At 42.6% G+C, this 72,089-nt stretch overlaps 1 protein-coding gene across 1 annotated transcript; it reads left to right on the top strand.

The window, feature by feature from the left end:
• The first annotated feature begins 26,157 nt into the window (after positions 1-26,157).
• Positions 26,158-70,712, top strand: LOC142759487 (olfactory receptor 4E2-like). The gene is made up of 5 exons (XM_075861738.1): positions 26,158-27,061; positions 32,352-32,428; positions 67,739-67,763; positions 69,103-69,205; positions 70,709-70,712. The coding sequence occupies exons 1-5, from the start codon at positions 26,158-26,160 to the stop codon at positions 70,710-70,712; spliced, it is 1,113 nt and encodes a 370-aa protein (XP_075717853.1).
• Positions 70,713-72,089: the final 1,377 nt, after the last annotated feature.

Below are 72,089 nucleotides of genomic sequence, written 5' to 3'. Positions count from 1 at the left end.
AAATGCGGGTGAGTGTCCTTGCCCATCCGCGGTCAGCCGTGCCTATAATCACAGACCGTGATTACGGGCACGGTCATGTGCATGGGGCCGCCTAAGAATTGCACCTACTGCATAACTTAAACTTGCTGTGGTATTTGTGTAACTTCAAAAGCTACAGGAAAATCCCACAATAGAATCCACAGTAAAATGTGCAAATAAATTCACATGTGTAAATCTGCAGCATGCCCACTAATATTCTATATGGGGTAAGGCTTGTTGTGCATTTTACAGCATGCATTAAAATCTGCATATATTCTTTTCAATGGCATATTAAATGCAGATTTTCTGTCTGGAATCCATGCTGAAAATTCTCAACAAATCCGTGATATTTGAAAGGCAGAATTGTGCATCAGCGCAGAACCACACTAGTTTCATGGAGTAGGAGCAGAGTAGTAATTCGAAGCTCATGTCCCCTAATACAAAATCTGTAACAGTGCCACAAACACTAGTAGAGCATTTTAATTTTTGAAAAGGTAGTAGAAAAAGATGGCCGTGATTGGGATTGCCTTTTGATATAGTTTATGTTTTCCATTAGGGAGGTGCCACAGGCTTCTACAGGGTTCTCTCCCTTTGAGTTGGTCTATGGCCGACACCTACGGGGGTTTACTTGATATACCCAAGAAAACATGGAATACGAAGTCTACCTCATACAAAAGTCTCATAGGGCACGTAGCGCAAATGCAAGACCGTATTGCTACAGTAATGCCAATTGTAAAGGGACATTTGCAGAGGGTGCAAGAGACTCAAAGCAGAATTTACAATCGGTCTGCAAGAGTCAAGACTTTCTGTCCTGGGGATAGAGTCCTTGTCTTAGTACCCACCGTAGAAAGTAAGTTCTTGGCCAAGTGGAAAGGACCCTATGAGGTAGTAGTAAAGGTTGGTGAAGTAAACTACAAAATACACCTACAAGGCAGATGGAAGCATTTTCAAGTCTATCATGTAAAATTGATCAAGCCCTGGAAAGACAGGGAAACCTTGGTGGCCTCAAATACTGTCAAAGTTAATTTGACGCAACCATTCCCTAAAAATAGGGGAGACATCGAAATCCTGCAAGAAAACAAATATACGTTTTCTGACCTACCAGGGCCTACACACCTTTATTAAACATCATACAGAAACTAAGTCCAGAACCAAAGCAAATCCTAAGCCATACTGTATTCCAGAGGCACGTAGGGAGTTTTTCTCATCTGAGGTTAAACATATGCTTGTCCTGGGTGTAATTGAAAAGTCTAAAAGTGAATGGGCAAGCCCAATTGTCCTAATTCCAAAGCACAATCGTACTTGGAGGTTTTGAAATGACTTTAGAAAACTGAAAGAGGTTTCAAAATTTAACGCATATCCCATGTACAGGGTGGATGAATTAATTGAGAGGTTGGGTATTGCAAGGTATATAACAATGTTTGATCTTACAAAGGATCACTTGCACAGTCCGTTAACAGATGAGGCAAATGAAAAGACCACTTGTTTTAATCCTAGATTGGTTGTTCCAGTATGTAGTGATGCTGTTTGGGTTGCATGGAGCCTCTGCTATTTTTCAGAGCTTGATGGACCTGATCTTGCGCCAACATTGTCACTATGCAGCTGCCTACCAATGTGATAATTTTTAGCTCGGATTGGAAAAGTGACCTCTGTAAAGTTCAGGCCACACTAGATTCCATAAGTGGTGCAGGCCTGGCAATAAACCCTGAGAAATGTGCATTATGGTTAAAGGAAGCCTGATACCTTGGGTACATCAATAGCAGAGGGTTAATCACGCCACAGGTTAACAAAATTGAGGCAATACAGAACTGGCCTAGACCTCTGAAAACAAAACAGGTCATGCCTTTTCTCATTGTCACTGTCTGCTATTGGGGGTTTGTGGCATATTTTGGCTCAATTGCAGCTGCATTGACTGACTTAACAAAAGGTCGGAAGTAGTAATCGTGTTGTGGACCTCAGATGCACAGAAGCCTTTCAAAGCCTAAAGTTTTGGGTATGCCAACAGCCACTGCTCATTACCCCTGATATTAGGAAGGAGTTTCTGGCTGCTTTAGATGCAAGTAGTAAAAGAGGTGGAACACTATCACAAGTGGTAAATGGTAAATACAAGTCAATGGGGGCGTGTAAAAAACGTCTGTCACTTGGATGGTTCCTGCCTCTTCCTGTTCTTCTCTACTCCTCACAGTGATTCTGTCACTGTGGAAGCTCCTGATGTCAATGTTCGTATTTAGACAGTGACTTCGGGAGCTTCCCTAGCGTTGGAGTCCCTGAGAAGAGCATCATCTAGCGCTCTACCCGGGGGCTCCAGCGCTAGGGAAGCTCCTGAAGTCACTGTCTAAATACGAACATTGACATCAGGAGCTTCCACAGCGACAGAGTTATTCTTACAACCTAGACCTTGCCTATACCTCAAGGAAAGATATTGCAGGGCATAATGTCCATGTTAGATTAAGGGGTATTCATTCTGGTCCCGGAGACTCAAATAGGACAGGGTCATTACTCCAGACCCTTGATAGAAAAAAACAAATGGATCTTACCGTACTATAATAAACCTAAAATTTCTAAATATGGAGATGGATATGGAAATATGGAGAATTCAAAATGTAGACATTAAATTCGACCACTCTGTGAATTCCTCAGGGGGCAAAGATGTGTTCTTTCGAGTTAAGGGATGCCTATTACCACATTCTCATTCATGGAGCATCTCAGGGCCTGTCTTATTAGGTTATCTCCACTATTAAAGCTAGTAGGAAGAAAAATACATCTGCTATATATACCTTAAAATATGGAAAAGATTTTTCTCTTGGTGTGGTGACAAGACACCAGTACAATCTAGCCCAAATCTAGGCCAGATTTTAGATTTCCTCCAACAGGGGTTAGAATTGGGTCTGAGTCCTAGTACATTAAGAGTACAAATTTTATCACTGAGTTCCTTTTTTGATTGCTCTCTTGAAAATCATAGGTGGGTGAATAGGTTTTTTGGTGGAGTCAAAACTAAAACCGTCAATTCATTCTCTTTCTCCTTAATGTGACTTAAATTTGGTATGTCAAGGGCTATCCAAATCTTCCCTTGAACCCAATGATGATTTAAGTCTAAAATTGCTGTCTTTAAAAACTGTGTTTCTGATAACCATTACTACAGCCAGACGATTAGGAGAAATTCAGGTGTTATGGATCAGAGAACCTTATATTAGAATTTTAGATGACAGAATAGTATTGAGGCTGGACCCCACTTTTTCCCTAAAAATGTAGTTACAGATTTCCATAGAAATCAAGTAATCAGTCTAAATTTCTTCTGTGCTGAGCTAAAATGGCAAAAAAAAACATTCATTCCATTGTCAGCATCTCAAAACTTCCTAAGGTTCACAGTACTGGACAAATCTCATCAAATTCATCACTTCCAGTTTGTGGCTCTACCTTTTGGAATCTCCTGTGCCCGACATAAGTAATAGTAGACCTGGTAGCGAGTTTAAGAGACGAGGGCATCTTAATTATACCCTACTTAGACGATTTTTTGTTAATCACAAAGTCAAGACAAGAACTTATTCGGGATCTATATTTCATGATTCAGTTGTTAACCGAATAAGGCTGGTTTAAGTAATATTAGATTCCAGGTCACAAATAAATTTTTTTCCAGAAAGAAAAATCCAAAATATCAAAGGCTAGATTCAGAAGTTCCAAATGAAAACATTCTGTTACATCAGAGACGCGATGAGTTTACTAGGTATGCTCACAGCATATATTCAATAATTCAACTGGAGTCAAATTCATACAAGACGTCTACAATCCTGGATTCTGTGTTCCTGGGACAAAAGCCAATTATAAAAATACTGTACATCATCAAAAGGTCTCTGAACTGGTGCTTGGTGGAAGAAAACCTGCTATCAGTGGTTCTTTGCCATTCAAATCCGATAATTCAGGTTCAAACAGATGCCAGCAAATGGAGCTGGGGGGTTACCTGATGTTAAACATCTCCAAGGACCTTGGCTTCGCCACATAGAGTCAAGATTCAAATTATCACGAATTAACAGCAGTATGGGAAACCCTCAGACAACTAAGCCATTTTTGTTTCAGAACCACGTAAAGGGGTTTTCAGACAACATGACCACGGTGGCTTATTTGGAGCATCAAGGGGGCACACGATCCAAAAATCTTCAAAATTTATCAGACCAAAGCTGCAGCTGGGCAGAAAACAATGTTTTATCTCTAACGACAGTCCATCTCAAAGAGTCAGAAAATACAATAGCATACTTCTTGAGCACGAGATGGATAGATCCAGAAGAATGGTCTCTTCATCCATAAATGATCCAGATGATAATTTAAAAATGGGGTCTTCTGAAGATCGATCTTTTTGCTCGAGGAAAGAACTAAAATTGTCAAAGATTTTTACCTCTCAATCCCAGAGACAACTCACTGGGGCTGGATGCCCGGTCTAAAAATTGGGGTCAGGAACTAGTCTGTGCCTTTCTGCCTTTTCCTTTATTTCCGAAAGTATTACTGAAAATGTAACAGCAGAAGGCCACAGTAATTTTAATAGTGCCATTTTGGGCGAAAATAAGTTGGTTTCCGCTTCTTCAAAAATTAGCTCTACAAGAGCCACTGAGGTTTCCCTTCAGGAAGGATCTTCTACATCAAGGGTGACTATCACATCTGAATCCAGACCATTTTCAACTCTCGGCTTGGATCCTGAGAGGGAAATTCTAACAGCGGGGCCTGTCTGATTAGGTTATCTCCACTATTAAAGCTAGTAGGAAGAAAAATACATCTGCTATATATACCTTAAAATATGGAAAAGATTTTTCTCTTGGTGTGGAGACAAGACACCAGTACAATCTAGCCCAAATCTAGGCCAGATTTTCGATTTCCTCCAACAGGGGTTAGAATTGGGTCTGAGTCCTAGTACATTAAGAGTACAAATTTTATCACTGAGTTCCTTTTTTGATTGCTCTCTAGAAAATCATAGGTGGGTGAATAGGTTTTTTGGTGGAGTCAAAAGACTAAAACCGTCAATTCATTCTCTTTCTCCTTAATGTGACTTAAATTTGGTATGTCAAGGGCTATCCAAACCTTCCCTTGAACCCAATGATGATTTAAGTCTAAAATTGCTGTCTTTAAAAACTGTGTTTCTGATAACCATTACTACAGCCAGACGATTAGGAGAAATTCAGGCGTTATGCATCAGAGAACCTTATATTAGAATTTTAGATGACAGAATAGTATTGAGGCTGGACCCCACTTTTTCCATAAACGTAGTTACAGATTTCTATAGAAATCAAGTAATCAGTCTCAATTTCTTCTGTGCTGAGCTAAAATGGCAAAAAGAACATTAATTCCATTGTCTAGATGTAAGGCGTACTGTTTTGAAATATATGGAAATGTCCAGGGAATTTAGAATAGATTCCAATCTCTTAGTCGAATTTGGGGGAAGAAATAAAGACAAAGTTTCATAAAACACAGTTGCTAGATGGATCAGATCCACTATTTCCATGTGTTATGACTTAGCAAAGCAGGATAGTCCAGGAAACATTAAAGCCCACTCTACACAATGACATCTTCCTGGGCAGGGAGAGCAGGTGCTTCCTTGGATCAAATTTGTAAGGCAGCAACTTGGTCAAATTTACATACCTTCATCAAACATTACAGATACAATTTTCAAACTGCCTGTGACCTTTCATCTCCGGTCGCAAAGTTTGACAGGCAGTGGTCGTTCCCTAGTTATACTTATTTGGGAGTTCTTCACGTGGTGCCATCATGGAGGATAACATGGAAAATGAAAATTTGTCTCACTGTTAGTTCGGTTTCCATAAGTCCACCATGACGACATGTATATCCCTCCCTTAAAAATAAATCTATATAATTTAATTTTTTTTTACGGCAGCATATTCTGTTGTAGTTATCCGTCAAAATACTGGTCAGAGGTTGTAGGAGGAGGTCCTATTTAAGTCTCTTGCTGTTTTGCTTCCTGTCCCTGCAGAGGTCAAGGGGAAACAACCTCCACGTGGTGCCGTCATGGTGGACTCATGGAAACCGAATAAGCAGTGAGGCAAATTCTCATTTTCTTAGGGTATGTGCACACGATAACGTCAATTACGTCTGAAATTACGGAGCTGTTTTCAGGAGAAAACAGCTCTGTAATTTCAGACGTAATTGCTCGTACTGGCGTTTTGCGAGGTGTCAATTACGGACTTAATTTGGAGCTGTTCCTCATTGGATTCAATGAAAAACGGCTCCAATTACGTCCCAAGAAGTGTCTTGAACTTCTTTGACGAGGCAGTCATTTTACGCGCGGTCTTTTGACAGCGACGCGTAAAATTACAGGTCGTCGGCACAGTACATCGGCAAACCCATTGAAATGAATGGGCAGATGTTTGCCGATGTATTGGAGCCGTGTTTTCAGGCGTAATTAGAGGCATAAAACGCCTCCATTACGCCTGAAAATAGGTCGTGTGAACCCAGCCTCACTGTCAACGGAGATGTATGAGGGCTTGTTTTTTGCAGGGTATGTTTTTTTTTTACATGGTTTGTGGGGCACATATAACTTCTTGATTAACGTTTTTTAACTTTTTTTTAAAGGGGGAAAAAAACATCAATTCCACCATTGTTTTTCGCTATTTAAATTTACGCTGCTTATTGTGCAGCCTAAATAACATGTTACCTTTATTCTTTTATTCTATGGGTCGTTATGATTACAGCGATACCAAATATGAAAAGTTTTTTTTTATGTTTTACTACTTTTGCACAATAATAGCACATTTCATAGGAAAAAAATAGTTTTGATGTCGCCGCATTCTCTGTCAATGTATCTGTATGTGGGCTAGTTTTCTAAGGGATGGGTGCTCTTTTTTAATGGAACCATTTTGGGGTACAATTTATTGATTAACATTTCTGACTTATTTTTGGGGGGGTAATGAAAAGAAAAAGCAATGCCGCCGGCACTTTTTTTTTCTACGCCGTTCATCGTGTGGTTTAAATAATGTATTGACTTTATTATACTATCGTTACAATTGCTGCGATACAATATATGTGTATGTTTTTATTTTGTAACACTTTTGCTAAATAAAAACACTTTTTATGGAAAAAATGGTTTTATTTTATCTTTACTGTGGTCTCTTGTTTTTTCCTAATAAAATGTATTTAACTTTAAATAAAAATTTTTTTTGTCCCACTAGGGGACTTCAAAATGCTATCTACTGATCGCTTATATAATGCTTTGGTATACTCAGACTACCAAAGTATTATTTGCCTGTCCGTGTAAAACTGGCAGACAATCTATTAGGCCATGTCTTAGGCAAGCCTTGGGTTTTTGTTAGGCCCCCGGTTGCCATGGCAGTCCCTCAGCGCTACTTGAACATGTTGCAGGGCACCGATGGGGTGACAGAGGGAGCTCCCTCCCTCTGTAGCCACTTAGATGTCGCCAGGGGCGTAACTAGGAAAGACTGGGCCCCATAGCAAACTTTTGACTGGGGCCCCCACTCCCCTGGGTGTCACACAACCCCCCCTTGTAGATAGTGCCTTTTTTACAGCCCCCCCCTGTAGATAACGCCATACAGTCCCCCCTGTAGATAACGCCATACAGCCCCCCTTGTAGATAACGCCATACAGCCCCCCCTGTAGACTGTATGGCGTTATCTACAGGGGGGACTGTATGGCGTTGTCTACAGGGGGGACTGTGTGGCGTTATCTACAGGGGGGACTGTGTGGCGTTATCTACAGGGGGGGCTGTATGGCATTATCTACAGGGGGACTGTATGGCATTATCTACAGGGGGACTGTATGGCGTTATCTACAGGGGGGACTGTATGGCGTTATCTACAGGGGGGACTGTGTGGCGTTATCTACAGGGGGGACTGTGTGGCGTTATCTACAGGGGGGGCTGTATGGCGTTATCTACAGGGGGACTGTATGGCGTTATCTACAGGGGGACTGTATGGCGTTATCTACAGAGGGGGCTGTATGGTGCTAACGCCATACAGCCCCCCCTGTAGAGAACGCCATACAGCCCCCCCTGTAGGGAACGCCATACAGCCCCCCCTGTAGGGAACGCCATACAGCGCCCCCCTGTAGGGAACGCCATACAGCGCCCCTCCTGCAGGGAACGCTGTACAGTGTCCCCCCTGCAGAGAACGCCATACAGCGCCCCCCCCTGCAGGGAACGCCATACAGCGCCCCCCCTGCAGGGAATGCCACACAGCACCCCCCCCTGTAGGGAACGCCATACAGCGCCCCCCCTGCAGGGAACACCATAGAGCGCCCCCCCCTGCAGGGAACGCCATACAGTGCCCCCCCCTGCAGGGAACGCCATACAGGGCCCCCCCTGCAGGGAACGCCATACAGCGCCCCCCCTACAGGGAACGCCATACAGAGCCCCCCCCTGCAGGGAACGCCATACAGCGCCCCCCCTGCAGGGAACGCCATACAGCCCCCCGCTGCAGGCAACGCCATACAGCCCCCCCCCAAAAAAAATGCAACCTATAGTGTGTCCTACAAATAACATGCATCCCCTATCCACAGGATAGGGGATACATGTGTGATCGCTGGCATTGATAGGGAGAACGGGGGACTGAAAGTCCCCTGAAGTTCTCCATGACTAACCTCGGACTTCCGGAGTCTGCGCAGCTCAATAAAAATTAAAGGAGCGCTTTTCACGCATGCGCACAAGCGTGACTGGCACTCCATTCATTTCTACGGAGCTGCCGACACAGACCCCGGAAGTCCGAGGTTTGTGATGGAGAACTTCAGGGGACTTTCAGTCCCCCGTTCTCCCTATCGCTGCCAGCGATCACACATGTATCCCCTATCTTGTGGATAGAGGATACATGTCTTTTGTTTAATGGCAGAGCGGGGAGATACCTCCCTGCTCTGCCGTAGTGTTCAGTGGCGTCCCGCTGTAGCAGCCATAGCGGCTGCTAGCGGAGCCTGCGGCCATGGTGGGGGCCCGTGCCGGCGGGCGACACGGGCCCCCTCATGCCGCGGGCCCCATAGCAGTCGCTACGGCTGCTACGGCGGTAGTTACGCCACTGGATGTCGCAGTTGCTTTTGAATGCGGCATCTAAGGGGTAAAATGGCTATTGCAGCGGGATGTTGCCTGTATATTACAGCTATTTGCCCATTTGCGCAAACGAGTAAACAATATCACCTCTAAGGCTTCTTCTGTCCAAACTGAACAAGCAAAATTTTTCACGCCTACCCCGTCACCCTTATTTGAAATCTCTGTAGCTGTCACATATCCTGTTTAGAGGAAAAAAATATTAAATTTAAATCCCAAGTTTTTATCTTGTACCGTTTCAACGGTTGCTGCTTGACATTGAGTGCTGCCGCTTGCTGCTTACTTTACTGGCAACCATTATACCCAAGTCCTTCTCTAGCTCCGTTATTCCCCATGTCATTTAGATTTATATTCCTATTGTTATTGAATATTTAGAAGTAATCTAAAAAAAATATTAAATGGAGACTAATTTTTTAAACAATTTATGCTTATCTAATAGTATACTTGATATATATAAACTTTGTAAGTTATTTACTGATACAATTTTGTTGTTTTATCCATTTAAATTATGTGTGAGATTACTGCCAGTTGGTGTCTCTTATTCTGTAATCTGCTGTCCTGCCCCTGTCGTATAGAAAACTCTGTCCCTAGTTACAGGACAGAGGAGATGGACTACAGGAAGTGTATCTCTTCAATGCCTGCCCATAGAAGTTTATGGAGAGGGGAGGGGGAGCAGGGAGAGAATGACACAGACATGCTGCCCATAAAAGTCTATAGAGAGGGGAGAGGGAAGAGGGAGCTGAGTCAGAAACATAGACACGCTGCTAATAGAAGTCTATGGAGAGGGGAGGGGTAAAGGAGGAGGAAGCAGAGTGAGAGAGAAACAGACAGACTGCCAATAGAAATCTATGAAGAGGGAGCAGGAGCAGACAGAGACATTGTGTATTGTGTTGCATTTATTAAACTATTGCAGTTAAATAAGGTAAGGTGCTTGGCTGGTCCGCTATTTGAATTGAGAGCGCCGAGATATACTGTATGGCTTGGATGTAATTTTGAGGCTGCACGTGTAGGTCTACAGTATAGAAACAATGATGGACTGCACTCCTAGACAGGAATATTCAGGTGCTATAAGGGTTCAGGACGGATATCCCACAATATAGTATAGTAGAAAAACCCAAGCACTCTATAGAAATGATGGACGTAGAAATAGATTTTCTCAAATCATTGTTTTTTTTTATTCAAAGTAATTCAACTTTTTGTTATGTTGTTTTTTGTCTTTTTGTCAGGCGATTTTCAAAAGACGTTTCGGCCCATCCAAGGCCTTTGTCACAATAGCTGTTTTTAATACAGAAAAATAAATATAACATAAGTATAACATAAATTACATGATCACTTGTTTCTATATCGAAATAATATAATTAATTACAACATTATTATATATCAAGATATCATGCAAAAAAAATTACCATAATAGAGATTATATTCATAATTCATATTTTCAATGACAAATGCAGAGAACATGAGTTTGTCTGCTTTCCATATTTGAATTTTGAGCATTGGTGGAGTTCAGAGAAGGAGAAACTCTTATTAAAAGAAAAAGGCAACATCACCATAACTCTTAATGTGTATGATTAAGAAATACAGGAATATTTGCACCGAGCAAAGAACAACGACCACCTGGCTTGACGAGGATTTAACCATTGAGCCGTATGTAGATAGGTCAGATTCTTGTGATCCATGAAGACCAGGATAGGATGGACTGCGCCTTCTAGTAGGTGTCTCCACTCCTGCAGGGCCAGCTTGATGGCCAGTAACTCCCGATCCCCAATCGAGTAGTTGCGCTCTGCGGAAGAAAACAGTTTGGAATAGTAGCCACATACCACAGTATTGCCTTTAGAACCTCTCTGGAACAACAGTGCACCCGCACCAACAGAGGAAGCTTCCACCTCTAATGAAAACTGTAGGGATACATCAGGGTGGTGAAGAATAGAGGCTGACGTGAAGGGTTCTTTAAGGTCTCAAATGCGGCTTCTGCCTCCGGAGTCCACACCTTGGAATTCATACCCTTTTTTGTGAGGGAAGAGATGGGGGCTGTCAATGACGAGAAATTGGGGATGAACAATATAAAAGTTATGGCTCTATGGTGACAAAAAATAAATTATTAAAAAAAAAAGTGTGCAAACGCTGTAAAATATAAAAAACTATATACATATGAAATCGCCTTAATCGTATCGACCCCAGAATAAAGTAAATATGTTATTTATAGTGCACGGTGAACGGCGTAAAAAAATAAAATAAAAAACATTGTCAGAATTGCTGGATTTTGGTCACCCTGCTTGCCAAGAAATGGAATAAAAAGTGATAAAAAAAATTGCATGTACCCGAAAATGGTACCAATGAAAACGACAGATTGTCCCGCAACAAATAAGCACACACACAGTTTCAATGGAGAAAAAATAGTTCTGGCTCTCAGAATATGGCGATGCAAAATATGCAGAGCATTCCAAAAGGGGGATAAGATTGGGCGCCATTTATCAGTGCGACACTGGCCACACATCTGCGGATTATTATTTATTTACCGCATTATTATACCCTCTTATTATGCCCTGATGTACCCCGCACAGCTTACATATACCCCCACATTATAAACTGAAATACAGTAAAACCCCAAACAGAACTACTACCAAGAAAAATCTGCGCTCCAAAAGCCAAATGGTGCTCCTTCCTTCTGAAACAGCAATTTACGTCCACAAATATGGCATCACCATACTCGGGAGAACCCGCTTAACAGTTTAAGAGGTATTTGTCTGCAGTGGCACAAACTGGGCACCACATATTGCGCACTAAAATGGCATATCAGTGCAAAATTGCAATTTTCATTTTGCACCATCCGCTGAACGTTAATTTCTAATAAAACCCTTGTGGGGTCAAAATGCCTTCCCCTACACCCCTTAAAAAATGGCTTGAGGGGTGCAGTTGCAGAAAAAGCGGTCACTAATAAGGGGTTTGTTTTACTATTTGACCTCAGATCCTCTGCAATTGTGGGCCAATGCTGCGAAAATCACCAAAATAGGCCTCAAATGCGCATTGTGCTCTTTCACTCCTAAGCCTTGTCATATGTCCAGGCCAATGATAAATGCCTTGAGGGGTGTAGTTTCCAAAATGGAGTCACTTCTCAGGGGTTTCTACTGTACTAGTACCTCAGGGTCTCTGCAAACGCGACATGGCGCCCGTACACCAATCCAGCAAAATCTGTGCTCTAAAAGCTAAATGGCGCTCCTTCTATTTTAAACTCTGCCCTGTGCCCAAACAGCAGTATTGGGCCACACATGGGGTATTGCCATACTTGGGAGAAATAGAGTTACAAATTGTGTGGTGTTTTTTTCCCCTATTTCCCCTTGTGAAAATAAAACATTGGGAGCTGAATCTATATATGGTTGGCAAAAATTAAATTTTTCATTTTTACTGCCAAATTCTAATAAAATCTATGAACGCCCTGTGGGGTCAAAATGCTCACTACACCCCTAGATAAATGAGAGGTGTAGTTTCACTTCTCAAGGGTTTCTATTTGTACTGGTACCACACGGGCTCTGCAAATGCGACATGGCGCCTAAAAATCAATCAAGCTAAATCCGCTATGCCAAGTAGCACTCCTGCTTTTCTCAGCCCTGCCGTGTGTCCAAACAGCAGTTTACAACCACATATGGGGTATTGCCATACTCGGGAGAAATTGCTTTACACGTAGTAAGGTGCTTTTTCTCCTTTATTCCTTGTGAAAATGAAAAAATTCAACATTTTAGTGGAAAAAACGTAGGCCTTATTTACACGAACGTGATTCACGTCCGTGATACACGCGTGAAAATCACGCGTATCGCATGGAATTATGTAAGTCAATTCAGACATTCCGTGTTTAACTCACAGCATGTCCTATACTTTAGAGTTTTTTGCGCATCACGCACCCATTTAAGTCAATGGGTGTGTGAAAATCACGTGCAGCACACGGATGCACTTCCGTGTGCTGTGCCTGATTCGCACAACAGTTGTTCAAGAAATGAAGGCAAAAATAAAACCACCTCCTTCGTTTCATTTTCTAAACCTCAAAACCACGTGTCACAAGGATGCCATATGCACGAAAATCACGCAGCCACGCACCAGACACTGATGACACACGGAACTGCAACGCGCAAAAAACGCAGCGTTCTTTGCTCGCGTAAAACGCACACGTTCGTGTAAATAAGGCCTAATTCCAATAAATTCAGCTAAAAATCAGTGAGGTCTAAATGCTCACTATAATGCTAGATAAATTCTTTGAAGGGTGTTGTTTACCAAATGGGGTAACTTTTGGGGGGTTTCCAATGTTTTGGTCCTTTAGGGGCTTTGCAAATGCAAATGGCATCTAAAAACTATTTCAGCAAAACTTGAGCTCCAAATGTCAAATGGCGCTACTTTCTTTCTAAGCCCTGCCGTGGGTCCAAACATCAGTTTATTACCACATATGGGATACTGCCGTGCTCAGAATAGTTTTCTTTATAAATATTGGGGTGCTTTTTCTACTTTAACTATTGTAATAATGGAAAAATCTGAGCAAAAACTACATTTTATTAGAAAAAAATTTGATTTTCAATTTCACGGCCTAATTCCAATAAATTCTGTAAAAAACCTGTAGGGTCAAAACGCTTAATATACCCCTCGATAAATTTCTTGAAAGGTGCAGTTTCCTAAATGTCACTTTTGGGGGTTTCTACTGTTTTTAACCCCTTCAGGGCTTTGCAAATGCGACATGGTACCCAAAAACCATTCCAGCAAGACTTGAACTCCAAAAGCCAAATGGCACTCCTCACCTTCTGAGCTCTGCCGTGTGTCCAAACAGCAGTTTATTACCACATGGGGTGTTGCCATTTTTTCCTTGCCTTTTTTCCCGGCCTAATTCCACTAAATTTAGCAAAAAACCTGTGGGGTCAGAATGCTCCCTTTACCCCTCGATAAATTGCTTGATGGGTGTAGTTTACCAAATTATGTCGTTTTGGGGGTGTTTCCACTGTTTTGGCACGACAAGGCCTCTTCAATCCGGACATGGTGCCTAAAATATTTTCTAATAAAAAGTGGGTGCCAAAATCCTCTAGGTGCTCCTTTGCTTCTGAGGCCTGTGTTTCAGTCCATTAAGACACTCGAGCCTCATATGGGATATTTCTAAAAACTGCAGAATCTGGGCAATAAATATGGAGTTGCGTTTCTCTGGTAAAACTTTCTGTATTACAGAAAAATTATATCTTACAAATTAATTCGGGCAAAAAAAATGAAATTTGTAAATTTCACCTCTACTTTGCTTTAATTCCTGTGACACACCTATAGGGTTAAAACACTTTCTGAATGCTGTTTTGAATACTTTGAAAACAGGCTGTGTCCTCAAGGGGTTAAGTATTCCTCTGTGACTGTGGTGTGTTTAATATCTTAGTCCTGTAATAATGCACCACAGTCTTTCACTCTAATAAGGTAATATTTAACCCCCCGGGTGATTCCTCAGTTATTCCACCCTGGATTCCCTTTCTTTACTTAATCTCTTTTGGGATTTTGCATCGATTATCTGTCCAAACAGTATTCCAGTGCTCACTCTGAATATTCACTCCATTGGTTCCATGAAAGCAGGCCAACTTCCTTTCCTGTATTCCTATGTCGGACTCTGGCTGGTAGCTTCTTAGCAGCCCAATGCCTCCAACAGACAGATTCTCAGCCAGCGGTCACAATAAAACCTCTACAGGTGCCATGACACCTGTAGAGGCTTCTAAATGCCTTAAAACCAGTCTCATGCTTATTCTTATGCATGAGACTAAATTAATTTTGAGCGGGAGGACGGCACTGGCGGCACAGTATGAGAGGTAACAGTGGTACATATAGATAAGTTCTTAGAACCTCTCTTTATGTACTTCTTTAAACTCTTGTTTTGGGCCGCCTACGCGCGGCTCTGCCGGGTGGTTTCTGATTACATCAGTCAGGCGACGGCACATCAAGGCAATAAGATTCTCTTTGTGCTCCTATGTGGCATCGGCAGCCGCGAAGGACAGAGGGGGATGGAGACAAGTACCTGCTGTGGCAGAGCCAGTGTCAGCCTCACAGGAGGTAGAGGTAGTGGTAAGAAGATCTCCAATCCAGGACGGCTGTGGTCCTTTCCCTGTGCCATCAATCCCCTTCTTTCATTGCCTCCCTCTTTCTAGCCTCTGTGTTTATGTGCCCATGTGTATTGTCCAACCATGTGATCCTTTAGGGTCATTTGCCCCTCTTACATGTCTGCTGCTGACCGCAACATCTCCCTACAGGGGGTTTATCTTGTTCTCCCACTTGCTCATGCGTTCTTATCTGGGTTCACAGGTTGTGATAAAAATGCTAACATTTTTTAAAAACTTGCGACAAAATTGTGCGGTTCTGCCACGGTACCAGGCAAAAAAAACACATTTTCACCGTAATGTTTGAACCCAGGTTGACTGAAATAGGATCTGTGCAAATCCCACATGACACTGCTGCACATTCATTTATAATGGTGACACAGAAAAAAATAATCATATTTGTGTGTATATTTGTGTGTATTTATATTGTATAGGCCATCAATATCTGATGGGTCGGGGTCCAGCTTTCGGGAACCCCGCCTATCAGCTGTTTTGACGGGGCCGCAGTGCATGTACAAGCGCTGCTTCCCCTTCAATTCTTCTTGCTCACTGTGAGTCATTGACACACATTTAGCATTGACACGCATTTAGAAGCAAATCACAGGTATTGCAGCCTTTTCTTGCATTGAAGTGAATGAAAGAAGAAGGCTGCAATACCTGTGAATCGCCGCTAAATGGGTGTCGAACACTCATAATGAGCAAGAATAAATGAAGGGCAAGCAGCACTCGTACGAGTGCTGCGGCCCCTTCAAACCAGCTGATCAGCGGGGGTCCTGAAAGTCGGAGCCTGACCCATCAGCTATTGATGGCCTATCCTGAGGATAGGCCATCAATTTTTAGTGGCTGGAAAACCCCTTTAACCTCGCAGCGATTACGCTGTTCCTGGCTGTTTAACTCCTCAAATGCTGTGGTCAATCGCGACCGCAGCATCTGAGGCGTTACGCCTCCCTCACTATATTTCTAATCAGCGCCCACACAATGCGATGGTGGGGTGCCGATGGTTGTCATGGCAGACCAGGGGCCTAATGAAGGCCCCCAGGACTGCCTTCACTCTGCTTCTGTTAATCCCTGCCTGTGGCAGGGCTTAACAGAAGCATGTATAAATGATTATACGCTGCAATACATTAGTATTGCATTGTATTGTACCAGCGATCCAACGATCACTCGTTCAAGTCCCCTAGGTGGACTAATAGATTGTGTAAAAAAAAAGTTAACGTTTTTAATAGTGACACATTTTTTTTTTTTATTAACCCCTTTAGGACACAGCCTGTTTTGGCCTTGTGGACACAGCCTATTTTTTCAAATCTGACATGTGTCACTTTATGTGGTAATAACTCCGGAATGCTTTTACCTATCCAAGCGATTCTGAGATTGTTTTCTCGTGACATATTGTACTTTATGTTAGTGAAAAAATTTGGTCGATAAATTCAATATTTATTTGTGAAAAACTTCAAATTTTAGCAAAAATTTGCAAAAATTTGCATTTTTCTAAATTTAAATGTATTTGCTTGTGAAACAGATAGTAATACCACACAAAATAGTTACTAGTTAACATCCCCTATATGTCTACTTTATGTTTGCATCATTTTTTTTCACGTACTTTTATTTTTCTAGGACGTTACAAGGCTTAGAACTTTAGCAGCAATTTCTCATATTTTCAATAAAATTTCAAAAGGCTATTTTTTCAGGGACCAGTTCAGTTCTGAAGTGGCTTTGAGGGCCTTATATATTAGAAAGTCCCCATAAATCACCCCATTTTGAAAACTGCACCCCTCAAGGTATTCAAAACCACATTCAGAAAATATTTTAACCCTTTAGGCGTTTCACAGGAATTAAGGCAAAGTAGAGGTGAAATTTACAAATTTCATTTTTTTTGCCGAAATTCATTTGTAATAAAAAAAAATCTGTAACACAGAAGGTTTTACCAGGGAAACGCAACTCAATATTTATTGCCCAGATTCTGCAGATTTTAGAAATATCCAACATGTGGCCCTAGTGTCCTAATGGACTGAAACACAGGCCTCAGAAGCAAAGGAGCAGCTAGTGGATTTCGGGGCCTCCTTTTTTTAGGAATATATTTTAGGCACCATGTCAGGTTTGAGGCGGTCTTGTGGTACCTAAACAGCCGAAACCCCTCCAAAGTGACCCCATTTTGGAAACTACACCCCTCAAGGCATTTTTCTAGGGGTATAGATAGCATATTGACCCCACAGTTTTTTTGCAGAATTTAGTGGAATTAGTCTGTGAAGATGAAAATCACCTATTTTTCTGTGGAAACATAGAATTTTTTCATTTTTACAAGGAATAAAGGAGAAAAAGCACCCCAAAATTTGTAAAGCAATTTCTCCCGATTACGGCAATACCCCATATGTGGTCGTAAACTGATGTTTGGACCCACAGCAGGGCTCAGGAGGGAAGGAGCGCCTTTTGGATTTTGGAGCGCAGATTTTGCTGGATTGGTTTTCAGTGCCATGTCGGGTTTGCAACGCCCCGGAGGGACCAAAACAGTGTAAACCCCCCAAAAGTGACCCCATTTTGGAATCTACACCCCTCAAGGAATTTTTCTAGGGGTATATTGAGATTTTGGCCCCTCAGGATCTTTTTTAGAGCTAAGGTGACCAAAAAACAGCGATTTTGGCGCTTTAAATTCTTTATTTATTACAGCGTTCACCGTGCGCAATAAATTACGTTTTAATTTATTCTGCCGGTCGGTACGATTATGGCGATACCATATGTGTATAGATTTTTTTACGTTTTGCAGCGTTTGCACAATAAAATTAAGTTTCTATAAAATTATTTATTTTCTGGGACACGCTATTTTGAGCCGTAACGTTTTTATTTTTTCGTCAAAAAAGCTGTAGGAGGTCTTGTTTTTTGCGGGACGGGTTGTAGTTTTTATTGGTACCATTTTGGGGTAAATGCGACTTTTTGATCACTTTTTATTCTATATCTTGGGAGGGGTGGTGACCAAAAAATAGCGATGCTGACAGTTTTCCGTTTATTTTGTTTGCGGCGTTCACCGTGCGGAAAAATTAACATTATAGTTTCATAGATTGGGTCGTTACGAACGCGGCGATACCAAATATGTGTACTTTTTTTTTAACGTTTTCATTTTTTCCCTATAATAAATGACTTATTATAGGAAAACAAAACCTTTTATTTTTACACTTTTATAAAACATTTTTATTAACTTTTTTTTACTTTTTACACTTTATATTTTTGTTTATTAACTTTTCTTTTACTTTTTACACTTTTTCTTTTTTGACCTGCAGCTCTGATCGCTGCTAGAATACATTACACTACCTAGGTAGTGTAACGTATTCCAACTGTCAGTGTGACGTCACAGTCACTCTGACAGTTGGTCTACGAGGATCAACAGAGGCTGATCCTCATAGGCTGACATACATGGCAGACCTGGGGGCCGTTGTCTGGCCCCCGGGTGCCATCACAAGCATCAGAAGCCCCCACGATTGCATGGGGGCTGCTGATGCGCTACAAACCCGCTACATGCGGAGATCGCAATCGAGCCCCGCATGTAACGGGTTAATTGCCGAAATCAGCGGCGATGAGCCGCTGATCGGCAACACTGGAGAGTGTCAGCTGTCGGGGACAGCTGATCTCCAAGTTCCCGATGCACACTGTCGCCGACAGTGTGCATCGGGAACGGCACAGTGACTTTCTGTCACTCTGACAGGAAGCCTATCAGGACCAGCCGAAGGTTGGTCCTGATGGGCTTCTGTCCATGGCAGACCCGGAAGCCATTGTTTGGCTTCCGTTTGCCATACTAACTATCGGCAGACCCCGCGATTTCGGACGGGGGTCTGCCGATATGTTAGAAACCCCTAAAATTCGGCGATTGCACCCGATCGCCGAATTTAAGGGGTTAATGCGCCGAAATCAGCGGCAAAGGACCGCTGGCCGGCAAGAGGGGAGTGTCAGCTGTCGGCGACAGCTGACCTCCTGGTTCCCGGTGCACACTGTCGCCGACAGTGTGCACCGGGATTAACTCAGTAACTGTACGTCCTCGTGCGGGAAGTAACTTCCCGCAACGACGTACAGTTACGTCCTGGTGCGGGTAGGGGTTAAAAGTTCACAAAATAATCCTTTTACCATTTTTCCTCTGAAATAATGTAACAAAATTGGTATCGGTGCGTCCGTAAAAGTCCAAACTATGACAATATAGCATTATTTTATGCGCACGTTGAATGGCGTAAAAAAAAAAAAAAATGCCGGCATCACTTTTTTTTTGTAAACTTTGGTAAACTTACAATTTTTTATAAAAAGTGATCAAAATGTCGTATGTACTAAAAAATGCTAGCAGTAAAAACCACAGCTCGTGCCGCACATACACTACCGTTCAAAAGTTTGGGGTCACCCAGACAATTTTGTGTTTTCCATGAAAGCTCACACTTACATTTCTCAAATGAGTTGCAAAATGACTAGAAAATATAGTCAAGACATTGACAAGGTTAGAAATAATGATTTTTATTTGAAATAATAATTCTTTCCTTCAAACTTTGCTTTCGTCACAGAATGCTCCATTTGCAGCAATTACAGCATTGCAGACCTTTGGCATTCTAGCTGTTAATTTGCTGAGGTAATCGGGAGAAATTTCACCCCATGCTTCCAGAAGGCCCTCCTACAAGTTGGATTGGCTTGATGGGCACTTCTTGAGTACCATACGGTCAAGCTGCTCCCACAACAGTTCTATGGGGTTGAGATCTGGTGACTGCGCTGGCCACTCCATTACAGATAGAATACCAGCTGCCTGCTTCTTCCCTAAATAGTTCTTGCATAATTTGGAGGTGTGCTTTGGGTCATTGTCCTGTTGTAAGATGAAATTGGCTCCAATCAAGCGCTGTCCACAGGGTATGGCATGGCGTTGCAAAATGGAGTGATAGCCTTCCTTATTCAAAATCCCTTTTACCTTGTACAAATCTCCCACTTTACCAGCACCAAAGCAACCCCAGACCATCACATTACCTCCACCATGCTTGACAGATGGCGTCAGGCACACTTCCAGCATCTTTTCAGTTGTTCTGCGTCTCACAAATGTTCTTCTATGTGATCCAAACACCTCAAACTTCGATTCGTCTGTCCATAACACTTTTTTCCAATCTTCCTCTGTCCAATGTCTGTGTAATGACAGGGAAAGGAGACAGACAGGTGAGCCCTAATCTACCCGCCACTCAGTCCCTGCCTACTTGCACGACCCGTCCTAGGCGACAGCGTACAACTGGGCGACGTTCCCTACGCTCAATACGTGCACGAGAGACAAACAGACAAGGGTACACAGAAGCTACGGGAAATGGGGCAGTTGCCCACGGCAACACCGTGAGCAACAAGAGTAGTGAACGAGCCGAGTCAAACCAGGAGTGTACGAGGTACCAAACGCAGAGCAGGAGAGTAGTCAGTAAAGCCAGGGTCAAAATGAAGCTGAGGTCAATAGTACAAGCAGGAACAGCAGAGCCAGGAAATCAGACAGAATCACAGGCAAAGGAAGAGCAGGAAATGAAGGTTTAAATAGACAGAGGGCGGGAGCTAGCTCCGTCTGACCAGGCTGTGATAGGTTCTCCCACTCCTCAGCCTACCAGCCTGAGTGGTAGCAGATGGAGTCACTCTATCAGACCTAGGAGCAGATGCAGACTGATTAATCACGGGCTTCGACACAGAAGCTGTGTCTGGCAGATCCTTTACAGTCTGTGTGCTTTTGCCCATATTAATCTTTTCCTTTTATTAGCCAGTCTCAGATATGGCTTTTTCTTTGCCACTCTGCCCTGAAGGCCAGCATCCCGGAGTCGCCTCTTCACTGTAGATGTTGACACTGGCGTTTTGCGGGTACTACTTAATGAAGCTGCCAGTTGAGGACCTGTGAGGTGTCTATTTCTCAAACTAGAGACTCTAATGTACTTGTCTTGTTGCTCAGTTGTGTAGCGGGGCCACCCACTTCTCTTTCTACTCTGGTTACAGCCTGTGTGTGCTGTCCTCTGAAGGGAGTAGTACACACCGTTGTAGAAAATCTTCAGTTTCTTGGCAATTTCTCGCATGGAATAGCCTTCATTTCTAAGAACAAGAATAGACTGTCGAGTTTCACATGAAAGCTCTCTTTTTCTAGCCATTTTGAGAGTTTAATCGAACCCACAAATGTATTGCTCCAGATTCTCAACTAGCTCAAAGCAGGGTCAGTTTTATAGCTCCTCTAAACAGCAAAACTGTTTACAGCGGTGCTAACATAATTGCACAAGGGTTTTCAAGTGTTTTCTAATCATCCATTAGCCGTCTAACACAGTTAGCAAACACAATGTACCATTAGAACACTGGAGTGATGGTTGCTGGATATGGGCCTCTATACACCTATGTAGATATTGCATTAAAAACCAGACGTTTTCAGCTAAAATAGTCATTTAGCACATTAACAATGTGAGTGAGTGTATTTCTGATTAATTTAATGTTATCTTCATTGAAAAAAACTGTGCTTTTCTTTCAAAAATAAGGACATTTCTAAGTGACCCTAAACTTTTGAACGGTAGTGTAATAAGCCCTCAAATCAACAAAAAAATAAAAGAGTTATGGCTTTTAGAATATGGAAAAAAAAATAACATTTCTAACAAATAGTTTTTTTATAAGGGCATGACTAGACGTAGCGGAATTGCTCTGGAATTCCGCTGCGGACAGTCCGCAGCAGAGATCCGCAGTGTACACGTTTCTCCATTGCTTTCCACAGCTTTTTAGTTGGGTTCGTTTACACGTTGCAGACAATTCCGCTGCGGAGCATAGACTGCAGTGCGGAATTTGGTGTCCGCAGCATACACTGACTGTTGCGGACGTGTAGCCGACTTGTTGCGGACTCATTGCGGAATTTCTCCATTGACTTCAATGGAGAGTCAAAATTCCGCAATGAAGTCCGCAGATGTTATGTGTGCTGCGGAGCGTATTGGTTTTACTAACATGATAGTTCTTCATTCTGACTGGACCTATGTATTTCTAGGTCTACGGTCAGACTGAGGAAGTCAATGGGGCTCCCGTAATTACGGGTGACTACGTGTGTGCACCCGTAATTACGGGAGCGTTGCGAGGCGACGTCAGTAAAAAGTCACTGTCCAGGGTGCTGAAAAAGTTAAACGACCGGCAGTAACTGTTTCAGCAGCCTGGACAGTGACTTCCGATCACAATATACATCAACCTGTAAAAAAAATAGAAGTTCATACTTACCGAGAACTCCCTGCTTCTTCCTCCAGTCCGGTCTCCCGGGATAACGTTTCAGTCCAAGTGACGGCTGCAGCCTATCACAGGCTGCAGCGGTCACATGGAGTGCTGCGTCATCCATGGAGGTCGGGCTGGATGTCGAAAGAGGGACGCGTCACCAAGACAACGGCCGGGTAAGTATGAATTTCTTTTACTTTTACTAGGGAAAGGGATGTCCCTTCTCTCTATCCTGCACTGATAGAGAGAAGGGAAGCCCTCTTCCCCTCAATACGCAATGGCTAGTCCGCATCAATTTAATGTCCATTTTAGGCAAAGCCGCAACAGAATCTGCAACGCAGATTCTGAGCGGCATTGATGCGGACAGTGTATGCAGAACTCCGCCACATATGGTCATACCCTAAAAGGAGTAAAACATTAAAAAAACCTATATAAATCTGGTATTGCGATAATTATAGTGACAAGCAAAATAAAGAAAATTTGTCGTTATTACCGCACTGTAAAAACGAAACCAAAAAGAAAATAGAGGAATCACAGTTTTTTCCAATTCCGCCCACATAGAGTATTTTTTTCAGTTTCCCAGTACATTATAGTATAACTGTATATGGTACTTTAAATGGTGCCACTAGAAACTATAACTTCTAAAAAAAAAAACAAGCCTTCACACCACTCTATTGACGGAAAAATAAAAAAGTTATGGCTCATAGAAGGCCAGGAGCGTAAAAAGAAAACACCTGATTTGACAAGTTCCACTATTTCAACTTTTTTTACTCTGACTTGATCTGTTCACATGGAATTCTGCATTGTGATTCTTCAGTTTGTGATGTAAAATAGATTTAGAATTGCCTAAACTCGCTTTTTTGCATGACAGCATTGGTTTAAGTTCTAGTAATGTTTCCCTGCAGAAATAGTGGGTTTTTAACACCACGTATCCTTACGTATTATTGATTTGAATTACCGCAAACTACATACTCCTCCATGGCTAAAAATACTCCTCAAAAATGCTAAGAGGAGTATTTTACTCTGCTGGAAAATATGCCCTCAGCATAGACATTACCATTTTCATCAGTTACAATATCACTTCATAGAACCTGATAGGAAGAATAAACTATATGACGTAGACAGACACAGGAAACATAGAGTGAACTTCTCATTTGTGTCAGACAATAAGAGTAAAACTCCAGACCTGCCATGAATTATCTCCGCTTCATTCATTTGTTCGTAGGTAAGATTTTCCTATTGTCAGTTACCCATTTCATTACCGTTTTTCATACATCGTGAGGACAACAGTAACCGTTTTACCTTAATCTATGTTCTACAACCTTCATTAATTCATGATATATCATTACAAATCACGTTTAATTGATGTTGATCTTTATTCTATCATTGATAGCAATAATTTGTATGCATTTCTTTATGTTTTGTTTAGCATTCGCTACAACCCAATGTCAAGTGTTCCAGGAACATCACATAAGAACAACTGAAGGTCAAGAAGTCACAATCTCCTGCCATCAGAACGTTACTAGTCATGAATTCATGTTCTGGTACAAAAAAACAGCGGATGGGATGTTTGAATTTCTTTCAAGTGGATATGATGGCGGAATAGATGCTGGAACATTTGTAATGTCAGTACTTCCCATGGAGAGGTCGAGTCATCTCAAGAAGTCTCATGCTTTGCCTGAAGACACTGCTGAATACTATTGTGCTGTGAGAGACACAGTGCTCTCACCTGGTGTAGCTACGGTTCAGAAACTTTAGTAATCTTGAAGGTTCACAGGCAACTCCAACTTCAGCGACTAGTAAACTGGGTCAAGTTCCCTTTCAAATGACTGATCTTTCAAAGTGTAAGAAAAGTCTCTGCTGTGTCCATTCTCTAAAACAAGAGGAAAAGTTGCTGCTTCCTTAATACCAAATAGTGATTCTCTCAATCATTTTTGTCATTGGTCTGTTGTTCTGTCTTAAAGTCTTTGTCCACCTTTGTTATATGGACAGGGTTTGTCCTTATAAGACAACCCTTCTACGTGGAAAAATATTTTTAGAAACACTAACTTATTTTTATTTTTTTGTGTGTTTTGTGCAGTAAAGGGGGAGGGGGGTTAGGGTCAGTTCACATATTGCGTAAATACAGCGGATTTTCCACAACGGATTTTGTTGTGGAAAATCCACTGCATAATACAGTAGCAGCAAAGTGGATGAGATAAAACAAATCTCATCCACACGATGCGTAAAAGCTGAGCCGAAAATCCGCTCAGAAATTGACATGCGGTGCAGCATGTCAATTGTATTTGTGTAAATGTTGCTTATTTGTTGCAGGTTTTCCCCATTGAATTCAAAGGAGAGGTAAAAGCCGCAATAAATAGAAGTTGTTGCGTTTATATCGGTGGAATCCCAGCGATTCCACCTCAAAAACGCAACTCAGAAAAAAAAAACTTATACTTACCCAGAAGTCTGTGTTCTTCCTCCAGCCCGGCCTGCTGGAAAGACATTTGGTCCCATGTACCACAGGCCGGTATTGGTCCACGGCCCGGTGGTTGGGGATCACTGCTTTAGAAGACAAACTCTCTTTGTTTCCAAGGCAGGAAGTTTAGAATGTGCTTCCTCCTTGTTACCTGAAGTTCAACATCATAGATCTGATATAGACAACCGTTCATTCAATTGTCTCATGTCAACTCCCTTCTTAACCAATCCTCAGAGTTCTTATTTATAATTCATACTTTCCATTTCAATCAACTCAATACAAGGGCAATGTGCGGTCTGCTGCTTATCTTTTCCCTCTTTCTACCTCTAATGTGTTGCCTAAATGCAGTGGGTGTATTCCTATTTATCGCTGTCACACCAATGTATCAAAGACAATCACTCATCGTACAGATGTAGCCAAATTTATCTTGTCTCTTATAACTTGCTGCAGTGTGATATCGATATCACACAACAAATGCCATTGAAAAAGTCTAGTTTCCTGACACTGTATTTAATGCGTGAAAAGTCAAGATAAAGATGGCTACATCTGTACACCTACAGCATTATTTGCGGCTCAGAAACAGCGTACAATGGTTTTTACAACATAATTAAAATCAGAGTTTTTTTTTCTATAAATTGCACCCCCCTTTCAATAGCACCCTAGGCAATCACCTACTCTGCCTAATCCTTTGTCCCCGCCTTTGAGTAAAGACATACAGATGTAGCAATCTTTAACTTGATCTTAACGCAATAAATACATGGTGGCAAGAAACTTTATCTTGATTTTTTTAAAGGCTTTTCAATGGCTTTTGTTATCCAATATCACGCTGCAGAAAGTTATCAGAGTCAAGTTCAACTTTGCCACATCTGTACTGTATGTGTGAAAGACAAAGTGTTTTGTTACACTTAGCGACTGTAGTAAGTGTACCCAGTGATTTGTATAATACAAACGTGTATTATCAATTCTATTAATTAGAGATGAAGGAGTTATTTTTACAGTCCTAACAAGAGTTCCAGGGGAATTTCTGATCGCAAATGCACCCAAAGTAATTCTATAAATATTAGATCAGAAATATTATTCTGCAACACTGGGCTATCAGCAACTGGCTAACAGAAAAATTCATCTTTGTGATAGTAGGAAACCAGAGTGACATGGAGGTACAGTAGAGCTCTATAGACGTCTATGGACGTCATATTACGGCTCTGTACAAAGGTTTTAATGGGACATATTTCACCCATGTGCGTAAGCCCTATTTCTTATTTATGGTTATGCATGTTCATTTTTAATGCACTGTCCTTTTCTATTGAAAGCCGTCCTCACAGAAACACAAGATGGTGTTTAGAAATCAAAGTTCAGTGGTGGAGTTCACTCTTAGTGGCCTCTCCCACTCACATGAATCACATGTCATTTTCTTTGTCGTTTTTCTGGTCCTGTATTTAATGACTTTTTCTGGGAATTTGGCCATTATGACTGCAGTTCATATAGATTCACATTTGCGTTCCCCAATGTACTTCTTTCTTAGTAATTTGTCTCTTTTGGACATGTGTTACTCAACAGTCACTATACCAAAGATGCTTATTAATATTCTTTCAAAAAGAAAGACAATCTCTTTTAACCAATGCATATCCCAGCTCTTCTTTCTTCATTTGTTTGGTGGCACAGAGTGCTTCCTACTTACTGTCATGGCATATGACCGCTATGTGGCCATTTGTAATCCACTACGGTATCATTCGGTCATGAATCACGCGTTTTGCTTCTGTTTGGTGGCATTTAGCTGGTTTGCCGGGTTTTTGCACTCTTTCACTCAGGCTTTTCTCACCTACCAGCTTCCATTTTGTGGTCCAGACAAAATCAATCACTTCTTCTGTGATGTTCACCCACTTTCCGTGCTTTCCTGTGCAGACACATACTTTATAGATATATTTATTATTGCCAACAGTGGAATGATTTCTCTTGCTTGTTTTGTTGTTTTATTGTTTTCTTACCTTGGCATCATTACAACAATCTTAAAGATCCATTCATCAGAAGGGAGGCGCAAGGCTTTTTCTACCTGTGCTTCACATCTTTTGGTTGTTACCTTCTTTTTTGGACCATGTGTATTTATCTACTTAAGACCTCCCGTGAACTATCCAGCAGATAAGTTGATATCTGTGCTGTATACTGTGCTGACTCCTTTATTAAACCCAATTATCTATACATTAAGAAACCAAGAGGTCAAAAATGCTATTAAAAAGTTTTTCAGAAAGAAAATATTTCCACATAATCCAACTATGATACGCAGCAAAGATCATCAATAATTTTTTTATCTATGCTATTTATAATAAAAGGGTTTCATATTTTTGTATGTTTTGACTTTATGGATAATTAACATGTTGTTCAAATATTGTATTATATAATATCTTTGTGTTCTTACATTGTAGAACAAAAAACTAATTATTATTTTAAATATATTGTATACTCTTTGTATAATACATTGTAAACTCAAAAAATATCCATAAAACATAGTTTAGTAAAACACACAGCTTACATTTAACACAGTTATAGAGGACTACTACACAGAGCGGACACTCCATATGGTCGGAATCAGCACCACAAAAATGCCACAAATCGCCCCCCCCCCATTGATTTCAATGGGAGGCAAAGGCGTTTTTTTCCCCGAGCAACTTTTGACCGCCCGTGGAAATAAAACAAGCAGCATGCTCTATCTTGGAGTGCCTTTGACCTTTGGTGAGCTTTTTGTCAAAAAACGCCCATGGTTTTTGTATTTGATTAAATAAAAAAAAAAAAGCCTAACAAAGACCGCAGCAAAAATGGGCTAAAAAAAGCATAAAAAAATGCTGCCATTTCAAAATCTGCCTAAAGGATCCTGAATGAGTTTTGAGGTAAGTTTTTTTATGCCTGACAAAAACCTCTGTGCAATCATATGCGACGACTTTAACAACGAGTGGTCACTCAACATCTATAAACATTCTGCCGATCGGCATATAACTCTATAGAGCTATTTTTAAATGGGGCTGCAGAGTTTGCAGCTAAAGTATTTAGCACTGTTGCCTTACAGCACTGGGGTCCTCAATTCAAATATGACCAAGGACAACATCTGCATGAGTTTGTATGTTCTCCCCATGTTTGTGTAAGTTTCCTCCGAGTTCTTCGGTTTCCTTCCACACTCCAAAAATACATACTAATAGGTTAATTTGGAATTAGACTGCGAGCCCCAATGGGGACATGGCCTGATGACAATCTTTATACAGTGCTCAGGAATATGTTGGCACTATATAAATAAATAAAATATGAGAAAAGGGCAGCTGCAGGATGAAATTCTAAAAATGTCAAATAATATTTTTTTTTTGTACATTTTACCACTAATAACACAAAGAAATAAAACATTTTATAAAATAGAGGCCCATGTTTTACAAAAAAAACTAAAAAAATATTTGAATCATCTAACAAAAGCTATATCTGTTACAGTCGCATGTACTAACTATAGAACTGATCTGTTAATACTTTTCTTGTTTTCTTGTTGTAACTTCACTAAGTTTTACAATAATGTTTGTAGGAGAGTGGGTAAATTTTATTAGAATACACTGAAAGGAGGTCTTCACTCTTCCAGTGCCCCAAATGATCCCGCCCCTTTTATCAATTCCCTCCCCTACTACTACAAGGTATTAAAAAAATCTTCACATTCTGTAGCACTTTTGGCTAACCAGCCATGTATCGGCATCCTTATTACAGCTCAAACAACGTCTATGACCACAGTAGGAAATACAACAAGTAGAACCGCGCTGTCTTATTAATTGGTTTACATCATTCCTATTCTAAAACATAGGAAAACAGAATATAGATAGATAGATAGATAGATAGATAGATAGATAGATAGATAGATAGATTAGATAGATAGATAGATAGATAGATAGATAGATAGATAGATAGATAGATAGATAGATAGATAGATAATTAGATAGATAGATAGATAGATAGATAGATAGATAGATAGATAGATAGATAGATAGATAGATAGATAGATAGATAGATAGATAGATAGATAGATAGATAGATAGATGACTTAATGGATAGATTTCTTTAAAATCAGGGTATAATCAGAATTTACAGGGAACCTTTGCAAAATTTGCCATTGCAACTAGGAGTAGGTTCCGGCCATTTCTATTCAGTTCTCCTAAACCGGTTGTAAAAATTACAGCCGGTTCGCAGAACTGGGGAGAAGCGGGAACCGATCCAGTCTTCCTAGCACACAATTATGGACGTGGATACAATTAAACAGCCCAGAAACCTTAACTATTGGAAATAAGGGACTGTCTATAATGGTACTTAAAGGGTAAGAAGTTTTGATTGGTGGGGGTGTGAGCACTGAGACCCCCACTAATCGCTAAAACTAAGCGGCAAAAGCGCTCGTGTGAGCGCTGAGCCACTTAATTTCTGTTTGCCGTTTCTCGGAAAGCCGATGTAGCGGTGTACGAACTCAATAGAAAGTCTATGGGCCCGTACAACGCTACGAGAAAAAGGCGAAAATAAACTAAGTAGCTCAGTGCTCACACGAGCGCTTCTGCCACTTCGTTGTAGCGATTGATATCAGTGCTTGGGATATCAGTGCTTGGACCCCCACCAATCAAACTTCTGACATGTCACTGACATGTCAGAAGTTTGTTGATTGTTTAGTTACCCTTTAATTGCTGAAGAACGCAGGGCTGTATACCATCCAGACCCAGTGATTTGTTAATTTTAGTGTTTTTAAGGCGGCTCTGCACTTCTTGCTGGGTTAAGCCGGTCACATTTAATGGACAATTTATTTTATCCGAAATCATGTCATGAGACATTGGATTTGCCTGTGTAAATATAGTAGAGAAAAAAACATTTCCTCATCCTCCTCCACCATTACACCAAGATTATTTCTGAGAGGGCCAACACTTTCAGTCTTAAGTTTCTTATTATTTATATATTTGAAAAATATTTTTGAGTTATTTCTACTTTCTTTGGCAACGAGTCTTTCCTGCCTTTGTCTTTTACACAACTTATTTTTTTCTTAAGAATAATTGAATGCCTCGTCACTACTGTCTTGCTTTAGTAGTTTGAATGCTTTCTTTTTATCATTTATTGCCCGCCCCTTACTCTTTTATTTAACCATATCAGTTTTGTTCTGTTCCTAGCTTGTTTATTACTAGAGATGAGCGAACTTAACCCCTTAACGACCGCCCACCATCTTTTGACGTCAGGCGGTGCAGGTACTCAGTCTACAGCGACGCATTTTGGCATCGCTGTAGTAGAGGGGGTTTAACGGCACCCTGGTGACATCTGCACTAAAAACCGGCTGTAAGTAACCGGTCCGGTTCTTAGTGCAGCCATCAGAACCTGCCGATTTCGTCGTAACAGCATGTGACCGCTGTGACAGCCAATCACAGCGGTCACATGCTGTTACTGCGTACAGAGCCGCCGGGAGTGTCTAAATGACAGCTCCTGCTCTAAGAACGAGCTGTTGCTAGCAGCTCTGTTCTTAGAGCAGTGATCAGGAGCCAATAGTATTGGTTCCTGATCTTTTGTGATCACTATGAGATCCAATCATAGTGATCACTACTGTAAAATAAAAGTAAAAACATGTATCTGTTTCTCCTCACTGTTCTAGCTGTGGAGAGAAACAGATACAAGTGTGTCAGTGTCCCCACACAAAATCACTTGTTCCTCACACACAGTTTTTTTTAAAAAAACAAATTTTTTTCAGTATTTTATAGTATATAGTATATACATATATATAAATATAAATATATTTACTGTATATACTAAGAATCGTACTATAAACGACTTTCTTTTTAGGGTACGCTGTTAGACGGCGTGTACGCTGTTAGGCCTCATGCACACGACCGTAGCCGTGTGCACGGCCGTGATTTTCGGGTCGGCCGGCTGCGGACTGTCAGCCGCAGGCCGCCCGCAAATCGCAGGACATGCATATGGCCGCCACCATTGTTTTCAATGAGCCCGGACCGCAGAACAGGGCCGTAATAAGACATGCCCGTTCTTTCTGCGGTCCGGGCTCCCGGGCCGTGCAAGGACCGCAAAAACTACGGTCGTGTGCATGGCCCCATAGAAAAGAATGGGGCCGCAATTCTCCCGTGGATGTTCGGGGGAATTGCGGCCGCAAAAACACGTTCGTGTGCATGGGGCCTTAGACGGCGTAGGGTGTTCTTAGTTGATTAGGCTTCATGCACACGGCCGTGCTCGTAATTACGACTCATAATTACGAGCACGGCCGGGCACGGCCGGCCGCGGGCAGCCGGCCGCTTTTGCGAGCCGTGCTGTCATTATAAAGTATAGCAGCACGGCCCGTAAAATAGAAAAATAGAACATGTTCTATTTTTTTAACGGCACGGGCACCTTCCCGTGAGAAAATGGGAAGGTACCCGTGGGTAACAGAAGTCTATGAGCCGGTTATTGCGGGTCGTAATTACGACCCGCAATAACGGGTGTTTTTACGGTCGTGTGCATGAGGCCTTAGTTGATAAAAAAAAAATTGAAACCGCTAGTTCCATTTATTATTTGCGGTTTAGACTGTATTATCATTATGGCTGCCAGAAAATACAGCGTTGAGGAAGCCTATCAGATGCTATGCTCAGATACGGATTCTGCATCTGAAGTTGAGCTTTTAGGGTATGTGACCAAAAACGTCTGAAAATACGGAGCTGTTTTCAAGGGAAAACAGACCCTGATTTTCAGACGTTTTTTGAGCAACTCACGGTTTTCGCTGCGTTTTCGCTGCGTTTTTTACGTCCGTTTTTGGAGCTGTTTTCATTGGAGTCTATGAGAAAACGGCTCCAAAAACGTCCAAAGAAGTGTCCTGCACTTCTTTTGACGAGGCTGTATTTTTACGCGTCGTCGTTTGACAGCTGTCAAACGACGACGCGTAAATGACAGGTCGTCTGCACAGTACGTCGGCAAACCCATTCAAATGAATGGGCAGATGTTTGCCGACGTATTGTAGCCCTATTTTCAGACGTAAAACGAGGCATAATACGCCTCGTTTACGTCTGAAAATAGGTCGTGTGAACCCAGCCTTACTTGAAAGCGACAGCGAAAGTGTCGCTTCAAGGGATTCTATGGATATGAGACCCAGCACCAGTGATATGGGAGACGGCGCAGTTGCCACAACGTCCGTTCAAAGTGCAGCCCCTGAAATTGCACAACCCCACCAAACCGATTTAGTGTGGGAACCCACGAGTTTATTTTCTCCCACCATAAATGACTTTATTGCTACTCCTGGCATAAGTCCCAATGTCAGTAATTTTTCACCACTAAATTATTTTAATATTTTTATTACGGACCAAGTTTTGGAACATTTTGTGCAGGAAACAAATTTGTATGCCAGGCAGTACATTGCCAATAAGCCTTCGTCACCTAATGCCAGGTTGTGGAATCCCACAAATTTCAAAGGGCGTCTCTCATTCCGTCAATTCATACCCTCAAAAAGTGCAAAATACGGGGTAAAGATCTACAAGTTATGTGAAAGCACTACTGGCTACACATGTGCATTTAAGATCTACGAGGGTAAAGACAGTGAATTTAATCCACCAGGGTGCCCTCCAAATATTGGTACCACTGGTAAGATTGTGTTGGATTTAATTGGCCCTTTCCTACACAAGGGGTATCATGTATACACGGACAGTTTTTATACCAGTGTGCCATTGTTTAGCGCCCTTCATTGTGCCAACACCGGAGCCTGTGGCACAATACGCAGGAATCGCAAAGGTTTCCCACGTCAACTTGTGGATAAAAAACTACGAAAGGGGGAGTCATGCACTTTTCAAATTGAGAAGATGCTGGCTTTAAAATTTCGTGACCGCAAGGACGTCTACATGATCAGCACTGTCCATTCAAGTGCAACAGCAACTATTAGAGAACGTGGGGCCTCTGCAGATAGACAAAAGCCTGTGTGTGTCATCGGCTATAACAAATTCAGGTTGCGATGCAGAACGCATTTGTCCTGTACAAATAATCAGCGGGCAGGGCGACATTCTTTGAATTTCAGGAGAAAGTGATTGAAGATCTCCTATTTCAATCTGCAGACCAGAGAGTAGTCCATGAGTCAGAGGATGTACACCGACTTGTTGAAAAACATTTTTTACACCCCATCCCTTCAACATCTAACCAAAAATACCCCAAAAAACGGTGTCGGGTCTGCAGCAAACGAGGACAGCGAAGTGAGTCACAATATTATTGTTCCGCTTGTCCTTCCAACCCTGGTCTATGCATAAGTCCCTGTTTTGTCCTTATCAATACACTATGGGCTTTATTACAGTTTTGTTCGGGTTTTTGGTGGACCTCTTACACCCGACAATACTTCTAGAAATAGCGACATTCATTTGGGGAGTAGTGGTCCTTTACTGTATCTATACATACGGTGTGGGACACTGCCCCTTTATATATTCTACAGGTGATTGGTTGTTTTGTGCACATGGCGGTTCCTACCTTGCCGGGCAGGGGCCTGTTATGGTGTACCGCGTCACTTGGCACATTCGTCCCTTATATAGGGATTGATGGAGCTAAAGAGACGTTGTATGACCAGTCACTTTGAATAATAAAGTCATTACAGCCCTACAAATTTTCTTTCATCCTGTGAACATGCTCTAGTTTTCCACATAGCTGGATACATTCTTCCTCCTTTTTTTTGGATATATTGCCTTTTTCCGCCAACAGTTTAATACATTTTCCCACTCTAACTTACTATATATCAGAGCGGGTTGATATACATAATGTCTATGGACTGACATGATTTCAGGACAGCTGCTTTCTTAGCACGACATAGTCATAGGGTGTAGAAACTGTTAGGGACATCTATTTCTCAATCTAGAAAAGTAGAATCCTCCCATTTTCAAAGCAAAATGTGTGTCCTGAAAGCCTCCGGGTGCTCCCTTCCTTTTGGGTCCTGCCGTGTGTCCAGGAAACACATTAGGGCCACAATGGTGATATTTTTGAACACAGGAGAAACAGGGTGATACATTTTCTGGTGCATTTCCTTATTCTCATGTCCTCTGTACAAGAAATCTGACCTTAAAATGACACATTTGTGAAAAAAAGTGAAATAAAATTTTCTTTCCACCTACTTTGCATTAATTCCTGCGAAAATTGTGGGGTCAAAATACTTAGTACACACCTAGATGAATACCTTAAGCGGTCTAGTTTTCAAAATGGGGTCATTTATGGGGAGTTTCTATCTTTTGGGCAGCTCAGTGCCTCTATAAATGTGTAATGGGACCTGAAACATTTTCAAGAAAAATGTGTGTCCTGAAAGTCTTCGGGTGCTACCTCCATTTCGGGCCCTGCCGTGTGTCCAGGCAACGCATTAGGGTCACAATGGGGGCATTTTTGAAAACAGGAGAAACAGGGTGATAGATTTTGGGGGGTGTTTCTTCATTCTCATGGTCGCTTTACAAAGAAATGGGTCTTCAAAGTGATACTTTTATATAAAAAGTGTTTGTTTTTTTATTTCACCTGCTATGCATTCAATTTAGCAAAAAACTGTGGGGTCAAAATACTCACTACACCCCTTGATAAATACCTTAAGGTGTCTAGTTTTCTAAATGGGGTCGTTTATGGGGAGTTTCTATCGTTCTGGTAGTTCAAAACCTCTCCAAATGTACAGTGGGGCCTAAAATATTTTCAAGCAAAAATGAGACCTGAATGCCTCCGGTTGCTCCCTTCCTTTCGGGCCCTGCCGTGTGTCCAGGCAACGCATTAGGGTCACAATGTGGGCATTTTTGAAAACAGGAGAAACAGGGTGATAGATTTTGGGGTGTGTTTCTTCATTCTGATGGTCGCTTTACAAAGAAATCGGTCTTCAAAGTGATACTTTTGTATAAAAAGTGTTTGTTTTTTTTAAATTTCACATGCAATGCATTAAATTTAGCAAAAAACTGTCAGGTCAAAATACTCACTACACCCCTAGATAAATACCTTAAGGTGTCTAGTTTTCTAAATGGGGTCGTTTATGGGGAGTTTCTATCGTTCTGGCAGTTCAAAACCTCTCCAAATGTACAGTGGAGCCTAAAACATTTTCAAGCAAAAATGAGACCTGAATGCCTCCGGTTGCTCCCTTCCTTTCGGGCCCTGCCGTGTGTCCAGGCAACGCATTAGGGTCACAATGTGGGCGTTTTTGAAAACAGGAGAAACAGGGTGATAGATTTTGGGGTGCATTTCTTCATTCTTATTGTCGCTTTACAAAGAAATCGGTCTTCAATATGATACTTTTATGAAAAAAGTGAAATTATATTTTTTTACGCCTGCATTGCATGAATTCTTAAAAAAAACTGTGGGGACAAAATACTTACAACACCCCTTAATAAATACCTTAAGGGTTGTAGTTTCAAAATGGTGTCACTTGTGGGGGTTTCCACCATTCTGACACCTATGAGCCTCTGAAAACCTGGCTTGGTGCAGGAAAACAAAATGTACTTCAAAATTTATAAAATCATTACTAAACTTGTAAGTCTTCTAAATTGCTCAAAATTTTTTTATTTTTTCAAAAGTGCTGCCAAAATAGAGTAAAGCGATGGAAATATATATTTAATAAAAAAAATTGTACAGTATGTATGTACATATGTGACATATTGCAGTTAAAAATAGGGAAAAATGATAATTTTTACAAAATTTCTTCAATTTCTATATTTTTTCATTAATTTCCGCAAATCGTATCAGTCTACTTTTACCACTAAAATAAAGTACAACATGTGACGAAAAAACAATGTCAGAATTACTTGGATATTCAAAACTTTCGCAGAGTTATTCTCTGATAAAGTCAGACATACCAGATTTAACAAATCTGGCTTGGTCATTAAGGTCTTTTCAGGCCCGGTCATTAAGGGGTTAAGAAAAGTTTGGTTCAGCTGGTTCGCCGAACTTCATGAAAAAGTTCGATTCGGACCGAACTAGTTCTGACCGAACCTGTAATTCAAGAAAGCCCCTAAAAATCGTGTATAACACTGTTTAAAAGCCCTAGAAGCCCTGTATAACACTCTTAGGTCACCCATGAGTGTATCCAAGTACTTTTGAGCTGTATTTAAGGCAAAGTTAGTGTCAAAGTTACGCCAACATGTATGGCTATAGAAAAACGGATGGGACACGGTGATAACTAACAGAAACCACTGCACTTGTGCATGTTGTTTGCTTAATGCATTGCTAAAAAAGGTACAAAAATTAACCATTTTTGGCAGCAGATGCCTGCCAGGGTTCATACATATAAGGTGGTAAAAGAAGAAGCAATGGCTTTTGACAAGCCCTCAAAAAATTTACCCTTTATGGTGGCAGATGCCTGCCGGGGTTCATCCATACATGGATGTAAAAGCAACAAGCAATTGCTTTTGACAAGCCCTCCAAAAATTTACCCTTTTTATTGCCAGATGCCTGCCTGGGTTCATCCATACATGGATGTAAAAGCAACAAGCAATGGCTTTTCACAAGCCCTCCAAAAATTTACCCTTTTTATTGGCAGATGCCTGCCGGGGTTCATCCATACATGGATGTAAAAGCAACAAGCAATGGCTTTTCACAAGCCCTCCAGGCCTGCTTGTAGCAGACGGCAGTGGAGGTGTATTGGTGGTAGTAGAGGTAGCCAACGGACAGCAAGGGTGGTGGTAGTAGTAGTAGTAGTAGTAGCAGCACATAAAAAGAGACTGGATAGTCACAGGACAAAGCCCTGTGGTGGGGCAGGCCTCAGGCCTGCTTGTAGCAGACGGCAGTGGAGGTGTATTGGTGGTAGTAGAGGTAGCCAACGGACAGCAAGGGTGGTAGTAGTAGTAGCAGCACATTAAAAGACACTGGACAGTCACAGGACAAATCCCTGTGGTGGGGCAGGCCTGCTTGTAGCAGACGGCAGTGGGGGTGGATTGGTGGTGGTTGACTGGAAGTAGTGGTGGTGGTGGACTACTGACAGCACGGGTGGTGGTGGTAGTAGTAGCTGCATCAACAGCACAGCAGCACATTAAAAAAGAGTGGACAGGACAAAGCCCTGTGGTTGTGTTTCTGAGACTTGTCAGAGGTACTGCGGATGGTGCTGTGCTGTGTATGAGGACCGGCGTCGGTTACTAGGCAAACACAGACAACATGGAAGATCAAGCCAAGGCTTCCTTTGGAACAAAACATGTGGAAAATAAACTGTGGCAGAATTTTACAATCCCCAAGATAAAAAGAGGACATTAAAAAAAGACTGTGGTGGGGCAGGCCTGCTTGTAGCAGACGGCAGTGGAGGTGTAATGGCAGGAAGGAGGTGAAGGGAAAGTGAGCCCTAATCTACCCACCGCCCTGTCCCTGCCTACTTGCAACGACCCGCCCTAGGCGACGAGGTACAACTGGGCGGCGGTCCCTACGCTGGCTAAGTGCACAGGAAGACAAACAGGGAACACGCAAGGGAAGGGGCAGTAGCCACGGAACGCCACGAGGAAACGGGGCGGCGAACGAACAGTCAGGACCAGGACGAAGTGAGTACACCCGAGCGGGCACGGAGACAGAAGCAAGCCAGGGGCAAAGTAAAGCAGGTCAAGCAGAACTGCAGCAAGGCAGAAGCACGGCAGAAGCAGGCTGGAGCAAGCAGCAGTGGGGCCAGGAATCCAAAAGAATTACAAGCACTGAGGGAGAGCACAGGGCAGGTAATAAAGGGCAGGGGGCGGAGCTAACTCCGACAGACCAGGCCGCGATAGGCTCTCCCACTCCTGAGCCTGCCACCCTGGTTGGTGGGAGATGGTGTCAGTCGAACAGGTCTGGCCTCAGGTGTGGATTGATTAATCCCAGGAGTATAGCTAGATGAAGTACCTGGCAGATCCCTAACAGTACTCCCCCTTTTATGAGGGGCCACCGGACCCTTACTAAGGGGACCCGGTTTAGTGGGGAAGAGGAGGTGGAACCTCCTGATCAATACCCCAGCGTGAACATCACGGGCAGGTACCCAAGTCCTCTCCTCCGGCCCGTATCCTCTCCAATGGACCAGGTACTGGAGGGAGCCCTGGACCATCCTACTGTCCATAATCTTGGCCACCTCGAATTCCACCCCCTCAGGGGTGAGAACGGGAACAGGAGGTATCCTCGAGGGGGACCAGGACGGGGAGCAGCGTTTAAGGAGGGAGGCATGGAAGACGTCATGTATGCGAAAGGATGGGGGGAGCTCCAGACGGAAGGATACAGGGTTGAGGACTTCAATGATCTTATAAGGTCCAATAAATCGGGGAGCAAACTTCCTGGACGGGACCTTAAGGCGCAAGTTCCTGGACGACAACCAGACCAAATCCCCGACGACAAACCGGGGGTTAGCAGAACGTCTACTATCCGCCTGAATCTTTTGTGCGCTCTGGGACGCCTCTAGGTTCTTCTGAACCTGGGCCCAGACAGTGCACAGTTCCCGATGAACCTCCTCTACCTCAGGATTATTGGAACAACCAGGGGAGATGGAGGAGAACCTTGGGTTAAACCCGAAATTACAGAAAAACGGGGAGACCCCTGACGAGTTACTGACCCGGTTATTCAGGGAAAATTCAGCAAGGGGAAGGAATGAGACCCAATCGAATTGACAGTCAGAGATGAAACACCTTAAATATTGTTCCAGGGATTGGTTGGTCCTTTCCGTTTGGCCATTAGTTTCGGGATGGAAGGCGGAGGAGAAGGACAGATCAATCTCCAACTTTTTACAAAAAGCTCTCCAAAATAAGGAAACAAATTGTACCCCTCTGTCAGAAACGATATTGACTGGGGCCCCATGGAGACGCAGGATGTGTTTCACAAACAAAGAAGCTAACGTCTTGGCGTTAGGTAGCTTCTTAAGGGGCACAAAGTGGCACATCTTGCTGAAGCGGTCGACTACCACCCACACCACCGACTTGCCCTGAGATGGAGGCAAATCGGTGATAAAATCCATGGAGATATGGGTCCAAGGTCTCTGGGGGATGGGCAAGGAACGTAGTAGGCCCGCAGGTCGGGACCTAGGGGTTTTGGACCTAGCGCAAACCTCACAAGCGGCAACGTAAGCCCTAACATCTTTAGGCAACCCAGGCCACCAATAGTTTCTGGTAATGAGGTGTTTGGTGCCCAAGATGCCAGGATGACCAGAAAGAGCGGAGTCATGGTTTTCCCTGAGTACCCTCAGCCGGTATTGCAGGGGAACAAACAGTTTGTCCCCAGGGACGTTCCCGGGAGCTGCACCCTGATCAGCCGCGATATCAGAAGCTAAATCAGAATCCGTGGCAGAGACGATTATACCAGGGGGTAAAATACAAGCGGGATCCTTCTCGGAAGGAGGATTGGCCATGAAACTACGTGACAGAGCGTCAGCCTTAATATTCTTGGACCCAGCCCTATAGGTAACCAAGAAATTAAATCTGGTAAAGAATAGTGCCCACCGAGCTTGTCTAGGATTAAACCTCCGGGCCGATTCTAGGAAAACCAGATTCTTGTGATCCGTAAGGACCGTTACCTGGTGTCTGGCCCCCTCCAGGAAGTGCCGCCACTCCTCAAAAGCCCATTTAATGGCTAGAAGTTCGCGGTTGCCAATATCATAGTTACTCTCCGTGGGCGAAAACTTCCTAGAGAAGTAAGCACAGGGGCGGAGATGGGTGAGGGAGCTGGTACCCTGGGACAAGACGGCCCCCACTCCCACCTCGGAAGCGTCAACCTCCACAATAAATGGCTCCTCTTGGTTGGGCTGAATCAGCACGGGGGCCGAGATAAAGCACTTCTTGAGAGTCTCAAAGGCCTGGACGGCCTCAGGGGGCCAATGGAGGACATCGGCACCCTTGCGGGTAAGGTCCGTAAGAGGCTTAGCGACGACCGAGAAGTTGGCAATAAATCTCCTGTAATAGTTGGCGAACCCTAAAAAACACTGTAACGCTTTAAGGGAGGCAGGTTGGACCCATTCCGCCACAGCTTGAACCTTGGCAGGGTCCATGCGGAATTCATGAGGAGTGAGGATTTGCCCTAAAAATGGTATCTCCTGTACCCCAAAGACACATTTTTCAGTCTTAGCAAACAGATTATTCTCCCGAAGGACCTGGAGCACCTTCCTGACATGCTCCACGTGGGAGGACCAGTCCTTGGAAAACACCAGTATGTCATCAAGGTACACAACAAGAAAATTACCCAGGTACTCTCTCAGGATTTCATTAATAAAATTCTGGAAGACAGCAGGGGCATTACACAACCCAAATGGCATGACCAGGTATTCGAAATGACCCTCGGGTGTGTTGAACGCAGTTTTCCACTCATCCCCCTCTTTGATGCGGATAAGGTTATATGCCCCCCGTAGATCGAACTTAGAAAACCATTGGGCTCCCTGAACCTGATTAAAAAGATCCGGAATCAAAGGAAGTGGGTACTGGTTCCTTACGGTGACCTTATTCAGGTTACGATAATCAATGCACGGCCTAAGACCACCATCCTTCTTCCCCACGAAGAAGAAGCCAGCACCTACAGGAGAAGTTGAGGGGCGAATGAAACCCTTGGCCAGGCATTCTTGGATATACACCCTCATCGCTTCACGTTCAGGACATGAAAGATTAAATATCCTACCCTTAGGAAGCTTGGCACCAGGCACCAAATCGATAGCGCAATCGTAATCTCTATGGGGGGGCAACACCTCGGAGGCCTCCTTAGAAAACACATCGGCGAAGTCCTGAACAAACTCAGGAAGCGTGTTTACCTCCTCCCGGGGAGAAATAGAGTTAACAGAAAGACATGACATAAGACATTCATTACCCCATTTGGTGAGATCCCCAGTATTCCAATCAAATGTGGGATTATGCAACTGCAACCAGGGAAGGCCTAAAACCAGATCAGACGATAATCCCTGCATCACCAGTACAGAGCACTGCTCCAAATGCATGGAGCCAACCAGGAGTTCAAAAACAGGAGAACAGGAGTATGCTGAGTAAAATAACCATTAGCAAGGGGGGTTGAGTCGATTCCTACTACAGGGATAGGATAAGGTAAATCAATACAAGGCATCTTTAGAGACATAGCAAATTCCACAGACATGATATTAGCAGATGAGCCAGAATCCACGAAAGCACTGCCCGTGGCAGACCGGCCAGCAAACGAGACCTGAAAGGGAAGCAAAATGTTATTGCGTTTCACATTAACGGGAAATACCTGTGCGCCCAAGTGACCTCCCCGATGATCACTTAGGCGCGGAAGTTTTCCGGCTTCTTATTCTTGCGCCTGGGACAGGTGTTCAGTAGATGCTTGTCGTCCCCACAGTAGAAGCAGAGACCATTCATTCTGCGAAACTCCCTACGTTGTCGAGGGGACATGGAGGCCCCGAGTTGCATAGGTACCTCCGAGTCCTCCGTGGAGGGGCGAGGAGACGGGACCTCGGGGGGGATCGCAGAAAAGTCAGAGGGGAGCACACTGAAGCGTTCTAGCTGACGTTCCCTGAGACGTCGGTCAAGTCGTACTGCTAGGGCCATAACCTGGTCAAGGGAGTCAGGCGAGGGGTAGCTAACCAGCAGATCCTTCAGGGCGTCAGATAATCCTAACCTAAACTGGCACCTTAGGGCCGGATCGTTCCACTGAGAAGCTACGCACCACTTCCTAAAATTAGAACAGTATTCCTCAACCGGTCTCCTACCCTGACGTAAGGTCACCAGCTGACTCTCGGCTAAAGCAGTTCTGTCAGTCTCGTCGTAAATGAGTCCGAGGGCAGAGAAAAAACGATCAACAGAGGAAAGTTCAGGGGCGTCAGGAGCCAAGGAGAAGGCCCACTCTTGGGGCCCTTCCTGGAGTCGGGATATGATGATACCCACCCGCTGGTTCTCGGAACCTGAGGAGTGGGGCTTTAGGCGGAAATACAGTCTGCAACTCTCCCGGAAGGAGAGAAACGTCTTACGGTCCCCTGAAAACCGGTCAGGTAGCTTGAGGTCAGGTTCTAGAGGTGAGGTGAGGGGTACTACTAAAGCAGCGTCACCCTGATTGACCCTTTGGGCCAGGGCCTGGACCTGTAGGGAGAGGCCCTGCATCTGCTGGGTCAGGGTCTCAAGGGGGTCCATGATAGCGTCAGCGTAGGAGAAATGGTAGACTAGGTAAGGGCTTGTAATTATGTAATGGCAGGAAGGAGGTGAAGGGAAAGTGAGCCCTAATCTACCCACCGCCCTGTCCCTGCCTACTTGCAACGACCCGCCCTAGGCGACGAGGTACAACTGGGCGGCGGTCCCTACGCTGGCTAAGTGCACAGGAAGACAAACAGGGAACACGCAAGGGAAGGGGCAGTAGCCACGGAACGCCACGAGGAAACGGGGCGGCGAACGAACAGTCAGGACCAGGACGAAGTGAGTACACCCGAGCGGGCACGGAGACAGAAGCAAGCCAGGGGCAAAGTAAAGCAGGTCAAGCAGAACTGCAGCAAGGCAGAAGCACGGCAGAAGCAGGCTGGAGCAAGCAGCAGTGGGGCCAGGAATCCAAAAGAATTACAAGCACTGAGGGAGAGCACAGGGCAGGTAATAAAGGGCAGGGGGCGGAGCTAACTCCGACAGACCAGGCCGCGATAGGCTCTCCCACTCCTGAGCCTGCCACCCTGGTTGGTGGGAGATGGTGTCAGTCGAACAGGTCTGGCCTCAGGTGTGGATTGATTAATCCCAGGAGTATAGCTAGATGAAGTACCTGGCAGATCCCTAACAGGAGGTGTATTGGTGGTAGTAGAGGTAGCCAACGGACAGCAAAGGTGGTGGTAGTAGTAGTAGTAGTAGTAGTAGTAGCAGCACATAAAAAGAGACTGGACAGTCACAGGACAAAGCCCTGTGGTGGGGCAGGCCTCAGGCCTGCTTGTAGCAGACGGCAGTGGAGGTGTATTGGTGGTAGTAGAGGTAGCCAACGGACAGCAAGGGTGGTGGTAGTAGTAGTAGCAGCAGCACATTAAAACAGACTGGACAGTCACAGGACAAAGCCCTGTGGTGGGGCTGGCCTCAGGCCTGCTTGTAGCAGACGGCAGTGGAGGTGTATTGGTGGTAGTAGAGGTAGCCAACGGACAGCAAGGGTGGTAGTAGTAGTAGCAGCACATTAAAAGACACTGGACAGTCACAGGACAAAGCCCTGTGGTGGGGCAGGCCTGCTTGTAGCAGACGGCACTGGGGGTGGATTCGTGGTAGAAGTAGTAGCAGCACCAACAGCGGCACATTAAAAAAAGAGTGGACAGGACAGAATCCCATAGTAGCAGGCGGCAGTAGCAGGCGGCAGCAGCAGCAGCAATGTCAGATCTAATCAGTGGCATCAGGCACAGGGGTTTTAAAATTCTCACCGATCCACGCTTGATTTATTTTCAGAAACGTGAGATTTTCCAAGCTGTTAGCGGTCAATCTTGTTCGCTTAGAGTTGACGAAGCCCCCTGCCGTGCTGAATACCCTCTCTGACGCTACACTGAAGGGTGGACAAGACAGTACACCCATGGCAAACTGGGCCAGTTCTTGCCAATGATCTGGCGGAGAAAGGGCACAGTCCAGGTACGAGTGAACCTGGTTGTTTAGGTGCTGGACCTGGTGATGATGAACATCCCATTGGTGACTACGATGTGTGTCAGGTCGGGGTACTGGATGTAAAAATTTTGTCATCATATATTCCAAACTGAATTGGCTGCTGCTGCCGCCTATTGCAGAGGTAGCTCTGCCAGAGGCGGTGGAACGATGAAACAGTGGGGAGCGGAGAGTGGCCCCCCGGTCAGACATGCTTGCAGCAGGTGTTTGCCGTTTGAAAGCCGTGACAAGCTGGCTGCATAGCTTCTCTCTATAATAAGCCAATTTTGCCTCCCTCTCGGAAGGCGCAAAAAACTTCCCCATTCTGGCTTTATACCGAGGGTCTAAAAGTGTGGCTATCCAGTACTCATCTCTTTGCTTCATGCTAACAATACGACAGTCAGCGCGCAAGTAACGAAGCATACAGCTCGCCATCCTGGCCAGCGTTTCAGTGGGCCCGGTTGGTTCCATCTCCGCCCCATACTGCCATGGTTGTCCATCATCAAGGTCGTCGTCAGACTCGTCATCACCATCATTGCCTCGTCCCCTATCCCTTCCTGTGATTCCATCTCCAAATCCAGCTCCTCTTCAGGTCCTGTTTCCTCATCCTCATCCTCCTCCTCCTCAACATCCATAGCCAGATGTGATCCTTCCTCCATCCTTTGCTGAATCATCGCTGTGAGCGTTTGCTCCATAATGAATATCAGCGGCATAACATTGTTGATTCCGCTAGCGTCACGGCTCACAAATCGTGTGGCCTCTTCAAAGGGCCTCAAAACGCGACACGCGTCTCTAACCAGCTGCCAGTGCCTGAACTCGAAATTACACTGGCTCCAAACGCTGCCCGTCTGCTGCATCAGGAAATCATTCACGGCTTTCCGCTGTTCGTACAGACGGTCCAACATGTGCAGGGTGGAATTCCAGCGTGTTGGAACGTCGCAAATCAGGCTGTGTTCTGGGAGATTGTTTTGACGCTTCAAGTCCAGGAGGGCGTGCTTAAATGCATACGAATGTCTAAAGCGAACGCAAACCCTCCTGGACATGGCCAGCACACCCTTCAAACCAACATATGACTTTAAGAAGCGTGTTATGACCAGATTGATCACATGTGCCATGCAAGGAGCGTGTGTCAGGTGACCTAGACGCAGTGCAGCCACAACATTCTTCTCATTATCAGAGACAACATTGTCCAGTGTGAGTTTCAGAGGAGACAGCCAGCGTGCGATTTCCTCCTTGATGCACAGCAGCAGCTCCTGCCCTGTGTGGCTTTTCTCGCCCAGGCTCAGCAGGTGTAAGACAGCGTTGTGGCGCTTCACCCTGCACCTATGAAAAGAGGAGGGAGGAGGAGTGGAAGATACGCTGTGTCCTGTCAGGGACGGGAAGACCTCCATTGAGGAGGGCAAGGAGGAGGAGGAGGAGGAGTAGGAGGAGGAGGATTGTAGGCGCCTGGTGTCCGGAGTTGAACCAGAAATATACAAGCGTGGAGGTGGTAATGCCTGGCATTGCTGCGGTGGTGCATCGGACTGCAAAATATTGACCCAGTGGGCCGTGAAAGATATGTACTGTCCCTGCCCATAGTTGCTGCTCCACGTGTCGACAGTGGCATGTACCCTGCTGCACACGAATAATTGCAAGGACTGGCCCACCTTTTCCTCCACGTGCTTGTGCAAGGCAGGGACAGCTGTTTTGGAGAAGTAATGGCGGCTAGGTATGCGCCACCTAGGCTGAGCGCACGCCATCAGTTGCTTGAAGCCGGCGGAGTCGACAAGGTGGTACGGCAGCGACTGCACCACCAACAACTTAGCCAGGTGTGAATTAAGCCGCACGACAAGTGGATGACTGTGTATATATTGTTGCTTATTGGACAACGATTCCGTAATGGATAATTGACGGGACGTAGGAGGAGCACTAGATGACAGTGATGATGATGATGACAACGACATGGTGGATAAGGCCTGGCTACTACTTAGATGACAGGGACTCGGAGCAGCAGCAGCGGCAGAGGGGTTTTCATTAGATGTACATGATGGTTGGGCATGTCGATTGTCCCACATGGCCTTGTGATGCCGCTCCATGTGTTTACATAGAGCGGTAGTTCCTACATTGCTGCCCTGCCCACGCCTTACTTTCTGCTTGCAGATACGGCACTGTGCCATGTTTTCGTCCTCCGGGAAGGTACAGAAAAATTGCCACACGGCAGAGTACCGTAAAGAGGTAGTACCACGTCCACCACCTCCACCCGAGCTTGCCGCTTGTCTGGCATGCTTTTTTCGGGAGCCTACCCCAGTAGCATCAGTGTCGCCGTCACCGGCTGCTGAGCTGACCCTACCGCTGCAACGTTTTGCAGATTGACTTCTGCCCCTACCTCGGCTTGGCTGTTTATCACTGCCAGTGCCGCCTCTACTACCCTCCTCCTCTGACGCCGTCATCACCTCGTCACCTGGTTCCCACGTCCTGTCTAAAACAACATCATCATAGCCCTCCTCATCATCCCTGCCACTTCTGGCACTGTGTTGTGAATGTCATGTGACATCCTGGCGGGCTCCATGCCCCCCCTCTAAACTGTGTCTGCCACCACGGCTACCACCAACACCCCCACTTCCACAGCTATGCGTCTCGGACACCGCTTCCACCTTCACCACAGCCGCAACACACTCTGTTGGCTGACTCGCGGAAAACAAATCATCATCACTATGTTGTTCAGTATCTTCCTTCGCACCCAAGGAGATGTCTCTTAGGACTCTCAGGAATGATGGCTTCCCGCTAGGAAGGGGGAGTGAAGACATAGATGATGGAATGGAAACGCTAGAAATACCCATATTACTACTGTCACTGTGCCAAGGAACTGTAGAGGATCTGGAATCCAACGAAACCTGGCTTGAAGCCAAATCGTCAGAGTCTTCCTGCTGAGATGACCACGAGCCAGTCAACCAGTCCACAATGACCGTATTGTCTAAAGTAACCCGCCCACCGGAGGAGATGGACAAGTCTGGCTTGCTGATACTGCTACTACTACCAGCAGGCACATGGCTGCTGCTACTAGTGGAACTGGGCCCATGTCTTGTGCCACAAATGCTGGTACTGGGTCTGGCACCAACAGATCCAACATTTGGACTGGAAGAGGACACGGCATGGGTGTTTTTTCCTCTACCCCGTCCTTTCACAACCTTTTTTTTACCAGACATTTCACTGCTGGAGTGTAGCAAGTTGAATCAAAACCCCGGGGATGAGCCCCTTCTAAAAGCGTATTCACACACTGGCTTGGCAAATGGCAATGAATGCGAATTTCTATCAGCCACTGCACTGACTCAGGGAATGCTGGGCGTTGTAGTACTACAAAGGCTGCCTGTATTGCAAGATGGATTGTTATGTTAACGGTAACGGCGATGAGCCCCTTCTAAAAGCGTATTCACACACTGGCTTGGCAAATGGCAATGAATGAGAATTTCTATCAGCCACTGCACTGACTCAGGGAATGCTGGGCGTTGTAGTACTACAAAGGCTGCCTCAGCTGCCTGTATTGCAAATTGGATGCAACGGCCGGGAATGAGCCCCTTCTAAAAGCGTTTTCACACACTGGCTTAGCAAATGGCAATGAATGAGAATTTCTATCAGCCACTGCACTGACTCAGGGAATGCTGGGCGTTGTAGTACTACAAACGCTGCCTCAGCTGCCTGTATTGCAAATTGGATGCAACGGCCGGGGATGAGCCCCTTCTAAAAGCGTATTCACACACTGGCTTGGCAAATGGCAATGAATGAGAATTTCTATTAGCCACTGCACTAAATCAGGGAATGCTGGGCATTGTAGTACTACATAGGCTGCCTCAACTGCCTGTATTGCAAATTGGATGCAACGGCCGGGGATGAGCCCCTTCTAAAAGCGTATTCACACACTGGCTTGGCAAATGGCAATGAATGAGAATTTCTATCAGCCACTGCACTGACTCAGGGAATGCTGGGCGTTGTAGTACTACAAAGGCTGCCTGTATTGCAAGTTGGATTGTTATGTTAACGGTAACGGGGATGAGCCCCTTCTAAAAGCGTATTCACACACTGGCTTGGCAAATGGCAATGAATGAGAATTTCTATCAGCCACTGCACTGACTCAGGGAATGCTGGGCGTTGTAGTACTACAAAGGCTGCCTCAGCTGCCTGTATTGCAAGTTGGATGCAACGGCCCTGGATAAGCCCCTTCTAAAAGCTTATTCACACACTGGCTTGGCAAATGGAGAATTTGTATTGCAATTTGGATGTTGAGAGTAGACTCCCGCTGTAGTGGATGAGCCCTTTCGATTGCTGGATTCCTAAAGCTTTCCCTAACTGCACAGAGATGCTATCCCTACAGCTCCTGTCTGTAAAATGGCCGCTGAGCTCCGTGCATAGACTTTTATTGCAGGCTTGAGCCCGCCCCTATGCTGCCTCCCGATTGGCTGGGAGAGCCGTTTGCAAGGCATTATGGGGTAGCCTGATGTCAGGTGATATTGTGAAATCCTCCATTTTACATCTAACATGTGGCAGGTGCCAAAATGTAGCCGGGTTCGGTCAAAACAGGTTCGGCCAAAACCGGTGAAGTTCGGATTCGCTGCGAACCGAACTTTTCACGATGTTCGGACCGAAACCGGGTTCGGTTTTCGCGGTTCACTCATCTCTATTTATAACGCATGGTGAACGCTGTATAAAAAAACCGTAAAAAACTATGCCAGATTTGCCGTTTTTTGGTCCCTTGCCTCCCAAAAAATAGGATAAAAAGTGATCAAAAAGTCGCATGTACCCCAAAATGGTACGAATAAAAACGACTGCTCGTCTCGCAAAAAAACAGCCCTCATACCACTACGTCTATGAAAAAATAAAATTAGTTAAGGCTCCAATAATTCAGGAAATAAAAAAATATGCAGTTGTGCCGGCCCGAGGGGAACATTTCTTCTGTTTCAAGAGGCAAATTATCAAGGCTCTAAAATTAGGGAACCAGGAAGCGGAGGGTTCAAACATATCTGCTGGAAGCGAGGGTGCCCGCATTATACCAGGACAACACTTCCCAGCAAATTTCCCCAAACTGCGAAGGTGCGGAGCGTGGACCAAAAGGGGGATAAGGAAGGACATTTATCAGTACAACACTGGCCTGTGCAGAAAGGATTGAGCACAGCGTAACACACATCTATGGATTATTTTATTGATTCTTTTAAACCAATTATTATACCACCTGACTATGCCCCTGGTGTACTCTGCCCAGCTTACATGTACCCCCACATTATAAATGGAAACACCAGCAATATTCAAACAAATCTATTACCAAGCAAATACACGCTCCAAAAGCCAAATGGTGCTCCCACCCCTCTGAACCCTACAGCGTGCCCAAACAGCAGTTTACTTCCACATATATGGCACCACCATACCTGGAAGAACCATTTTAATAATTTTTTGAGGGTGTGTCTCCAGTGGCACAAGCTTGGCACAACATATTTGCCACTGAAATGGCATATCTTGGGAAAAATTTACATTTTTACTTTGCACCATCCGCAGATCAATCATTTATGGAAAAGATCTGTGGCGTGAAAATGCTCACTACACCTCTTAATAAATGCCTTGAGGGGTGCTGTTTCCAAAATGGGGTCACTTCTCAAGGGTTTCTTTTATTATTTCACATCAGAGCTCTGCACTTGTGAACCAATACTTTGTAAATCACCAAATTAGGCCTCAATTTTACATGGTACTCTCTCACTCCTGAGCCCTGTCAAATGTCCAGGCAAAAGATTAGGGCCACATGCATGTAGGGTGTTTCTAAAACCAAGAAACACAGCATAATAATTAGAGAGCTGTCTTGTTATGGTGGCACAAGCTGGGCACCACATATTGGCATATCTATGGAAAAAATCCCATTTTCACTCTGCAGCATCGAGTGCACACTAATTTCTGCAAAACACCTGCAAGGTAAACATGCTCACTACACCCCTAGGTGAACACTGTGAGGGGTGTATTTTCCAAAATGTGGTCACTTCTGGGGGGTTTACACTGCTTTGGTCCCACAGGGGCTTTGCAAATGCGTCATAGTGACCCAGAAACCAATCCAGTAAAATCTGCACTCTAAAAGCCAAATGGCACTCCTTCCCTTCTGAGCCCTACTGTGTGCCCAAAAAGCAGTTTATTACCACATATGGGGTATTGCCATACTGAGGAGAAATTGCTTTACAAATTTTATGGTGCTATCTCTCCTTCAGTCCTTGTGGAAATTTTCTTTGAAAAAATGTTGATTTTAATTTTAATTTCCTAATTCAACTAATTTCTGCAAAAAACCTGTGTGGTCAAAATGCTCACTATACCTCTATATAATTTCCTCAATGGGTGTAGTTTATTAAATGGGGCTACTTGTGGGGGGTTTCCACTATTTTGTCCACTCAGGGGCTTTGCAAATAAGACATGGCCTCCGCAAACCATTTCTGCTAAATTTGAGCACCAAAAGCCAAAAAGAACTATTTCCCTTCTGAGCCCTGCCGTGTGTTCAAACAGCCGTTTATGACCACTTGTGGAGTATTTGTTTTACTCGGGAGAAATTGCTTTACAAATGTTCTTTTTTTCCTTCAGTCCTTGTGGAAATGAAAAAAATATTAGCTAAACCTACATTTTCTTTGAAAAAATTTAGATTTAAATTTTTACGGCCTAATTCCAATAATTTCTGCAATGAACATGTGGGGTCAAAATGCTCACTATACCCCTAGATAATTTTCTTGAGGTGTGTAGTTTCCCAAATGGGGTCATTTTTGGGAGATTTCCACTGTTTTGGCACCGCAAGAGCCCTTCAAACCTGACATGGTGCCTAAAATATATTCTAATAAAAAGAAGGCCCCAAAATACTCTAGGTGCTCCTTCGCTTCTGAGGCCGGTGCTTCAGTCTGTTACCACACTAGGGCCACATGTGGGATATTTCCTAAATCTGCAGAACCTGGGCAATAAATATTGAGTTGCGTTTCTCTGGTAAAACCATCTGTGTTACAAAAAAATGGATTCAAAATTAATTTCTACAAAAAGAAATGAAATTTGTACATTTCACCTCTACTTTGCTTTAATTCCTGTGAAACATCTAAAGGGTTAAGAAACTTTCTAAATGCTGTTTTGAATACTTTGAGGAGTGAAGTTTTTAAAATGGGGTCACTTATTGGGGGTTTCTAATATATAAGGCCCTCAAAGCCACTTCACAACTGAACTGGCCCCTGTAAAAATAGCCTTTTGACATTTTCTTGGAAATGTGAGAAATTGCTGCTAAAGTTCTAAGCCTTGTAACGGCCTAGAAAAATAAAACGATGTTCAAAAAACGATGCCAATCTAAAGTAGACATATGGGGATGTTAAAAAGCAACAATTTTGTGTGGTATAACTGCCTGTCTTACAAGCAGATACATTTAAATTTAGAAAAATGCTAATTGTTTTTCACAATTAAATACTGAATGTATTGAGCATATTTTGCCAGTAACATAAAGTCCAATGTGTCACGAGAAAACAATCTCAGTATTGCTTGGATAGGTAAAAGCATTCCGAAGCTATTACCACATAAATTGAAACATGTCAGATTTAAAAAATGAGGCTATGTCAGGAAGGTCAAAAGTGGCCAAAAAGGGAAGGGGTTAAAGCATCAAACGTTTTTTGATGAGTTTTTTGGAGCCGATTTTGGAGCTGTTTTTTTATTGACACAATGAAAAACGGCTCCAAAAACGGCTCAAGAAGTGACATGCACTTTTTATTACGGGGCTTTTTTTTACGCGCCTTTTTTCAAACGACCGCCTAAAAAAATGCCCGTCTGAATGAAACTGTATTCACGCCCCTAAAAACGCCTGAAAACACCGCGTGTGAACATACCCTAACATACTTACTGTACTAACTTTTGAATTACAAATAATGAGTCATTTAAGTCAGCCCTATTTTTAAACTGTATTTATTAAATACAAATTAGCATAGTCTTTACTTCTTTTGGCGGTCCATTTTGTAGATTTGTCCTGCTAAAATAGGACTTGTTGCACAACGAAGTATGCACTACATAACAGTCTGAAAAAAATACCAAATAATAGAAAAAACATTGTTGTGATACATTTTTCCTGCAACACATTGCTAGTATAATAGATATTTTGTGAACATTACAACTTCTACCACATAAGTGTAAGCCACGACTTCTTAACTTTTTTCTACTGGCAAAATATATCTCAATTTAACTTTCATTTGTCTCCTGTATAATAATAAGGACATTTTATTCACATGAGCATGTTCGGTCCATGATATACGGTCTGTATGTCGGCAGTATTTACCGGACCGAACACACTGCAGGGAGCCGTGCTCCTAGCGTCATAGTTATCTATGGCGCTAGGAGTCCCTGCCTCGCTGCAGGAAAACTGTCCCGTACTAAAAACATCATTACAATATGGAACAGTTTTCCCGCAGCGAGGGAGTAACTAGGAGCCCAGGTCCCTGAAGTGTGTTCGGTCTGGGAAATACTGCCGACATACAGTCCGTATATCACGGACCGAACATGCTCGTGTGAATCCGTCCTAAATCAGAAATTTCTGCAGCCATAGAAAAATCTGTGCAGCATATGGTAGCTTCGGTCAAACCTGCCTCCCCATTTGGTCCTCAAAGTATTATGTGTATTGGCTGCTTGCTGCTGTATTTCTCTTTATTATCCACAAGGTGTCTCTAAATACATGAATATCCTCAGAGTCATCATTATTATTGGTCTTCAACTATATTGGATATAGTACACAGGATAAAGTTCAGATGAAAACAGACTGAACATAAAAATGATCAATCTGAAAATAAAAGATTACAAAAAGTAGCAGCACTACCACAACGCATTGTACATATTAAGGATGCAGCTAGTTTGGGCCTCAAAGCATACCTAACCTTTCAGGTGACTTTTCACAATAAGCTGTTATACAGTATGTGTATACATGAGGAATAACACTATTTATGGTCATTATAAAATTTGTATATGCCATTTCTTAGCAGTTTTCCCCTCTGCAGGCTGTTTATCTAATACTCAGTTTTCTCTGAGCTACCGTAGTGCTACAGCTATGATGTCTGCCATACATTGCACACATAGAGAAGAGAACAATCTGCACCCCTATCTCTTTGTAGCATACTCTCAAAAACAGCAGCATCATAGAGGCCACCATCCAGCAGTAATGAGTAATGTAGTTGTGAATCCAGCAATTGGGTGACATATAAGTCTTACTGGAAGCCGCAGCAGTGCCTCTGTGTGTCTCTCGCTGCTTCTCTGTCATCCTGCTTCTGCTCTTCTCTTCCCGCTCCACTCTCCATAGACTTTTATGGGCAGCTGTAACCTGATCCTTAAGTGAGACAATAGTTTGCCTTGTGTTGAGTAGTTGGAAAAATAAGTAAATTCAGAGTGAACAGTTAGGAAGGAAGCAGAGTTGAAGGAACGAAGGAAGAAAGGGGGTAGGAACGAAGCATAATAAGTGGAGAAAGAGGCAATTTTCTCTAATAAGATATGTTACAAAGTTTCTCATATTCTTTTCTACTATTGATTTGTGTAAAGTTTGTAAAAAAAAGTTAGTGACTATTTAAGGACATAGCGATTTTGTCATTTTTTTTATGACTGCATTCCAAAAGCCAGATAAAAGTCTAAGTTTATGCTCAGCTACGGTTGTTGTGCTAGGAGCACAACGTCCCAAAAGCAGTGTAGTATTATAGTACAATCTTTGGAGCTGCTGGGTGCGTCCAGCCAGATTCTGTCCCAGCAAATAAACGAAGAGACTGTCCCAGCGGAAGAACAAAGTGAGTTTAAAAATGAAAAAACTGCCCTTTGTCAGCGCTGCTCACTACTTCTTGTTTAAAACAATTTAGTCAGTGGAGAAATCAAGTTAAAAGTTACGTTTATTGTTACATTGTATGTGTATCCATCTACGCATTTCAGAGTCGTACCAGCTCCTTCCTCAGGCATTGCACAATTTGAAGAGACAAACTGGAATTTGAGCATAAAAAAACTGATGGGATGAATACCGTAGTCGACTACAGTATTCATCCTGTCAAAATGACGGAACCCTTGAACAGCGGAGACAAACTGCAACCATTGGGACCGGATCCGTCACCATTGAAATCAATTTTTAATGGAAACGGAAACCTATGCTTTCAGTTTGCGTCAGTCAGGGCTCTGTTCCGACGGAAAGCTCCAACTGAACATCGAAACGAAGCCCTGACGCAGATGTGAACGAAGCCTTATACTGAACTGTTGAATATGGAAGTTAAATGTATTATTTATGTTTGTTACTTGTGTAGGTAACTGTCAATATTGGGGGAAAGGGAAAGTACATTACTTGCACATGGGCCCTATGCAGTATTTGTCCGCACCTGGTATAAATACATCTGTTCTGAACGGCCCCTGTGTCTGCAACACCAAAACTCACAAATCGGGTAAGGAGGGCATTAACTCCTTCCCGCCGCATCCACTTTTGGACCAAATGACAGAGCCTCATTTTTTAAATCTGACGTGTTACTTATATGTGGTAATAACTTTGGAATGCTTTTACCTATAAAAACGATTCTGAGATTGTTTTCTCATGACATATTGTACTTTATGTTAGTGAAAAAATTTGGTCGATATGTTCAATATTTTTTTTTGAAAAACACCAAAATTTTGGGAAAATGGCCAAAAATTAGCATTCTTCTAAATTCAAATCTATCTGCTTATAAGACAGATAGTAATACCTCACAAAATAGTTACTAGTTAACATTTCCCATGTGTCTACTTTATGTTGGCATAGTTTTTTTTGAACGTCCTTTTGTTTTTCTAGGACGTTACAAAGCTTATAAGCAACAATTTCTCCCATTTTCAAGAAAATTTCAAAAGCCCAGTTTTTTAGGGAACAGTTCAGTTCTGAAGTGGCTTTGAGCTTTGGGGGCCTTATATATTAAGAACCCCCACAAATCACCCCATTTTAAAAATTGCATTCCTTAAATTATTCAAAACAGGATTTAGAAAGTTTCTTAATCCTTTAGGCGTTTCACATGAATTAAAGCAAAGTGGAAGGGAAATTTGCAAATTGAATCAATTTTTTGTAGAAATTCCATTTTAATCCGTTCCTGTAATACTGAAGACTTTACCAGAATAACACAACTGAATATTTATGCCCCGATTCTGCAATTTTTAGAAATATCCCACATGTGGCCCTAGTGTGCTAATAGACCGAAACAAAGGCCCTAGAAGCAAAGGAGCACCTAGATGATTTGAGAGCCTTCCTTTTCTTAGATTATATTTCAGACACCATGTCAGGTTAGAAGAGGTCTTGTGGTGTCAAAACAAAGGAAACACCCCGAAAAAGACCCCATTTTGGAAACTACACCGCTTGAGGAATTCATCTAGGGGTGTAGTGAGCATTTGGACTCCACAGGTGATTCATAGATTTCATTAGAATTGGGCAGTGAAAATGAAAAATTACAATATTTTCCAATAAGATGTAGCATTACCTAAAAAATTTTAACTTTTTCAACAAATAAAAGAGGAAATAGCACTGAAACATTTTAAAAGCAACTTCTGCAGACTACGGAAATACTGAACATGTGGTTATAAACTGCAAGCGGCAGGACTCAGAAGGGAAGGAGCGCCATTTAGCTTTTGGAGTGCAGATTTTGCTGGATTGATTTCTCTGCACCATGTCACATTTGCAAAGCTCCTAAGGTACAGGTGCAGTGGAAATCCCCCAAAAGTGACTCTATTTGGGAAACTACACCCCTCAAGGAATGTTTCAAGTGGTATAGTGAGCATTTTGACCCCACAGGTGTATCATACACTGGGCAGTAAAAAAAGAAAATGTCAATTTTGTCAAAGAAAATGTTGCCTTAGCCCTACATTCATAATTTTCCCAAGAGGTTAAAGGAGAAAAAGCAACCACAGTTTGTTACGCAATTTCTCCTGAATATGGCAATACCCCATTTGTTGCCATGAACTGCTGTTTGAGCACATGGCAGGGCTCAGAAGGTAAAGAGCACCATGCAACATCTGAGGCCTACTACGATGGCATTTACTGCCCTGTGTCATGAAAACAGAAACTTTGGGGTGTCAAAATATTAGAAACCCAGAAAAGTGACCCCATTTTAGGAAACTAAACCCCTCAAAGAATTCATCTAGCGGTATAGTGAGAAGATTTAGATTGTAATGTAACACCTTTCAAGGTATTCATCTAGGGGTATAGTGAGAATTTTTAAATTGTGAAGTGACAACCCTCTAGGTATTCATCTAGGGGTATAACAATAATTACTTTAATTTTAGTAACCAAGGGAGACAACCTGGAAAGCCTGCAATGGAGGGAGAGGGAATGGCAGGTCCCACTACCAACCTACCCACCATTCCATAAACTCCAGTCCAAAAAATAATTCAAAGGCCTCAACAAAAAAAGATTTGCTGAGACAAGCAATCTTATCTGGATTTATTATTCTCACCCAGATTTGCAACCTAGATGAGAAAGACACTCCCTCGGGTTCATGGTATAGTGAGAATTTTTAGTTTTGTTTTAGGTTGCTTTTTACAAATTTTAAATGAGCAAATTTTAAATGAGCAATGGGGCTGGTCTGTAAAAAAATGAATGATTTGTCATGGCCAGTATGGGAGACAGAAAAGGTGGATAAAGAATAAATAAATGAAAAATCCAAGGATGTGTGATATATTTTGAAACATTGTTTAATGCACAGGCCGGGATTTGTGGGACACGTCTCACATTGGTATGTGGTATCCTTACGAATGCCTCGCTTGGCGCATACACAGAATTTTTTTGGGGGCTTCTGTTTTTTTTTTCAGTAGGGGGGATTTCTGTGGGAAAATGCTGGCCGGGAATTGTCCTGCTGACGAAAGGACTAGATGAACTGCCATCTCCTACCTTGTCATCAAATATCAGGGCCTTGATAAATTTTTCCTGAAATTGCAGGAACATATCCCCACTGCCGGCATATCTGCAGAGGACAAAGGCGTTGTATAAAGCCATCTGTGTAAGATGCACAGACAGCATTTTATACCACACCTTTGTCTTGCACATGGCGCTGTATGGTTTTATGACCTGATAAACGCCAGCCATGTATTTATTGTACTCCTGCACACAAAATGGTTGGGGAACTTGGGTGGTGGATCCGCATACAGGGACATGGCTGCAGCTGCTGTCATGAATGCTGGTCAGTATAAGGACATCACTTTTATCCTTATATTTCAGGAGCAGCAGCCCTCAAGGCTAGTGGGTGTGGCTATTATTATTTAACACACCTGAGCACTTTCCTTCAGCAGCATTTTTGACCTGTCTGCGTCCTGCTGGGCTTATACCTGCCCAATTTTTGAGTATGGCCTTTTTTGTGTTTTTAATCTTATATTTCAGGAGCAGCAGATCATCGCTGCAGACAGCTCTGCTCACTCCTAATTTCAGTGTCTGACACAGCAAAGTTTTGGAAGGTCCTTCTATCTTTGCGGATTGTTCCGCACGCCAATGTGGATCTGGACGAGAGAACTTTTAGCAATGGGACACTATTGTAAAAGTTGTCCAGATATAAATGATATCCTTTGCCAAACAAAGGATGAACAAGATCCCATACGATCTTTCCACTAATTCCTAGAAAGGGGGGGCATTCTGGGGGATCTATATGGGAGTCTTTCCCCTCATAAACTCTAAAAGAGTAGGTGTAACCGGTGGCACTTTCACATAGTTTGTACAGTTTTATGCCGTACCGGGCTCTTTTATTGGGTAGATACTGCCTGAAGTGCAGTCTACCCTTGAAACTCACTAATGATTCATCCACCAAAATATTTTGTTGGGGGTATAAACTTGGGAAAAACTGCGGGAGTAGTGGGCAATTAATGATCTTATTTTATACAGCCTATCAAAATTCTGGTCCTGTTGGCTTGGACGGATTTGGAACTTAACTGTTCCACACCTCAGTAGTCCTTACCATTTGAAACTTTCCTGCGAATGTGTGGCACAATCTAACCGTGTCCCATCTAGGAGTACCGTTCTGCAGCGGCTTCTATGACTGTGAAATATATTGGACGAAAATCAGTCATAATCCGTTTGATCAGATTTTATTCTGTGTTTTGGTAGGCAAGATGAAAAAAAAACCACATACACGGTAATACCAATTATGTGTAGTTCTTGTTTTTCCATAAAAAAGGCATTTGGTTAGGGACTTGAAGATGCCATTGTTTGATTGCGGTGTATTGTCCTGTCAGTGTAAAGCTATTAGGGCACTTAAACTAGAGCACCGTAAAAATGAAGTGCTGTAGGCTAACCCTTGAGAGACCAGCCTGTTTTGGCCTTAAAAGTGTACCTCCAAAGTAGGGCTGGGGGATTATGACCTTAATCAAAATTACAATTAATGGAACATGTAACCCCAATTACCATTAATGAACGATTATTTAGGCAACACCCATTTTTTCATACCACACCGCCTATTTGCAAGCTACACCATTGAATTAATATTTATCGCCCGAACATGCTGTATACTACTGTATATAACATACCCCCTGCCACTGCCTCCATAGTGCTCACCACACAGTATAATGCCCCATAGCTGCCGCAACACAGTACAATGTACCTGTAGCTGCCCTCCACACAGTATAATGCTCCCCATAACTGCCTTTCATAGTATAATGCCCCCCATAACTGCCCTCCACACAGTATAATTCCCCTATAACTGCCTTCCACACATTATAATGCTCCTATAGCTGCCCTCCACACATTATAATGCCCCTATAGCTGCACGCACACAGTATAATGCCCCCTATAACTGCCCTCCACACAGAATAATGCCTGGAAAAAATAAAAATAATTGAGAAAACCGAAATGCACAAGATGACGTCGATTAATTGCGCTAAATTTCGATTTCTGTTATTTTTCTATTAATTGCCCAGCCATACTCAAAAGATACTCTCCCACCCAATCTGACATAGAGCATGGAGAGTCTGTAACTGCACACTGGGCGGGCACAGGTCCTAATAATTAAAGTAGGACCCGTGCATGATACTCGCGGGGCGTCGTACAGTTGTCCTGGTAACTGCACTGCCCAGCGTGCAGTTACAGCTCTCCATGCCCAATGTCAGATCGGGAGGGAGGATAACTTTAGAGGGACACTTTAATGACCCAGCAATTTTTTCATCGTCGCATTCAAAGAGCTATAACTATTTTATATTTCCGTCAACATAGCTGTATGAGGGCTTGTTTTTTGCAGGACGAGTTATAGTTTAATGTAACTATGTTGACTTGCATATAGTTTATTGATTAACTTTTATTAAGTTTTGGGGAGGAATGGAGAAAAAAAAACAGCAATTCGACAAATATTTTTTGCATTTTAAATATACACCGTTTACTGTACGGTGCAAATAACATGTTACCTTTATTCTATGGTTCTATTCGATTACGGTGATAGCAAATATGTATATTTCATGTTCTACTACTTTTGCACAATAAAAACACTTTTAATATAAAATAATTTGTTTTTGCATCGTTGTGTTCAAAGAGCAATAACTTTTTATTTTTTCTGTCGATGTAACCGTATGGAGGCTTGATATTTGCGGGATGGGATGTAGTTTGATTAGTATTTAATATTTTGGAGTAAATGTACTTATTAATTAACTTATATCACAGTTTTTGTGTAAGGGCGGGGTAGAAAAAAAAGCTATTTTAACGGATACGGGATAAAAGTGTGACCGCTGGGGGTCTGACCGTTCGGACCCCCAGCTAACAGAACAGGGGACAGAAATTCCCCTGAAGTGCTCAATGAAAATGCAGCGCTGGTACGCACCTGAACGACATATGCTCCATAGACTTCTATAGAGCGGCCGGAGACAGCGGTCTCAGATGTCCCATAGAAATCAATGGAGCGCTGCTCCATTCTTATCGAACGTTTAAGAGGAATTCCGGTCTCCCCCCTTCTACTCATCGCTGGTTGTCCCAATGGTCAGACCCCCAGCAATTACACATGTATCCCCTATCCTGGGCTGACATGATTTCTGTACTAGGGGCTTATAATCAGCCCCTAGGCTCCATAAGTTATATCAGCTCCTGGTACAGAAATCATGTAAGCCCAGAGCCCACACAGAATTAATCAGCCTCTACTGTAGGGGCTGATTACTTCTCTGTGGGCTGACATGATTTCTGTACTAGGGAGACTCATCACTTATGTAGCCTAGTACAGTGATCATGTCAGCCAAAAAAACATAGACACACTCAATAATTGTCACTCACACAAGCTCAATTTCCCGTCTGTGACTGGCTGGTGGCTGCTATTCTTAAATGTAAGTGGCTCAGCTTAGCCGGAAGACAATAATTACAGCGCCGCCGCCGCGCGCCAACAGGTATTCGGAGAGGGGGAGGTGGAGACTAGTATTGAGGGTGACGGCAGCGCTAGCTCCACACAGAACATCCTAACGCTGGCCTGGCCTGTAAATTCAGGCACCTGGGCGGTATAGTTGTCCGCAGCTACCCATGTCAGCTCACTGACGTGAGTCTGCACTGACAGGGGGGGGGGGTGCAGACTCAGAGTCACTGGAAATGGATGAAGATGAAAGCATGAACTGCGCTTCACTTTTAATCGAGCTGTCCGTATTGTAACACATCATTTCATATTCTTCCTCGGCTGAGAAGGTGGTGATCACTGGTCAGTGGGCAGAAAAGGGGCAGATCGCTGGGTTTTGGGGTTTCTATAACACTCTTCACACAGGCTTCCGACTATGACAAGCTCTCCGATAGAAATTAGCTTGTCAGAGCCGGAGATGCTGGCAAAACAATCACTGGAATGAGGATAGAGCTTATAAAATATAACTTTTACTTATTATTTGTTAAAAATTTGCAAATACATACACAAAGGACAACTTTATAGAATAAAACTGTACTCCCTTTTGTGAGAGAAAAATGACATTCTGTTTGGTCACGAATTACCCATTTGTGCAGGTTGTGACCACTTTTTTACAGAGTAGATACAAAGCTCCAAATATTACTACATAAGCAAGAGGTTTTTCAAGAGGTATATTTGGGGTAATCCACCCCCCTACCCGTTCTATAATGTATCCAAGTCCATCTCGATCCTTTAGCAGGGGACTGGGAAACCTCCTTTTTTCCTTTTACGTGTATCCAGGCAACAAGTATTATGCCTTCTCCCGACGTGTTTCCTTGAGGCCAGAATTCTTCAGGGGAGATTAGGCCAATTAGCCTCTACTATCGGAGGCTTTGGAGCAAGAAAGAGATAAATCTTATGCAGGGGCAAAGATAGGTAAATGCATCTGTTCCCACGATGCTGGGATAAACGCCTGTCACGGCGTGTAACATCCTCGAAGAAGGTTCTCTAGCTAGAGACTAAAATTGAACTTTTTGGCCATCATGGGAAACGCTATGTTTGTCCCTAGGAAGGCTCTAGGAAGGCGGAGGGGAACATTCCTTCCTGTAGTAAAATATAAAAAAATGATACAAATTTGGTATACTGCACGTTGAATGCCCAAAAAAAAAAAAAATACTCAAAAAACAGTGCCAGAATCGCTTTTCTTTCATTCCACTGTAACAATTTGTGACTGTAACAATTTGGACTACTTTGTCTGGTTCATTACATAAAATCTAATTCAAATACTTTCGCAAGTCATAATGTCTGTGGGGCAGAAAACCTCTTTAATGGTCTGCTGACTTCAGAACTTCTTCACAATATAATGATATTAATGAATTAAAAGGATTGTCCAATTTCAGCAAATTTCTGTTATTTTTTGTGTAATTAAGTTTTCCAACATACTTACTGTATTAATTTCTGAGTGGATGAAACTCTGTCCATCCATGATCATGTGATGGACACACAGCTGCTGGGATCAGTAGACGACACAGCTCTTATACACTTGCAACTGTAACGAACCCTGCATCTGTGTGTCCATAGCGTGACTAGGACAGAATTTTATTCCACTGAAAGTAAACAATGAATGTTCCTACTGAATAACAAAAAGCAACGATTTAAAAAACTGTGAGAAATTAATATAAAAATTATATTGGAAAATAATTTCTTATTATTATATCAAAAATAAAAATTATTTACTGAAACTGGACTACACTTTTAATATACATAAGCATATGATTTTTATTATTTGATTTAGTTAAAAAAAAAAAAGGCAAAACAAGATGACCTATAACTAAATGCCCTTTTCATGCAGTTAACTTTACCTTCTTTCAACTGACAGATGCTTTACCGCAAAACCAAGTAGATCAAGTAATAAGTAACAGCAGTGTTTAAAAGTAACAATGTAGCATTGAAAACTTATTCTAGTCATAGGAGCAAAGACATGAAAGAAAGTAAGAACTTGATCAAGAGATTTATATTCAGAAACACCAATGATTTTCTATACTGTGAATGTACAATAAAAATACAATACCATACCGTTTTTTGAGCAATATTCAATTATTGCAGGCACGATGGAAAAATGTTACAATAAATGGAAGCATGTTCATTGTTCTATAATCTGCAATTCTGAAATGAGCTTTCTAATACTTTGCACTCGGTGACTCGTCTCACATTGATAAATTGTATGACTTAATTGTATAGAAACATTTCTTGGTTAGCAGGGAGTGGATATTGAAAAAACAACATGAGACAAATAATTCAAATGTATAAATTAAATTTCTTGATTCATATAGGCGCAATTTTGATATTGAAGTTTACAGTTTACATAAACTTTATGGACAAAAGTATTAAGACATCTACACTTTCCACCTACAGGAGAATTTATGACATCCCATTCTAAAACGATAGGCATTAATATGGAGTTGGTTATCCCTTTGCAGCTAAAACATCTTCCACTCTTCTGGGAAGACTTTCTACAAGACTTTAGAGTGTGTCTGTGAGAATTTTTGCCCATTCATCCAGAAGATCATTTGTGAGGTGAGACACTGATGTTGGACAAGAGGGCCTGGCTCGCAATCTCTGTTCTAGTTCATCCCAAAGGTCTCTGATGGGGTTGATGTCAGGGCTCTGTGCGGGCCAGTCAAGTTCTTCCACACCAAACTCACCCAACCATATCTTTGTGGACCTTTCTTTGTGCACTGGGGCACTGTCCTACAGGAACAAAAGAAGGCTTTTCCCAAACTGTTCCCACAAACTTGGAAGAATACATTAGTCCAAAATGTCTTTGTATGCTAAAGCATTAAGATTTCTCTTCACTGGAACTAAGGGGCCTAGACCAACCCCTGAAAAACAACCCCATAGCATTATCCCTACTCCACCAAACAATGCACTCAGACAGGTAACGTTCTCCTGGCATTCGCCAAACCCAGACTCATCCATCGGACTGCCAGAAAGAGAAAGGTGATTGATTACTCCACAGAACATGTTTCCAGAGTCCAGTGGTGGCGCGCTTTACACCACTCCAACCGATGCTTGGCATTGTGCTTTGTGATGTAAGGCTGGCATGCAGGTGCTCGGCCATGGAAACCCATGCCATGAAACTCCCGGCGCACATTTTATTTTACTGATGATAATGCCAGAGGAGGTTTGGAACTCTACAGATATTGAGTCAGCAGAGTGTTGGTGACCTTTATGCATTATGTGCCTCAGAACTCAACAACCTCGCTCTGTAACTTGGCTGAGTTGCTGAGGTTCCTGAACGCGTCCATTTTGCATTAATACCACTCACAGTTGATCGTGAAATATCTAGGAGGGAGGAAATGCCACAAACTGACTTGTTACAATAGTGACATCCAATTACAGAACCACGCAGCAATTCAGTGATCTCTTTAGAACGACCCATTCTTTCACAAATGTTTGTAAAGACAGACGGCATGGATAGGTGCTGGATTTTATACACCTATGGCAAAGGGACTAAATGAAACACCTGAATTCAATGAGTAAGTGGTGTGTCCCAATACTTTTGTCTATATAATGTATGTAATTTTTTACATATCAGTTAAGTGACTTTGTAAATACATTGCATTACTTATCTTGTATGGATCTGTATTGTAGTTCATTGTATGGATCTGTATTGTAGTTCATAGCTAAGAGTCAAGTTAAATATAGCTACATCTTTATATGAAAACTCAATTAACCCTAACTATATATTTTTTTCACATTTATGCTTACGTCCAACAAAGTGAGGATGTTATCCAGTAATATGGCTCAGTTCTCGATTTATGAACGGATGATGCTCTCTTGGAATTGGCTTCCAGTTACATACGGATGTAGCTATCTTTTTGTTGACTCTGATAACGTGCTGCAGCGTGATATCACACAACAAACGCCATTGAAAATTCATTGAAAAAGTCAAGTTAAAGTTTCTTGACACTGCGTATTTAATGCATTAAAAGTCAAAATAAAGATGGCTACATCTGCAATATTTTAGCAGTTTTTCAACATCTTTTTTTACAGGTCTTATATGTGGTAAACCTGTGCTCATAGGGTTTTTTTTTACTCAGTTCTCCTCTAGATGACTAAAGGCGTGGTATAAGTAGTGGTAGCACACAGGTGTCTATAGCTCGGTACTGTGGCAGACATCTACAGGAAGGTGAAAAGCTTTCAACATCACAGCTGTTGTGACTCTTTTATTACAGAAATGAACCTCAAATTTTGCACATTTCTGAATTCCACTCTTATCTATTTTTTCTTATTAACATATTGTGTTCAAGGCAATGATGTGTCAAAAAGTTATACAGAAGAGACAGTAAGAGAAGGGGACTCCATAACTTTGAATTGTAGCTACAGATCCACCAAGTATGTATTAATCTGGTATGTCCAGAAGCCTGGCGGATCTATCATATTCCTTCTTCATGATCAATCCAAGAAAGAAGATCTGGATAAGGAGTACAAGGAGCGGATCTCTGCCAGTCATTACCCGGAGAGCCAAAGCTTTCCACTGACAATGAGAAACATTCAACGATCCGACACAGGAACTTATTACTGTGCTCTAGAGCATGGCACTATATGTACCACACAAATCTGAGTAGTACTAAAACTCTAAAACTCTACCAGATGATATAGACATTTTTTTTTCAGCTGTAATTGGACATGTAAGCCAGCTTAAAAAATTTTTTTATGTTAAGTTATCAATTATATTGCAATAATCATATTTGTTAATAATTTCTCTGTCATAGATTGGTAGATGCATGGAAGACAGCATGGAAGGAGTCTCCTAAGGGCCAATTGTCTACCTGTAAAATGACAATGGTTGTCGTCAAAGAAGTATTATTATTGACTCAGACTTAGGCCTCATGCACACTTCCGTCGGCCGTTGTACAGCCGTTAATGACGGTCCCGTCACACACGGGCTGCACACGGATGGCTTCCGTGTGCAGCCTGTTGTTTCACGGACCAAATTCAATGCAAAGGCCGAGACTCTTCCGTCAAAAACGGGCAGGAGTAGGACCTGCACTACTTTTGACGGAACGGCCGCACGGTTCCGTTAAAACAACGGACGTGTGCATGGCCCGATTTAAATGAATGGGTTCAGGGTGCTATCTGTGACAATAACGGATAGCACCCTGAAGGAAAAAACTGAAGTGGGCATGAGGCCTAATGTAACACTGCATGGCTACATAGAATAAATACAATACAGATACGCAAATAGGGTTGGACAGCTGATACCATAGGTGCCATATTACAATAATATTGTTAGGTATGTATCCTATTTTTCTATGGATCCTAAATAAAAGGACATGACACAATATGAAGCTCAAATGGGATGTGATTTTATATACAGTAGGTTATGAGTTCAGCATCACCACAGTAGAAGAAGTCAGCAACTAGCCGGTCTATAAACTTCCGAATGACAGATGTGCACTTTTTAGTGCTACTTTACTCTCTGAAAGAATCCTAGATAATGGGAAGGGATAGTGATGATGATAATAATAATAATAAAATACACATCACATTTTATTTACTTAGGCAATAACATATTGCATTTATTGGATTATTTGTCATATCGGGTCATGGGACTAATACTAATGTGACTAGTTAGCAAGTAGGGCTAGTTTTATTCACCTTATAGTGAAAGGTGAGCCATTTGGTCATGTGACTCACCATGAAGGAGGCCTGTATGTAGCTGTCGCTTTTAGGACAAGCCTCAATTGCCTCTACTTCCTCACTATCAGATGACTTGAAAGTGAATAATATTGATTATCTCATTATTATCATTGGATCTGAGCAAAGGTGACAAGGGCCAATTTGAGATGGCTAGACAACTGGGTCAGAGCATCTCCAAAATGGCAGGCCTTGTGAGGGGTGTTCCCAGTATCCAGTGGTTAGTACCTACCAAAATAAGTTCAAGGCAGAACAACCAGTGAACCGGTGACAGGGTCATGGGCGCCCAGGGCTTATTGATTTTCATCTGAATTGATTCCACAGTGTTGAAAAAGTGTTGAAAAAGTTAATGCTGGCAATGATAGAAAAGTATTCCATAATTACAATGCCTCTTTAAGCAGTATAATGCACCCTGCCACACTGCAAAAATTGGTGAGGAATATGTCAAAGAATTCAAGGTGTTGACTTGGCCTCCAAATTCCCCAGATCTCAATACGTTTAAATATCTGGGATGTGCTGAAAAGCAAGTTCAATCCATGAAGGCCCCACCTAGCAACTTACAGGACTAAATCTGCTGCTAAAACCTTGGAGCATGTACCACAAGATACCTTCAGAGGGCTCTTGGAGTCCATGTCTCAACAGGTCAGAGCTGGCATGAGGGGAACCTACACAATATTAGGCAGGTGGTTTTGATGGTATGGCTGAATGATTTATAATTAAACCTGTTATTTTATTCTATGAAGCAAAAAATTATGTTGTAAGAGAGACCTGCATGTCTCTTAACATGACAATAACCTTGTCTCCTCTACTTTTACTGTTCCTTCTGGCTCCAGGCAACATTCCTCCCCCTTTTTCTACCTGACTCGGACCATATCTCCAGATTTTCTTGCATGTCTCTTACCATACGTAAATCCTCCTCTCAATCATCCTCCAACCTCATTTTAGCTCTTTACATTAGGCCTCATGCACACGACCGTAGTCATGTGCACGGTCGTAATTTTTTGGGTTGGATGGTCGCGGAGTGTCACCCGCGGGCCGCCCGCAAATCGTGGGCCGTGCACAAGGCTGCGTGCATTAATTACTATGAGCCTGCACCGCAGAACACAGCAGTAATAAGACATGTCCGTTCTTTCTGCGGTCCAGGCTCCTGGGCCATGCACGGACCGTGGAAACCACGGTCGGGTGCATGGGCCCATAGAAATGAATGGGGCCGCAATTCACCCGTGGATTTTCGGGTGAATTGTGGCCGCAAAATCAGGTTCGTGTACATGGGGCCTAATACTTCTATATTATTTCCAACTTATCTAATTGTTACACCTGCCTCAATCTTGACCATATCTTCATCCGTAAATAAAGGGATGGTGGGAACAGTCCTTTAGTAGATATTAGTTTCTTGCACGTAACCTGGTGAGTTTCATCCAACCCACCCACACCAGCATACAATTTCAAAACTTGTTAGGTGACAGTACTCAGTACACCATCAGAAATAGTGTTCTTTATTTCAACATGCAATGTTTCGGCTAACATTAAGCCTTGAGACGGTCGAAACGTTGCATGTTGGAATAAAGAACACTTTTCTCATATCTGATGGTGTACTGAGTGCTGTCACCGAACACGTTTTTGAATCATATCTACATCCTCATCTGCCTGCTTTACCATATCTCCCCCTACTCTCAGGCTACCTCTATCCTGCTCTAGCATAAACTTCTAGCCACCTTTCCCTTTTCTCTAAGAATCTCAACATTTCTCTCACAATTTTTCCAGATTCCTCTCCTCGTCTGTGACTGCACCTAGGTTGTCTTCCATACAGCGTGCCTTTTTCCACTGGACCTCCTATCTTCTCTCACCTACCCTAACGTAACTTTCCTACTGTTAACCCCTTAAGGACCATGACAATTTTAGCCATAAGGACTAAGTGCATTCTTTTTTTTTTTTTCTACTTACTCACATTCCATCAGCCATTACTTATTTTTAAACTTACATGAATAATTGAGGACTTTTTTTTTTGGAGGGAGTCACACATTTTTAATGCATCATTTTTAAGTACTTATTTGATGGAGGTTTATTTAATTTTTTTTATAACAGTATAAATAAAAAATGGCATTTGTTGCTGTTTTTATTTTTTTTATGTGTCACTGAAAAAAACGCTTAAATGTAGTTATGAAATAATGACAAAATGCAGACTATTGAATAGATGTGAAAATTTGCTGGAATACATACAGTACCGGTGCTACATGAACATATTTGACATAATAGTTGTATTATGCCTTCGTTATTTTACATTTGGATTGCATTACTTTGCCTTATATACAAGAGACCATATTTGTGAAGTATGAACATATACAGTTTCACTTTTCCACGCTTTTAACCCAGCGGATTTTAATTAAGGAATGATCTCATAAGTGTTTCTGCTCTTGTACTCTCAGTTGGCAACTGGGGGCACATCTAAAGGTGAGTTCATTCCATCTTTTCACATGTTGTGGTGCTGTGTGGTGGTGTCTGTTGCTGTGGTGCTGCACTTGTGGGGGGACATGGCCCAGAGCCAAGGTGACTTGGCCTGGCAGCAGGGGTGCTTCTGGGCCTCTGGGTTGCTCCCTCTGCGGGTGCGGTATTGTGCTGCCGGGCACATTCATGCAATGCTGCAACCAATAGAGTAGGGACCCACTTATCAGAGGTCGCTGTAAAGTGGCAAGTGGGCTTATACAATTTGATCAAAATGTTATCTAAGAACATCATGTTCATGTTCATTGATTAAATTCAGGAACCAGTTTTTGAACTCTTGTGTCTCACTGTGAGCAAAGGATACTAACCTTTCATTTGACAAGGGAACTTAACTGGAAACCATTCAAAGTAAGTGACCTTTCTGTTAGTAACTATAACACTAGTAGCAACTAAACTAAATAGCACTAAAATACTATTAGTAACTTTCAACCAAGAAACTGAACATTCTCTGTGCATCAGTTGTAAGGTACTTCTAGCAGCTGTCGTAACTCTTAGCTATCTTTTTAAATATCCTCATTAAAAGTAGCCCTTAATAGGAAAAAACAAGCCTGTAAGAGACTTACCTTAGTAATTCCTCACCCCTTCTCCATTCCCCATTGTCACCGCTTAGGTACTCCGCCACTCTGGGTGTTTACTTTTCTGAATAGTGGCATGTTCTCCATAAAGACATACTATAAACTTTGGATAAAATTCTGTAATTCCAAATCAGTAAAATGTATGTAATATATGTAATTTTTACACAGTTATTCAGCTTAAAGAGTAAGGGCACATTCAGACGTGGCGGAATTGTTGTTGGATTCCGCTGCTGACAGCCACAGTGGAATTCTGCAGCAGCCGTTTTTTACATTTGTTTCTATACATTTGTTTCTATACATTTTTAGTTCAGACGTTGCGGAAAATAACTGAGCGGAAATTAGGCTGCGGTGCAGATTTTTCCCTCCGCAGCATGCTCATTCAGAGAAGAAGCAGGATTTCACTGCGTATTTCAGCCTTTGCAATGCAAAAACTGAAATCTGTGGCAAGTCTGCTGTGATATCTGCAACGTCTGAATTACCTGTCAAATATGCAAATGTTGCTGCAGATTCGTTGCGTAATTGCTCCGAATCTGCACCAACATTTGCAGCGGAAAAATTCTGCCACGTCTGAACATGGCCTAACTGTCATTTTAGCAAACTTTTGATATGTCATGACATTTCAGAAGTTTAGATCAGTGGGGGTCCTTGAGGTACCCCCCCATCACAAAAACGAAAGGGTCAGAATCGCTCATCCGAGCGCTTTGCCTCATTAGGTTCGGCTCTTGAGCCTGATGATGCAGTCATAGACTTGCAATGTGAGCCCGTCTTCAGGCATACTAGGATTGCCGATTGCAGCAGAAGAGGCAAGACGCTCAGGTGAGCGCTTCTGACCATTCATTTTAGCAATCGGCGGGGCTCTTAGCACCCAGACCCCAATCAATCAAAACTTCTGACATGTCACTATGACATGTAAAAAGTTTGCTGAAACATTTACTCTCTAATCTACTGCAGAGGGGAGGGTTTGGGGCTCTAAATGTCAGACAATTCCTTGTTCGGACACGGTAAAGCTAATTTGCATATGGTGTGCTAGAATGAAACTCTTTTTTAACCCTGATGCAAGCACTAGGAAATTCAACACTGGTTTGTTGCTGCACCTTTACCCTATCGTTACCCTAGTCATTAATTTCCATGGGAGTTATAGAAACATCCGAGCAAGTTTTGGCTGTTTCCTTGAACCCCATAGAACAGAATAGAGAGAGTTGTGCAAATATGTGGCCACCTTTCTATCCAATTTCTTCCTGGATAGAGGTTCCGGAGGTGGGACCTGCATCTATCAGACATTTATGACATATACCGTGGATATGCCATAAATGTTTAAGTTGGGAATACCCCTTTAACTAAAACAAACAAATAGAAATACTACTTATTTAGAGTTACTTGAGTTCTAGCCTACAGGATTAATATTTCTACAAAGCAATGAATCAGTGTGCATGTTGGTGCGAGATCATTAGAGTTTCAACAAGGTACCAGGCTGACAGTGGAACCAGGTGGGCGCTTGTTAATAGTAAACAGGATTCATGCATTTATTATTACTGATGTGATATACATATGACCATTTGATAATCAGCGTGCTCCTTCAGTTGGCTTAGTATTTCCTTTAGACTGTTTTCACATGGCTGTAATACAGCCTCATTTTAGGGTTTGTATTAAAGCCCCGACACCCAGACCATCTGCAGTTCTACTAAATCAACGTAGATCATCATGGGACCCTATGAAGATGATCGTGTCTGGTTCTGAAGAAACTTAGGTCTGGGCGTTACAGCCATAGTACTGTTGCAAACAAATATTTGAGTTTCCCTTATATTACTGTTTTTATGTTCGCTGATGGCCGCACCCTTGAATATTAATGTATTACAATCTATAACGTATATAAATTGTCAGCACTTTGCATGAAAAGCTAAAAACAGAAAAATTGTAACTATTTTAACACAGAAAACCCATTGTATTAAAAGTTAAGTTCTCTTAAAGTAACATATTAGCATAACTTTATTTTTTAGATATGCAAAGTAATCTGTCTTTTTTTTAACTGCACATGGGATATTTCCTTTAACCCTTATATATAACACATAAAAAGTTTTTTGTTTTTTTTTCAACTGCAGATGGGATTTATGTCTATAAAAAGACTTGTGCTTTTCTGTCAGTGCCAAAAGGGGGCATTTATATCTGCTATTAATCTCTCAAACATCTTTATTATTAAACTTTTTGCACTGCTTTTAATGTCTTCATAGGATAAAATATTTATCTTTGGGTGTGTTGCTGTTCTCGTAGAATTATGAAAGCTTTTATTTTATTTAATGGTAAATTTTTCTTCCGCCACAGATGACAACAAAGTGACTTCACCCTCAGTGTTTGTGTTGAAGTCTCAGAAGGAAAACCACCTTGTGGCTTGTTTGGCTTACAATTTCTACCCAAAGACTCTTGAGATCTACATGAATTCCACAAAGCACAGCTTTGGTCTTGACAAAATCTCCACAAAGCTGTCACGACAGGGAAAATACAGTGCTGCGCTTGTGGCCAACTTGGGGACAAATAATGTGCAATGTCAGGCCAAGCACCAAGAAAAATGGGTGACAAACACTGAGACCACTTCAAAGCTAAAAGGTGCAATAGTAACATTTAACTTCTATTTCTATAAATGTATGACATTCCGAGAAAGGAATAATAGCTCTCTACTGTATAGATCCATTATTTAGTTTAGAAAGAGGACAGGTTGAATGACCTATATAACTAAGTTTTACCAATTCGAGTTCAAGTAATGTAAGGAGGCAGGATTTCTTCTTTATTGCATTTGACCTACAGACGGAACACTTCAGTTTCACTGATACATTTAAAAAAATAATACACATTCATACTTTCAAAATAATTGTATTCCAAATCAAAGGACATTTTAAATAAGCACTGTCTTTTTAATAAACACTGCATAAATTAATAGTATATATATACGAATGTAAGGAACTTTGTAATACAAATTATTCCAGAAAAATGCCTCTTTCTCCACTTATCAGGCACCCCCCCAGTCCTAAACTGTTCACTCACTGAATTTACTGCTAAATCTATCCTGACAGACGAGATAGATTATCAGCTCGCCAACAATTCAGGTTACTTGCTGCCCATACAAGTCTATGGAGAGGGGAGAGGGAGAAGGAGAAAAGTGAGACAGTCCAATTTGTGGGCTAGTCCTGCAAAAAACAGGACTGTTGACAGTTATGCACGTTGTTATTAATGTCATATTTTGGGCAGAAATGATATGCTGTGCTATGCCAAGTGAAGGGCACAAGGGGATGGTGTATGTCACTGTTCATTAAAACCCAGTGTCATGTACTATAAAAATCTAATCAGAAAATAATTAGAAAGGGGGAAGTGATATATTATCTGTTGCAACTTTGTCCCCTGGTTATGGAGCTACAAGCACTGCTGTATTTCTTTATAGTTAACATGATTATAGACAAGGAATGTGTACATTGGGCTCATTTAAAGATAACTATAAAAAAGGAGACGGAAAGATTAGTACGATACTATAACCATTTTTAGGGGTTCCGTGTATTTGACGACAAGAATAGCATAGTCTTCAGCACTGTCTAGAACATTAAAAAACCTCCAAGGAAACCTAATTGTTTAGGATCCACTTGAAAATGAATCCGTCAAGGCTGTTATCGCTCCATTAAGACTGGAAGCCATAATGCTAATGTGAACAAATACC

This window comes from Rhinoderma darwinii, chromosome 1 (genome assembly GCF_050947455.1).
Source record: "Rhinoderma darwinii isolate aRhiDar2 chromosome 1, aRhiDar2.hap1, whole genome shotgun sequence".
NCBI lineage: Eukaryota > Metazoa > Chordata > Amphibia > Anura > Rhinodermatidae > Rhinoderma > Rhinoderma darwinii.
The sequence above is the reverse complement of the archived record's forward strand: the minus strand, read 5'-3'. Positions and strand labels throughout refer to the sequence as shown.

Bases quoted from the DNA above. Each gene is read 5' to 3' on its own strand.
- LOC142759487 (XM_075861738.1), top strand. From the start codon at position 26,158: ATGGTGTTTAGAAATCAAAGTTCAGTGGTGGAGTTCACTCTTAGTGGC. The intron at 32,429-67,738 runs GTAAGATTGTGT...TTGTACTCTCAG, and splicing joins TCCAAATATTGGTACCACTG to TTGGCAACTGGGGGCACATC. The intron at 67,764-69,102 runs GTGAGTTCATTC...TTGCCTCATTAG, and splicing joins AACTGGGGGCACATCTAAAG to GTTCGGCTCTTGAGCCTGAT.